General features: G+C 40.6%; 3 protein-coding genes across 6 annotated transcripts in view; 1 reads left to right on the top strand and 2 right to left on the bottom strand.

Annotated features, from left to right (window-relative positions):
- The first annotated feature begins 786 nt into the window (after nt 1-786).
- Nucleotides 787-19,830, top strand: RANGAP1 (Ran GTPase activating protein 1). 3 transcript variants are annotated; one of them, XM_072129013.1, is made up of 16 exons: nt 787-987; nt 4,425-4,539; nt 4,722-4,849; nt 6,230-6,289; nt 8,156-8,335; nt 8,623-8,757; nt 8,837-8,995; nt 9,087-9,200; nt 9,993-10,092; nt 10,705-10,789; nt 14,130-14,307; nt 16,070-16,186; nt 16,294-16,396; nt 17,084-17,172; nt 17,690-17,811; nt 17,918-19,830. In XM_072129013.1, exons 2-16 carry the CDS (start codon nt 4,428-4,430, stop codon nt 17,985-17,987), a joined length of 1,752 nt encoding a protein of 583 aa, XP_071985114.1. In that variant the 5' UTR covers nt 787-987; nt 4,425-4,427; the 3' UTR covers nt 17,988-19,830. The 3 variants fall into 3 exon arrangements, with proteins under 3 accessions (XP_071985114.1, XP_071985116.1, XP_071985115.1); XM_072129015.1 differs by lacking the exon at nt 787-987 and adding an exon at nt 1,138-1,216; XM_072129014.1 differs by lacking the exon at nt 787-987 and adding an exon at nt 1,255-1,274.
- A 15,478-nt stretch (nt 19,831-35,308) lies between these two features.
- LOC140104406 (leucine-rich repeat transmembrane protein FLRT3-like) lies at nt 35,309-43,657 on the bottom strand. Its single transcript, XM_072127939.1, has 4 exons — nt 43,576-43,657; nt 41,308-41,744; nt 39,363-39,964; nt 35,309-37,529 (listed from the first exon to the last, which is right to left on the bottom strand). Exons 2-4 carry the CDS (start codon nt 41,732-41,734, stop codon nt 36,708-36,710), a joined length of 1,851 nt encoding a protein of 616 aa, XP_071984040.1. The 5' UTR covers nt 41,735-41,744; nt 43,576-43,657; the 3' UTR covers nt 35,309-36,707.
- A 10,659-nt stretch (nt 43,658-54,316) lies between these two features.
- The window catches only part of SGSM3 (small G protein signaling modulator 3), a 30,912-nt gene continuing 13,139 nt past the window's right edge, over nt 54,317-72,089 (bottom strand). For both annotated transcript variants that reach the window (XM_072128643.1, XM_072128644.1), the window contains exons 3-22: nt 71,214-71,299; nt 70,454-70,520; nt 69,585-69,793; nt 68,355-68,462; nt 67,055-67,198; nt 66,783-66,978; nt 66,442-66,587; nt 64,555-64,782; nt 63,682-63,736; nt 62,683-62,810; nt 61,997-62,152; nt 61,827-61,881; nt 61,546-61,595; nt 61,218-61,370; nt 60,370-60,440; nt 58,981-59,029; nt 58,158-58,243; nt 57,853-57,975; nt 56,022-56,082; nt 54,317-55,050 (exon numbers count right to left, since the gene is read on the bottom strand). In XM_072128643.1, the coding sequence (XP_071984744.1) occupies nt 54,967-55,050; nt 56,022-56,082; nt 57,853-57,975; nt 58,158-58,243; nt 58,981-59,029; nt 60,370-60,440; nt 61,218-61,370; nt 61,546-61,595; nt 61,827-61,881; nt 61,997-62,152; nt 62,683-62,810; nt 63,682-63,736; nt 64,555-64,782; nt 66,442-66,587; nt 66,783-66,978; nt 67,055-67,198; nt 68,355-68,462; nt 69,585-69,793; nt 70,454-70,520; nt 71,214-71,299 (2,255 nt within the window). In that variant the 3' untranslated portion in view covers nt 54,317-54,966. The remainder of the gene's footprint in view (nt 55,051-56,021; nt 56,083-57,852; nt 57,976-58,157; nt 58,244-58,980; nt 59,030-60,369; nt 60,441-61,217; nt 61,371-61,545; nt 61,596-61,826; nt 61,882-61,996; nt 62,153-62,682; nt 62,811-63,681; nt 63,737-64,554; nt 64,783-66,441; nt 66,588-66,782; nt 66,979-67,054; nt 67,199-68,354; nt 68,463-69,584; nt 69,794-70,453; nt 70,521-71,213; nt 71,300-72,089) is intronic.

Consider the following 72,089-nt stretch of genomic DNA (forward strand, 5'->3'; position numbering starts at 1 on the left):
GCACATTCATGCCAGCTTCATGACCTCCTACCTCTGACCTGGAGGCCACAAGCAGATAAGAGCCAGGGCTCATGTGTCTCGCCTCATAGGTTTTTAATGTTTTTATTGCCATCCTGTTGTAAATAAGATGTCCCTGTATTTATCAATCTGTTGTTTTAGAGTTTTTTTTTAATATCCTTTGATGATCACTGTTTAGTGTGTATAAAATGCTGTGAATTTTTTGTTTCATGCATAACATCATGTCTGACGAAGAGAACTAGTATTCTCGAAAGCTCACCATCAAATATACTCAGTTAGCCTCAAAAAGGTATCGCCTGATTTCTTCACTCTTCTTCTGCTCTCCATGGCTAACACGGTACAAATCTACACTACTAGCATACTTTAGGCACATCAGACAGTATTCATGAATAGTTAAAAACATCATACAGGGCTATATGGGACCATAAGGACCTGTGGGTGGTTTACTGTCCCAAATCCCCCTAACAAGTTCCCAGTCATCCAAGAACTACTAAGAAACTATCGTGTTGAACATAAAAACTTGATTTAATTTTTTTTTTTTTTAATTTCAAGGAGACAATCAGAATTGTCTCAGCATTGTCATGAACACACAATATCTCTAACAAATAAACATCCATTTATTGTTTAACATTGTAAGTTCCGGTCGCTATGAATCATAATTGACTCAGAAAACGCATTTCCAACCGCACTTAACATGGCGTGCGATTGTGCAATGAGAACTTCGTAACTAAACCGCTCCTCCCGCGTCTCGTAGTCGTCACGCAAAGCATCACGGGATTTGTAGTATATCTTTCTTGATAGTTGTACGGCTTGAGCGAGGTTTAGAACTACAAATCCCATAAACCAATCAGGGCGCAGCCGTTGTAAGCCGGTTCAGATTGAGCTAGAAGGGGGAAAAAAAAAACCGGTTCGCCATAAGCAGCGTGTAGAGTGACGACCTGAAGACCGGCACACGGTGACGTAGAGCAGGTAAGTCCGTGCGGCTTCAGACATTGACTAAAATAAAACGAATGGGGCAAGTCCGTGAGCTCAGAGGTACAGGGCAGTTTTTGGCGGGATATTGTCCTCTGCGCTGTCACTGTTCTCATGTGTGGTGAGGGCCGTCATGTGGTGAGGCGTGCGCCGGGCGCCTCAGGTGTTATCATGAGGCAGGAAGTGTCCAGCACCGGTCTCTCCCATTGTACACATTTATCCTGAGGTGAAGTGTCAGTCACTGGCTGCTCTCAGGATGGGGGATACATGACTGGGGGCCCCCGGTGAGCTCTACTCCAGTCCCCTCTATAGGGCTGCTCCCCATTCCTTCATGTACATTTTATTATGGGCAGCAGTCAGACAATTATCACCTATTATATCATTAAAAGGGATGGGTGTCCTTGAGAAAAGGCATAAATTAAATATAATTAATTGTGCATACATTATATTGTCCTAGTAGATAACCTGCCACAGCTCCCAAAATGCTTCTGGTGTTTGTTATGGAAGCATGTTATAGAGCAGAAGGAACCAAGCAGATTATACATAGTGTCTAATCAGCAGACAGCATGGTATAGAGCAAGAGGAGCTGAGCAGATTATACATAGTGGCCTTTCAGCAAGCCGCATGTTATAGAGCAAGAGGAGTTGAACAGATTATACATAGTGACCTATTAGCAGGCAGCATGTTATAGAACAGGAGGAGCTGAGAAGATTATACATAGTGTCCTATTAGCAGGCAGCATGTTATAGAACAGGAGGAGCTGAGAAGATTATACATTGTCCTATCAGCAGTAGTGATGGGTCATTTGTGAACAAACCGACTCTTAAGAGGCTGCACTTTCACGTGAACGACGGGAGTCGGCTCCCCTCAGTGAGTTGATGGCTCATCTATTATACATTTAACCCCTTCCCGACACGCGCCGGGTCCCGATGCATGGAGAGGGCTCGCGGGCCGAGCCCTCTCCATAACCGGTAATTCTTTGCTGCATATTGCTAGCACTGATCGTGGGTGTTTTCATGTCAATCTTCGCCGGCAGCATCAAAAAGATGCCGCCATCTCGCCGCGGTTCGTCGCTCCCTTATGACGTCACGGGGAGCGGCGATCCATTGCCGTGACAGCTTCAGGTCTCGCAAAGGCCCTAAGCCAGCGGGGGCGAACCTATGGCACTGGTGCCAGAGGCGGCACTCGGAGCCCTCTCTTTGGGCACCCAGGCCATCACCCCAGCATGAAGTTCACCAGACAGGACTCAAAGAATCTTCCTGGAGAATCTTCCTACAATGATAGGGGAATTTGCCCTCCTCCTTTCAACTGCATTGGTGTCTTTAGGAGGCTGAAGGATTGAAAGTTGTCAAAGAACAATGAGAAATAAACTACTGCTTAAAGTGCTGCGCTGGCACTATGCAATAAATACGTGGCTTTTGGTTGAAGTTTGGGCACTCAGGCTCTAAAAGGTTCACCATCACTGCCCTAAGCTGTCTCGTTTTAACCCATTCATTACAATGTGCTAATTGCACATTGTAATGAATGCGGAGGAAAATCCCCATATACTGCCATAATGCAGATAGGATCGATCAGACAACCTAGGGTTAAAGTACAAAAATAGTAAATAAAAAAAGTAAAAAAAAAAAATTATAATAAAAAACCCTAAAAATTCAAATCACCCCCCTTTCCCTAGAACTGATATAAATATTAATAAACAGTAAAAATAGTAAACACATTAGGTATCACCGCGTCCGAAAATGCCCGATCTATCAAAATATAATAACGTTTTTTCACTGCGTTTAACCCCGTTACAGAAAATAGCGCCCAAAGTGGAAAATGGCACTTTTTTGCCATTTTGAAAAATATTAAAAAATTAATAAAAAGTGATCAAAAGGCCTAAAAAGTATAGCAATGAAAACACCATCTGAATTCGCAAAAAATGATTTTTTGTAAATGTATGAAAACATTATAAAACCTATACAAATTTTTGTTATCCTCGTAATCGTACCGACCCAAAGAATAAAGTAGACATGTCATTTGCGGCGCACAGTGAAAACTGTAAAATCCAAGGCTACAAGAAAACGTTGCAAATGTTTTTTGCAACAATGGAATTTTTTCCCGCTTCCCAGTACACGGCATGGAATATTAAATACCGTCACTATGAAGTGCAATTTATTACACAGAAAATAAGCCATCACACAGCTCTTTATGTGGAAAAATAAAAAAGTTATAGATTTTTGAAGGTGGGGAGTGAAAAATGGAAGTGAAAAAACTAAAAAAAAGGCCAAGTCGTTAAGGGGTTACTAGTGAACCAGAAGAGCCGGCTTTTCTTAGCAAGCAGAGCCTAATGAGCCAGATCACTAAGAAGAGCCGGAGGAGCTGAACAATTTGTACATGGTCTCCTATCTGCAGGTAGCATGCAATAGAGCAGGAGGAGCTGAGCAGACTGTACAGTGTCTTATCTATAAATAGCATGTTGGGTCAGGTTCACATCTGCATTGTGAAGGTGGAATTCTGCAACCCAGAACAAATTGCACTTCATAGCGATGGTATTTAATTTTCCATGACGTTTACTGGGAAGCGGGGAAAACGCATTTGTGAGCTTGGGTCTTGCAGCTTTCAGTGTGCGCCCCAAATGACATGTCTGCTTTATTCTTTGGGTCAGTGCGATCACTGTGATACCAAATTTGCATAGGTTTTATGTTTTCATACATTTAAAAAAAAAAAAAAAATGAAAACGTCCTGGACAAAATTTTATTTTTTATTTTGCCATCTTCTGTCGCTAATAACTTTTTCATACTTTGGTGTCATTTTTTTTGCGACTTTTGAGGACGTTTTCAATGCTACCATTTTCAGCACTGTACGACCTATCAATCACTTTTCATAGAATTTTTGATTTTGGGGGCTATTTACCTTTACGGGGTTAAACTGTTTATTTATATTTATACAAGTTCTAGGGAAAGGGGGTTGATTATAATTTTTAGGTTTTTTAATTATAATTTTTTTTAACTTTTTTATTTTTACTATTTTAAAAATATTTATTTTACTATTTTGAAGCTGCCGGCAGCTTTGTCGGTGGCGAACGACGAGCATAACACGATCGGTGCTCTCCACACACCGGCACCAGACTTGCAAATTTTTTTTATATATATTATTATTTTTTTATAGCTTCCTATGTTCTGCTCGAATCCACACATAATCTGGAGCGAGTGGGAAAGGGTGCAATTTCTTTTGACTGTTTCATGAAGTGACCGTATTGCAGTGAATGGCAGCCCGAGCATCATAATGATTTCTCTTACGAGAACATCTAAAACGGAAATAACATTGCATAAATTGCAAAATAATTGATACCCACCACCTGAGCAATTCTTTAGATACTATGTCCCTTATTGTACCTAACTTTGTTTATGGCTTTGATTTTTATGACATTTGTATTATATTTCTCAACATAGACAATGGCATCTGAAGATATTTCACAGTTGGCAGATTCCTTGGCAAAAACCAAGGTGGGAGGAGGGGAACTGAGCTTCAAAGGCAGAACTCTGAAACTGAACACTGCACAGGATGGTAAGCATTGTTTTATGAGCAAAGCTAGGAGGCTTGTTCTAGTTCTCAATCGTTCTGATCAAATTGAAGTTAAAATATCTCACTTCTGTATGATGAGATACTTAGCCAATATTTGGTCTACTGTAACCCTCTCTGAGCCATATTATACAAAAATTTCATTTTTTCCCCCTGTCCATCTGCAGCAGAGGAAGTTGTGCAAGAAATCGAGAGCTTTGAAGGACTGCAAGCGTTGCGTCTTGAAGGCAACACTGTCGGTGTTGAGGCCGCTAAAGCCATTGCAAAGTCCTTGGAAAATAAGCCTGACCTCAAGGTGAGATAATGGAATGTATGAAAGGTTATTGTATTTTTCTTATGCAGTTTAATATTTCTGAAATCTTGATGCTACCCTTTATTTAATGTACAATGGGATATACAGATGCGTTTATTACCAGCACAAGATAAACTGTGCCAATCTGTGGCTAGGGGAAAAAAAACTATTTTATATATCTGTTCATGTGTTCAAGGGGTTAAAGGGAACCTGTCACCAGGGACCTCATTTTCGCTGAAGACAGGTTGCAAAAGCTTATTACAGCTGCAGTGCAAATCTTCCCCTCTGCCTTTTCTAAGTATTTACATTACAATATAATTGTGTGTTATAACTTGCCTTGCACCCTGACAAAATCCCGGGGTAGTCACAGGGGCTGGACTTTGGTTTGGATGCATTTCAAAAAACATGTGCCTTGTCTGTGTTACTCACTCCACAGAGCTTGGCCCCCACCTTTGTGCTCCTTCTCAGAGGTCACAGCCTAGTGAGCTGACATCATCGGGGGAGGGACAAGCTGTACAGGAACACAAAGATGGAGGCAGCCTGAAGCTCAGACAAGTCACATGTTGTTTTTGTAAATGCATCCCAACCATAGTCAGCCCCTGTGACTACCCCAAGATTTTGTCAGGATGCAAGAGTAAGTTATAACTCACAATTATATTGTAATGCAAATGCTTAGAAAAGGCAGAAAGGCATTTTTGCACTGCAGATGTCATGGGCTTTTACAATCTGTCTTTGGTGAAAATTAGGTCTCTGGTGACAGGTTCCCTTTAACACGGCATTTTCAGAAGTTGTCCTGATTAGGGCACCAATTTCTCACATCTTACCTTTGTCAAGTTCTGCCCCTGTTTACACAACCTCGGGTTCTCTAATTGTTAATTAAATCTACTGAGAGAGCTCAAAGAAATCACACAAGACAGAACTATGGTATAATATCTCAATCTCTGTGGAGAACTGATGCCATGCAAGGCTAGCCAGATGTGAGATGCTTGATTTGCGTCACAAAGGATTATACAGAAACTTTCAGTGGGGCAGGTAAAGATAAAGAAGTAATGTCCATAGTTCATTGGGTAGTAAATTATTAATGGGCATCGAAGAAACAAAGGCTTTGCTTTCCCTGGAATAGATAGTATGCATAAATCACTAGTGGCATATGTAAACATCAACCCAGGGAGTCTGGCATTCCTTGGTGCAAAGAAGTAAACTGTGATCAGCTTGATCCATAGTCAACCGTCCTCTTAGTATCAGTATTCAGCAAGCATATAAAAAAATAAAAGCATTTTCATTAAACATATAACAATGCTTCACACCTTTGTCTGATTCTGAAGTGTGACAGGGGTTTCGGCATATACTTTTGGTAATTTGGTACCTTGTATTTTCTTCTAGAGATGTCATTGGAGTGATATGTTTACTGGGAGATTGAGATCTGAAATTCCTCCTGCACTGGTAAGCACTGAAATCTATGGTATTTGGTGTTTTTAGCTGGATGTCAGTGGAAAGCACTGATTTTGGCAGGACTTACTGATCTAATATGTAAGGGACCATTCCCAACCTCCTCTGAGGTAGAAAGTATTGTATTCATGCCGCTTGATTTTCCATTCACAAGATATGCAAACGGTAGCCCATAGGATGGTTTGCTCACATATCCAAGCACCATGACTGTGGTAATCTTCTTATTTTTGTTATCTATGGCATCCTTGCTTCTAAAATCAATGCTAATGGGCCTGAGGGTTGTTCCAGAGCCCCTCAGTGATGTCTTTTCACACATTGTTGCAATGAACAGAACATGCTCTCCCTCTGCCTGTGTAATGCAGCAGCAGGAAGTGCAGGGGAGACCTGCTCAGCTCAGTGTAATAAACAGTGAAAAGACATCACTGAGATTCTCTGGAAACAACCCTCCCGATCCACCAATGTTCATTAGCATACTTTTGAAAAGTTGATTTGGGCAGAAAGCCATGAATAACAAATATAAGAAGATAACTACTCTCACAGAGCCTGAATATATGTGCAAGCGCACCTGGTGTATCATGCTTGATTTTGATGGTTGGTTTTCTTGAAAGAAAATCTACCATTAAAGTCCATCATGATAAACCAGGGACACATGCATATTGCTGCACTGTGATTGTTTGTCAGGGTTGTGTAGTCGGAGTCGTGATAAAGTTGTTCGAATCCACATATAATAAATTGTAAAAAATGTAGGAAATTCTTTTAAAGGAAATCTACCACCAGGATCAAGGATTGTAACCCAAGCACACAAATCTGCTGGAGTGTATCTCATATGGCAGAATTTCCTCTTAGCTCCTTATGTTCTTGTTCTTATGAAAAAAACAAGCTTTAACATTTATGCAAATAAGACTGAGGGGCTCCAGGCTCAATTAACTGCTATGGAGCCTGGAGCCCCCCGGGCTCATTTGCATAATAAAAAATCATAAGAGGCTAAAAGAAGAGCAGATTCTGCCAGAGGAAGCACACACCAGTATGTAAAAGAAGGGCCACGCCGTCATACTGCTCAGTTTTAAGAGGCCGCATCTGTAACCAACACCTAAGATGCACCAACAACCACGTTACAGCACAAAATGCCAACCCAGAAATTGTAAATTCCACAGTACGGCAATAGAGGGCAACAGAGCAGATAATAATAAATTCTCTCCTTTTATGTCTCTTCTTCTCCCTGCACCACACTGCGGCTTCTTTTCTCCTCCATGTGCTGCTCAGGAGAGGACCCGGGAGCAGTACAGTATAGCTGACAACTACTTGCCACTCCTGGGTCCTCTCCGGTGGGTGCTTTTCTCTGTGACATGCAACCAGAGTCAGGACACAGAGCAAAATGGCAGGAGAGGACCTGGGAGCACTAGAACTTCTCAGCTGCACTTGCTCCTGCAACAATGAACACTTCCATAAGTTATGGAAGATCTCATTGGACTCTGTGAGCAGTGTGTGGACTGCTACTCATGGCTTGACAGATCGCCTGTGCACCCCTAAATCACCTTTAGTTGAGGTGAATGCTTAGAGAAAAGAGGCACTAGGAAGGAATGCCCACATTTATCTCAAGCACTGCTAGAGGGACCAGGAAAACAGGACTGTGGACTCTTTCGGTGGAGCTGGAGTCGAAGTTCGGGAGTCTGCGTGGGAGTGACAGGTTAGGCTTACGGAGTCCATTGCCTGATTGTGGTAATCTTATATTTCAAGAGCTATGCCCTGGATATATGAGTCAGTGTCCCTAGTTTATCATGCTTGATATTGATGGTAGATTTTCTTCTATGTGTCGTACACTGTTTGTGTGTATATTTACAGCTGCTTCTCTTCATGCAGATTTCTTTAGGTGATGCATTGATAACGGCTGGTGCGCAGCTGACAGAACTTGATTTGAGTGACAATGCTTTCGGGCCAGATGGTGTGCGGGGATTTGAGGCCTTGTTGAAAAGTCCCACATGCTATACACTACAAGAACTGAAACTAAACAATTGCGGCATGGGAATTGGTGGGGGAAAGGTACTTTGATTCTCTTTTCTTTCTTGCATCACTGTTGTGTTATTACAAATTTGCTTATTGCTAGGTTATGCCACCCATATCTAGTCAGTGGGTTCTGATCCATACCATGGCTGCAGTATTCCTATACATGTGTATATCCTTACATATGCTTTTACTTTGGCATTATGTGCCAGATGATGGGTTTACACATCCTTTTTTTTGTAAAATAATGAAAAGATATTTTTTTTCAAAGCAACAAGGTTAATGAAAGACTTTTATTTATACATTACTCTATGTACTTCCATTAGATTCTTGCTGCAGCACTTACTGAGTGTCACAAAAAATCCAGTTCTCTTGGTAAACCCCTTGCTCTCAAAGTATTTGTGGCTGGAAGAAATCGCCTAGAAAATGATGGTGCCACAGCTTTGGCTGAGGCATTTCGGGTATGTACCTTCAGATGCAGAATATTTAATAATCTCATACTACCTCTCCATTAAATTTAAATAAATGTTTTGTCCATAGTTAATCGGCACCTTGGAGGAAGTTCACATGCCCCAGAATGGAATAAACCATGCTGGCATCACTGCATTGGCTGAAGCTTTTAAAGTGAATCCGCTATTGAAAGTCATCAATCTCAACGATAATACTTTTACAGATAAAGGAGGCATTGCTATGGCAGAGGTAATATTTTATTTTGCTTACCATAGATCACCTAGTGATGTTTGAATTTCAGTAATTTTCTGTTGAACTGCAATATAATTTATCCTTTTAGGCACTTAAAACATTAAGACAAGTAGAGCATATTAATTTTGGAGATTGCTTGGTGCGTTCTAAAGGAGCATTGGCCATTGCTGGTGCCCTGAGAGAGGGCTTACATAAAATAAAGGTAAGAAAACCTTTCTGTAATGTTTATACCTCAGGAAGGGGGCTTTCAAGATCCAACAGCAGAAATCCTTAGCAATTACTAGAACAGGTCAGTCTTTCCAATATCTTGTGCCGTACAGTAGGGGCATTTAGAGGAGTAAAGACTGTGGAGCTTGGAGGTGTGTGTGGAAGAATCTGCATCTGTTAACCACTTAAATGCCAAAGTCAGCGCAGCTGCGGCATTTAAGTGGCTTAGAAGCCCCCCCCCCCTCCCCTCCGTAATCGCATCCTTGATTGGCGTACATTAAAAACAAAAATGCTCTCCAAAAAATGCAATGCTGCAATTTCAATGAAAATCCGGAAATTCGCAGTTTGATTTGTAAGCCTTATGACGTTGTGATAAAATATACAGAAAGAAAAGAAAACCCTAAAGAGACTTGCTACTATTTTTCTGAAAAGGAGATAATTTAGAATTTTTAAAATGGCAAATTTTTCAATATTTTCAACAATTTTTTTTTTTTTTTTAATGGCAAACATATCAGCCAATTTTTCCACTAACATTAAGTATGATCTGTCATTAAAAAGTATTTCAAAATCACGTGTTCAAAGGTTATAACCATATAGAGCAACATGTCATATTACAAAAAATGGGGCTGAGCCTTACAGAATGGCTGCATCGTGAAGGGGTTAATTCTGCTGCCTTATATCTTTAGGCAGTTCAAATTACTTCCATGGAATTATTTAGTTTTAGTTGACTTACCGGTAATTATGCTTCTAAGAAAACTGTATAAATTTTTTTTTTCTTCCATTATAGGAACTCAACCTTTCCTTCTGTGAAATTAAACGTGATGCAGCCATAAGTTTGGCTGAAGCTATCGAAGATAAATCTCAGCTTGAGAAACTGGATATAAATGGTAAACCTATATTTAAAGAAAACTGTGTTTGTATTATGATGTAGAAGGGTATTGTGGCTGAAATGACCCACTGTTGGTCATTAGCTGTTCATCTATCGGTTTATATTCGATCCATAATCATCCCCGTGTCCCAGCAAATGCACTTTAACCAAGCTGCTAACTGCTGTAACCCTTGAAAGTGATTTTCTTTCATAACAAGGAGAACTGGTACATTTTTGACATGACTTGGCTCATGCCCTTTTCGCTCAGTGCCTGTGTGGTTTGCAAGTGAAGCTGCGGTAAAACTCCCAGCATTCACTGTCCATGGGCAGTAGGTATGGTACATGGGCAGTGTAGTTGAGGATTATACACTGAATTCATTGAATCATTACACAAGCATTGGCAGCCACAGAAATTAGTCCAATGTCCCTTATCGGGCTCACCTATAGGTTCAAATACAGGGGAATTTGGGATATTAAACCAAAGATTCATAGGGACGTGTAGTTAGATTAGTGTCCAAAATCACATTGATGGTCTCCCTTTAAACCAAATATCTATAACTTGAAAATATAAAAGGCAGAATTGCAATTTTGTTTTATGTAGGTTTTGACCTTTTCTATGCCTCCTTTATAGGAAATGGCCTGGGAGAAGAAGGTTGTGAACATGTTCAAGAAATTTTGGAAAGCTACAACATGAGTTCAGTGCTGGCATCCCTTAGGTATGAATTGGTCAATTGTGCGTTTGCATTTTTGTTTTGTTCCTGTGATCTCAACTCAAAAATGTCCATATTTTAAAATCATGGTTTTGGTTAATTATGAATCTTTATCCTTCTGACATCATATGATCTATTTTGTGTGCGAGAATGATGGTGTGTGCAATCAATGTATGTTGTGAGCATCATCCATAAGGGTGCAATTGATCTAGTCTTTCAAAGCCTTTTGATATAGACACAAGGCTAACACACTTTATACTAAGTGGCAAAACAACAAACTAATGGTATCCTTTCTATATGATACATAATACAAATCAAACTATCAGGTGCCTGCCATTTGTACGATATCTTTGTGCCAAATATTCTGTAAATGGAGGTCAGGTAGTTGTAGGGCACGTTGTGTTTTATCTCAGTGTAGCTTGCCTAGTTAGCCTATTAAGAACATGCCTTGTGGATATTGCATAATGTAAGGCAAGTTTTCCAAAATCTTGTAAATCAAAATTTACCAGCTGTACTTCTCTGTAATAGCAAAGTGCAAATCTTACTGCACCCATATACTTGGTCCATATAAATCTCTATCGCTTCTGTATGTTTAAGTGGTGATGGTTCTGGGCAAAATGGGAATGAAAAAATAAGTTCACCAGCAGCGATGGCCAAACCCCCAGGGCACCGAGAAGCAGATTTGCATACTGAATTTTATCTAAAATGACTGATTTCTGTGGCAGATATATGTCCCTATGGGCTAAAAATAGTTCTGGTTTCACTCCTGTATCTATTTTGGACATCTATGGTTTTTGGTTCAATTTTCGGGGAGTTATTACATGAACTCATAGCTCCCCTTCAATGAGGCCATGGATTACTAAATAGGGATGTTTTGTTTTAGGCCTCATTCATACGGCCATTGGGGGACGTATATACGTTGTATATACTTCCCCCATTTCTTCACTGACCCAACTATATCTTTGTCAAAGTCTAGAGATAAGCTGGTGATTTGCAGGGTAAGGGCACATTCACATGGCCGTCTGCGGGGACGTACATGCGGCCGCAAATTTGCGGCCGCATGTACGTCCCTATAGACGGCAATAGCGGCGCAGATGCGGTGCCACACATGTGTGGCACCGATCCGGCCCACACACCGTAAAAAGATAGAGCATGCTCTATCTTTTGGCGTGTGTGCGGCCGTGCGCCGCTATTCTCTGTGGAGGGAGGAGGGGCCGCCTCCTCCTCCTCTCCAGCACACGGCGGTATGCTCGCACGGTGGGCATACCGCTGTGTGAATGTACCCTAACTGTGTTTATTTTATTTATTTATTTTAGCATTAAGTAAACAGACCTCAACCTAGGGCCTATAACATGCAAAATGGGTCACAGGGCAGATGGGGGATCCCTTCACCAAAATCTGTATTGCTCTGCTTGTAAACATTGATTCGTTTCTCCATGAAGCAGTCAGTACTAATGGCGAGTCTATGATAATAGATTTATTAAACTGAGCAGCTGCAGGGGGATGAGCTGGACTGTGTGTGGGGACATGAGAGCAGAGTGTACTCAAAGCAGATATGACAGAACTGCTGCTTCCTGTAATTGCTGAGCAGAGACCAGAACTAGCTCAGTGCATAGTCCGCCCCTCACCATTCTGTAAATCTGCATCTCCTGTTCCCTCCTCTTTCACGTTACGGATCCTTTTTGGCAACTAAAATACCAAGCTTTAAGGAGAGGGCTGAGAGAGGATGATGGGAGAAGATTAGTAGATACACATTTATCATCTTATTGCTGTGTATTGAAAAATGTTAGTTTTCAGCTATCGCTGCTATAGAAGAAGCCTTTAAAACTTTATAGTTGCATTTTAAGGATCAGAGATTGGGTAGTAGCTAAAAGGAAACCTACCATTTGATTCTATCCATTATGAACCAAACACGCCTTGAGAATACTGTAGCTACACTGATACAGAAACATATCTTGTTTAATCCCTGATCCAAGTGGTTTTGCTGAAAAAACAATTATAAAATTATGATAATGAGGCTTTGTCGCTCCTGTGGCTACCCCGGTGCTCTCCTCAGCCTAATTATGCACTGCTCCAGCCTTGTCCCGCCCAGTGTAAGCTGAGAAACGTCATTACTGTGTTGTCCCGGACAGGCAGAAGTAATCAATTACTGCACCATCCCCCAGCTGCTGTGTGCGACTCATCCAGCTCAGGTTCAGGAAGCTCTATGTAATGTGTTTATCATTCTACACCCAGGTTGCGCAAGGTCCTAAATTTTATAATTGTTTTTTGAGCAGAACCACTCACTTCAGGGATTAGATCAGATATGTTTTTGCATCGGTATCACTACAACATTCTCACGGTATGTTTGGTTCACAATGCATAAAAACAAATGGTAGATTTTCTTTGAGTATTGTATATACTCAAGTATAAGCCGAGTTTTTCAGCAAAATTTGTGCCGGCCGAGCGCGAAGACCCGAGGAGGCAGTGGACCTACAGGGGACGTCGGATAGGTGAGTAGAGTTAATTACAGGGGGGCTGGCAGGCTATATACTGGGAGGCTGTGATCAATGCATTTCCCACCATTGGCTTATACTCGAGTATATTCGGTAAGTGTACTGCCTCCCTTCTTAGGTTTTGATTCACACAAGACTGATGGCATTTTATCAATGATTCTGAACGCAGCATTCAGAATCGCAATCCAGATGACTATTTTGACTGGATTGTTCAAAAGGATAAAAAATGGATCCTTGTTGAGGCGCTGTTACAGTACAAGTAGGTTTATAAATCCATAAAATCAAGATATTTGACTGTTTAACTGTATTGGGTCTTTCCTCAGTTTATAACTTGCTGAGCATTTGATCACTGTTATTGGTGCAGGTCCCAATGACTTCCCTCGGTACTAAAGCTTCTAATGTCAGCAATATAAATCCTGAATGGGGATTACACAAATTAATTGGTTGCAAGCAGAAGAGCCAGCTGCACAGATCTTTATCCTGCGTGGTACAGCTGAGAATCATAATATACATTTTTTTTATAAGAAATGTGACCATTAAAAAATAAATGTCTGAGAGCAGAACTGTTCTAGTTGCTCGTGGAATTTTTAACTGCTGTGAAAAACTGAAAGCTGAGCTCTGATTGGTTGCCATGAGCAACTAGACCAATTTTAACTGGTCTCATCTGTTAAATCTTCCCCATCATTTAAAATGTTATTTACACAATATTTTGCATCATGTCAATCACTGTCTTGTATAAGTAAACGTAACGCCACTTCTGAGGTGCAATGTGGACGGACTCTTAAATTAACTTTTTGGTTATTCTGCATGTCTTTTCGTGATGTTTATATTCTTATATTTCTGCATTTTAGTGATGATGAAGGAGATGATGATGATGAGGATGAAGATGATGATGATGAAGAAGATGAAGAGGATGATGATGATGAGGAGGAGGAAGATGATGATGAGGAGGAGGAGGAGGAGGAAGAAGAAGGAGATGAAGAGGAAGAGGAAGGCAATGAGCAAGAGAAGCCCAAGAAATTTCCTCAAGTAATTATTTTGTTACAGTTTGTTTAAAAATTACATATTATCACACATTGTGCTGAAATGATATGCACTAAATGGGTTTTTCTAGATTAAAATTCTATGGTATACAAATGAAGAAAAGTTTTGTAGATATAAAGGACTGATATTGTACATCCAGTTGGGGGGGGGGGGAATTGTTGTTTGTCTGCAGTAGTGATGAGATAAGTTGAGATTCTTCTTGGGAGCCCCATCCACCATTCCTAATATATTTTTCCAAATGCAATTGAGTTACAAGCAGTGCAGTGACCAAATAAAGTATTTCCCTTTAATTTTCTTTAGTGTGTACACATACTACACGTTATTGTATATGTTGTTCACACAAACCTTTAATTGACAACAAGTCTTAAAAATAAGTTGCAACAGAGCAGCCCTGGAGTTTCGTTCCTTAAAGGGGTTGTCCCAAGTTTGTTATGTGGATAGGGGCTAATAATGTGACTTCAACTAGTAGTGTCAGGCGAACTACTGTGACCCCCACCAATCATAAGAAGAGAGATACCGTTTTTATAAGTATGGTATCGCCTGAGATAAACAAGCTGTATGCTCTGCAATTTCCGGTTCTCATAGAATTGAATAGAGTGACAGGACATATGCTTAAAGCATAACTGTAAAGTTACTGACAAAAATATTCATATGAATCGGGGTTCTCTTTTCTTGCACTACTCCACTACTGCTCCTCTCAACAAGCTTCCTTATACCCGACACGGTGTCCAATGGTTGCCAGAAAGCATGGCAAATGGAGAGCAGCCAGGGGGACAAGGTAAAACCTCTGCTAGCAGGTAAACACCTGCAGATACACTGCTGATTTTTGCTTAGCACAGTTAGGCAAAAGTCTTTAAACTTTACAGTTGCACTTTAATCTTCAATTAGTTGAACTCTCGAACTGTGGGAGTATGTTACGGTGAAAGTTGGGCGCCTGGGCAGTCACACCCCCATCGATCAGATTGTATTGTCATAGCCTTTCCAGTGCATAGGGTATAACAGTTTCACAGTTTATACGGTTGAAAAAAGACACTTGTCCATCAAGTTAAACCAAGGAAGGGAAGGGATTGGCTGAGGAAGCGATTTAGGGGGAAACCATTCTATATAACATAACCATCAATGTAATTTACTTGTAAAAAGGCATCTAGACCCTTCTTGAAGCTCTCCGCTGTCCCTGCTGTGACCAGCGCCTGAGGCAGGCTGTTCCACAGATTGACAGTTCTCATAGTAAAAAAGCCCTGTCGCCTCTGGTGATTAAACCTTGATTTCTCCAAACGGAGACAGTGCCCCCTCGTCTTCTGATTTGATTTAATCTGAAACAACTTACCACCATATTTTTTGTATGGACCATTCATATATTTATATAAATTAATCATGTCCCTCGTAGTCGTCTCTTTTCCAGACTAAATAAATCTAGTTGTTTTAATCTTTCCTCATAACTGAGACCCTCCATACCCCTTATCATTTTTGTGGCTCTACGTTGAACCCTCTCCAGCTCCAGGGCATCCTTTTTATGGACCGGAGCCCAGAACTGTACAGCATATTCCAGGTGAGGCCGAACCAATGCCTTGTACAGTGGTAATATTACATCCCTATCCTTATAACAACCTTGGGAGAAACTCTTCAATACACACAGTCGTTTGGTTTTGCTAGCTCTGATGTGTATGGAAAATGTTAATGAAAATAAGTTTTGCTTCTCTTTTCTATTGGATTTAACATAGAACTATTGATTTTTATCTTTTGAAAGGAGTCAACGCCTTCTGCCCCTCCCCGTCCTCCTGTGGATGCAGCCGCTTTCCTCAGCTTTCCTTCTCCTGAAAAACTCTTAAGGATGGGCCAAAGGCGTTCAGCAATTATAGATCAGGTATTGCAATCTACATTAATTAATATATAGTTAAATTGATGAAACGTGAGTTCTTGTTAGAAAAAAAATTCTATTTCTGAAATTTTTTTTTTTTTTTTTTTTTAAAGACTGACGTTACAGACACTGAAAAGGTAGTGCAGGCTTTCATCCAAATAGCCTCAGTGTATCGTGATGATCAAGAGATAAAGACAGCCGTGGAGGAAACTGTTGGTAAGAAACCACTTCCATAGGGCTAGATGCTTAAAGGACACCTGTCATAAGGTCTCTAACTAATTCTGTCACCGCTACCCATTGGGGCAGCTCACAAGTATTCCAACCCAACCGTTATTTAGTTAATTCATACATTAATCATTCTAAAATGGCATTTTCTTTAATATGTAAATGAGTCTGGCACATGGATATAGAAAGTGATGTTACCTCTCCCATCTCCTCCCCTTGTTCTTTGTTAGTGTTTGTGCTCTATCTGCCTGAGAGACACAGACATGAATCTGACATGTTCTTCTCCCATACACATGGCTTCATCCTGTAGACTTGTATCTCATACACATGCAGGCTTCAGGGAGCTTGCCCGCCAGCACCAGGAGTGTCACATCAGAATACAGGCTCTTAGTCAAGCACTGGGGGTTGTGGCTGTGCCTCACATTGTTGAATAAGCTGGACTGCTAAATATGATAATGGCTCATTAGACCAAACTTGGGTCATTTGCATACAACTTGAGGACCTGATTATTTAACTTTACAGGCATGTAGAGGGACAATGTAGTGATGGGGGCAATGCTTTCTGATGGCAGTTTATGAAAATTGTTTTGGTGGTTCATTTACCTGACAGGTTCTCCTTAACTTGTAATTCAACCTTTTGTTTAAAAATAAATAAATAAAAACTTTTTTTTATTTTCAGATGACTTGATGAAAAAGGCTTTTAGCAGTTCTGTTTTCCAGCCAGACATGTTTATTACCAGTTTGCTTGTCAAGATGGGACTTCTCAAGGTATGATACATTTTACAGTTGTTTCTTACAAGTATGATTATCTTCCCAGGTGTAACTAGGATTGGTGTTTCTGAGCAACTTTTACTTTCAGACTATCACACCCGATTCTTTCATCAACAGGGCCCATACCTGCTTAACGAGAGAGAAGTAGGACATGTAATCGGATAGCAGGCTGGGCTGACATTAATGTATCTGCTACATATAAACATTTCACAATTTTTAAGAAAGATAGTTTAGACTATATTCACACCATGTTTGAACACTACATTGGCCCATACAATGAATGTAGAGCCTAACTCACCCTGTAGTCTTGCTGTTGCATTAATTCAGCAACAGTTTTTTTTTTGTTTTAAAATATATATTTTATTTATTTTCCTTGAGGAAAAAATGCTTTAGAAGATTGTTTTATTTTCCCCTCTATTTTATATTGGGCAGTAAGTACACTAATGTCGTTTTGTTTTCTTCCCTTGTTTGAACTATGTAATGCACATATTCATGATTGGTGTATCTTTTGCAGAGTGAGGAGAAGATTAAAGCCATCCCACACTTATATGGACCATTGCTGTCTTTAAATCATATCGTGCAACAGGATTATTTTCAGAAGTCTCTAATTCCTGTTCTGTTGGCTTTTATTTCTAAGTAAGTATCCAAAGACTACATATTTATCTTTGCATCATGTAGCTGTATCGTTTACACTGTTTTATTTTACAGCAGAGCTTTTATAAAGATATTTTTCTTTTCATAGGCCCAATAACTCTCTAGAATCGCAGCCTCAAGCCCGACACACCCTATTGCAGACTCTTCACAACCTGTAACCCTTCAGCGTGATTGGACTATGTTGGCTTAAATCTTAAATGTCTGACTGTCAGGAGCGAGATCATCATACAAAGAGACTTCAGACCATGCAGAGGGTGAAACGCATTTTGTTTTGTACACGACCCCTTTTCCAGTCTCCTTGTTTACATATGGTTGGGGTTTGTGCCCTTCCTCTTGATACTTAATGGCCCAGTTAACTTGGTCTGAATCTCAGGAAACAAAGTCTAAAACTGGACAATTTATTTAATGTGTCAATGATGCAGAAAATATATAGAAAAAATCTTTCATCTTCATTTGAAATTCGATGCATACCTATTTGTCTTTAGCATATTTTAAGAACGTGGATATGCAACATTGCTTCAACAGTACTAGGGAGAACAGAAAATGTACTAGACTAAAACCCTTGATCTCTAGGGATCCATGTAAGTTAATTTGTAAATACTTAGTGTTTTTATTCATGTCACAATGTTTCCTTACTCTTGTAAAGCAAAACTTTTTTTTTTTTTTTTTTTTTACAGCAAGTATTTGCCTTTGATAATAAGATGCTAAGTAATTATGCTATTGTCTTTTTTCGTAGTGTGTTAATGAGATGTGGAAATATACATTTTATTTAAGCCACATCGTAAAGCTTCTTTAAAATCTTGTAGGCCAAAAGTTTTAAGAAGCTAAAGAGTCAAGGTTTTAGCCCACATCAAGCCATGGTGTTGTGCCTGAGAAGTTCATTTTAGTGAACTTGCTGACCCCAGGCAGCCAGTAAGATGCAATGGTCACTAGAAACTGCCATGGGTGCCCCTGAAATTTTAATATTAAATGTATACAGTAGTTGGCATTCTTAAAAAAGCAATATCGTGCATATGCTGATGCCAATGAAAGAATAACATCTTTATTTCTTGAAATGTTGCAAAAACTAAATTAACATGACACTTGTGTATGTCCTGTGTGGGTTTATTAGTGTTTTTCAGCTTGCATAATTCCCAGATCCTGTATAAATTAGTAGGCAAGTCACATGTAATGTTGAAATTTCAGTGGTCTTGGCTCTTAGAAATTTCAGGGATTCGGTACCCTTCGGATAAGTTTACACCATGTTTTATAGAGTGAAAAAGATTAATTCATCTCGCTGTGGTTTCCATGGAGAAATCCCTGCATGGCACCTTCCAGTCTCCGCGTGCAAACCAGATGCAGGATCCCCTGCTTTCTGCAATGTAGTCCACAGGCCATTTAATGCAGTGAATTTTTATGAGATAAAAAACACCACAAACCTTTATTTTTTCTCCCAGAAAACTCTTACCTTTTGGTGTATCATTGCATAGTACATACAATGATTTTGCTAATGTTGGATCACAAGCATGGTAAGGCAGGACTTGCTAGTCACATAACCAAGACATTATATCTGACTGCTTTATATCTGAAGTTTTTTAGACTCTTAGCAGATGTTACACCGTTGCACAAATGGCCCCATCAGGTCTGTATACCTCAGACAGCGGTTTCTGTAGCGACAGCCCCCTCCAGCCTCTAAAAGTGACTAATCTCGGGCAATAGAAGACGCTTCTCAGCTCATTTGCATATGGTTTGGAGTTTTTTTTAATCTCCTAGATAAACATGCAAGATTACATAAGACAATCCTAGAAAGGATATTTAATTCCCTACCTGGTGGGGCTCATAGTTTAATGGGGGGGGGGGGTTTTAAACCTGGCGACAGTCCCTTTCTACAGACAACTGTATATTATTTATAGGAAGTTCTTATTTCATTGGATGGTTTCTGATATTTAGGTCAATTTGTGCTTAAGAGTAAAATATCAGCCTTGGATGGTAAATAAATTGATCGCCTGACTCTCCTAAGAATTTTGTTTTGATTTGTATGAATAAAAGATATTTCTCATAACATATAAAAGTGTTTGCTCCTTCTCAGCATAATCCTCAATGCCCACGACCGAGTCTGTCTTTCATTTTTCCCAGCCAAGTTGCTACCTTGTGGCATTTTGTTTTTCATGGATCACCACGAACTTTATCAGATATCTATGAAAATGTTTCTGACTAGGACATGCTCTACTCTGCTGTCTGTAACCACGGCATTGATACAAAAAGTATTGCAGTTAGTGCAGCCTTGTGCCGTCTGTTAAATTGGCACATACTACCCTTTTCTCACCGTTGTGGCCATGAGCCCCAATACTTCTCTTGCTGACTCTGTTCTGACCACTAGGAGAGGCAGAGCAAAGTACACCAAGCAACTCTGCAGGTACAGCCATTCCCACAGAAGGGAGAATCTAGTGGTGACCTTCCTTTTAGATCTCCCTTTTCTAAAAAGATCGCTTGCTTCACTCATATTTTTTTTTTTTTTTTTTTAACTTCCAAGAGGGAATGGTGAGTCCATGGTCATGTGATCAACACACGAGTGCACAGCTTTTTTTTTTTTTTTTTTCAAAACTTTTATTTAGAAAAATTTACATTTTTGTTATTATTACTAGGAATATTTACAGAAATAGTACAATAAAGTCATACAGATGAGCAGATTGGATTCCACTCCTTTCTTAACAAAATAAAAGCTGTACAAGAGTCTTTGCGATTTGTACAAGATACAGCACAGAGGTTGCACTAACATTTTTCCCCGAAGGGTAATAATACTCCTCTTGCTATTTTTGGGAAGTATTTTTAGCTGAGGAGGAGTACATGAAAATTTTGGTAATACGTGTGTGTGTGTGTGTATGCATGTATGTACAGTTAGGGCCAGAAATATTTGGACAGTGACACAAGTTTTGTTATTTTAGCTGTTTACAAAACCATGTTCAGAAATACAATTATACAGGCGGTCCCCTACTTAAGGACACCCGACTTACAGACAACCCATAGTTACAGACGGACCCCTCTGCCCACTGTGACCTCTGGTGAAGCTCTCTGGATGCCTTATTATAGTTTCAGACAGCAATGATCAGCTGTAAGATGTCTGTAATGAAGCTTCATTGATAATCCTTGGTCCTATTATAGCAAAAATTTTGAAACTCCAATTGTCACTGGGACAAAAGAAAAAAAATTGTCTAGAACTTCAATTATAAAATATACAGTTTCGACTTACATACAAATTCAACTTAAGAACAAACCTCCAGACCCTATCTTGTATGTAACCTGGGGACTGCCTGTATATATAATATGGGCTGAAAGTGCACACTCCCAGCTGCAATATGAGAGTTTCCACATCCAAATCGGAGAAAGGGTTTAGGAATCATAGCTCTGTAATGCATAGCCTCCTCTTTTTCAAGGGACCAAAAGTAATTGGACAATGGACTCTAAGGGCTGCGATTAACTCTGAAGGCGTCTCCCTCATTAACCTGTAATCGGTGAAGTAGTAAAAGGTCTGGGGTTGATTCCAGGTGTGTGGTTTTGCATTTGGAAGCTGTTGCTGTGACCAGACAACGTGCGGTCAAAGGAACTCTCAACTGAGGTGAAGCAGAACATCCTGAGATAGCAGACATGCTTGGAGTAGCAAAATCAACAGTCGGGTACATTCTGAGAAAAAAGGAATTGACTGGTGAGCTTGGGAACTCAAAAAGGCCTGGGTGTCCACGGATGACAACAGTGGTGGATGATCACCGCATACTTTCTTTGGTGAAGAAGAACCCGTTCACAACATCAACTGAAGTCCAGAACACTCTCGGTGCAGTCCAGAACACTCTCGGTGCAGTCCAGAACACTCTCGGTGCAGTCCAGAACACTCTCGGTGCAGTCCAGAACACTCTCGGTGCAGTCCAGAACACTCTCGGTGCAGTCCAGAACACTCTCAGTGAAGTAGGTGTATCTGTCTCTAAGTCAACAGTAAAGAGAAGACTCCATGAAAGTAAATACAAAGGGCTCACATCTAGATGCAAACCATTCATCAATTCCAAAAATAGACAGGCCAGAGTTAAATTTGCCGAAAAACACCTCAAGAAGCCAGCTCAGTTCTGGAAAAGTATTCTATGGACAGATGAGACAAAGATCAACCTGTACCAGAATGATGGGAAGAAAAAAGTTTGGAGAAGAAAGGGAACGGCACATGATCGAATGCACACCACATCCTCTGTAAAACATGGTGGAGGCAACGTGATGGCATGGGCATGCATGGCCTTCAATGGCACTGGGTCACTTGTGTTTATTGATGACATAACAGCAGACAAGAGTAGCCGGATGAATTCTGAAGTGTACCGGGATATACTTTCAGCCCAGATTCAGCCAAATGCTGCAAAGTTGATTGGACGGCGCTTCATAGTACAGATGGACAATGACCCCAAGCATACAGCCAAAGCTACCCAGGAGTTCATGAGTGCAAAAAAGTGGAACATTCTGCAATGGCCAAGTCAATCACCAGATCGTAACCCAATTAAGCATGCATTTCACTTGCTCAAATCCAGACTTAAGACGGAAAGACCCACAAACAAGCAAGACCTGAAGGCTGCGGCTGTAAAGGCCTGGCAAAGCATTAAGAAGGAGGAAGCCCAGCGTTTGGTGATGTCCATGGGTTCCAGACTTAAGGCAGTGATTGCCTCCAAAGGATTCGCAACAAAATATTGAAAATAGAAATATTTTGTTTGGGTTATGTTTATTTGTTACTTTTGAGCTCCTAAAATGTGGAGTGTTTGTAAAGAAATGTGTACAATTCCTACATTTTCCATCAGAAATTTTTGTTCAACTCTTCAAATTAAACGTTACAATCTGCACTTGAATTCTGTTGTAGAGATTTCATTTCAAATCCAATGTGGTGGCATGCGGAGCCCAACTCGCGAAAATTGTGTCACTGTCCAAATATTTCTGGCCCTAACTGCATATGTATACGTGTGTGTATGCATTATATGTATGTGTATATAAATATATACCTCATAGCCGTATATAATATTAATAAACTGTTTTTATTTAAAAAAAAAATCATCTCTGGTTCCGTCGGGATCACAGGCCTGCAGAACTGGCAGGGAGTCCCGCAGCCCACATATCTCCCCTGGGCCTGTGCTATCGCTCTGGGTCTCTCCAGCGTGCTGAACTCTGCACTGAGTGGTCCACTGTGCGTTGCAATCCTGCTACTGACATTTCCCTCTTTTGCAGCACGCGCCGGACCTCAGCCTGTGCGCTACAGGTAATAATTGCCAAGCGTACCTTTAACGCATGGCAATTATTTTGGGGGGTAATGGCGCCTCATCATGCGTCTATGACGCATGGTGAGGCGTTAATGCGATCTCTGCATAAACACATGTATATAATCATGTTGCACCCGCGTTGAACCTTGGAGAAGGGGTGTCCTTGGTGGTTTTTCTTTTTTTTTTAATCAAAACATTTTTTATTAATGTTAGAAAATGTAAAACTGTTAAGTTGCACACAGACAACACATACATTTACACCATTGGTACACAAGGACAAGAGACACTGAGCCAGCAAAACATCTGGCCCAATATATACAACATGACCCATAATCCCCTCCCAGCTGGTCGCAGCCATCTATCCCCCCCTCCGCCCACCCCCCCAGTCCGGTGTCTTTCCCACCCGCATCTAGCAGCCGTCATAGGTTTAACCAGTATCTAGGCCCTATATGATGATGTCCTTTATATTATTAGATACTTAAGAAACCCTACTATTCGCACTAGCTAATAGATACGGTAGTCCTTCCCTAATAGATAGCAATGCTCCTGACGGAAGGCCCGGGTGGTCTAACCATTGACCCCATATACTTTCAAATTTTTTTTATTGCCTTTCGTTTCAAATAAACCCCATACTCCAAGCGAATAATATTGTTCATCCTATTTTTATATTCCCTAAGGGTGGGTGGTGTGTGCCTGATCCCATGAAACAATCTCTCCTTACGTGCCTGGTATAATGCCCTTTGGACCCCTATCGTTGCAGAAGGGCCATCAGGGTCAATGAGGGGTTTGAAACATTCAAAAGGGATAGATTTGGGGACCAACACACTAACCCCTCTAGCATGAGTGGAATATGTAGAGTGAAAAGATTGGGCTATCCATGCTCTGTTCATTAAATGCGTATTTTCTGCTGTAAGGTGTGTCTCAAGCAGCCCAATAATTGCTGGTCTATGACTCTTGGCTTCAGCCAGCACTGCATATCTTTTGTTTGTATCCCCCAGTCCTCTGATATTCCATGCGATAACATTCACTTGCTCATCCATGATCAGCATAAACAAATGGGCTGAAACATATTTCACCTATTTTCCCCTGCGGCTGCATAATGATCCCCACTAAAAGACACCAGACTGGCCCTACCTCCCAACCATTCAAACTCCTAGTACAGATGATAACAAGCATAAAGACTAATTAACATTCTTCTCAGATGAGAAGTAAGGGCAAAACAAAAACCGCCCCTGACCATCCACAACAATTAGAAAAATAAACACCGAAATCTAAGCGAAGTGTTCCACGCTTCCTGCAACGTATAAGAAAAAAGAAAAAACAATACCGTCCTTCACTCAACCGCCGCTCAGCCGTCTTCAGCCTTGTGTGCACGGATTCTTCCCTCTGCGTTATCAAGCCATTGGACCGCTGCATGTGGAGTTTCAAACATGTGCACCTCTCCCAGAGCTACTACTCTCAATCTGGCTGGGAAGATCATTGCATATGGTACTTGTAGGTTGCGTAGCCTCCTTTTGATATCAAGAAAATGAGCACGTCGCTTTTGCACACCTGCGGAAAAATCTGGGAAAATAGAGATTCTCTTTCCCTCAATGTTGAGCTCTTCGTGATCTCTTGCCTTCCTCAGAATATTGTCACGGTCACGGAAATGTAGAATTTTAATCAGGATTGGACGTGGAGGTGCCCCCGGAGGAGGTGGTCGTGTTGGCACCCTATGTGCTCTTTCTATTGCAAATAAAGGGGATAGTACACCATCAGGAAACTTCTCTTTTATCCAGGCTTCAAAGAAATCCACTGGCCGGTTACCTTCCGCTCTTTCAGGCACCCCCACCAGACGGAGATTGTTTCGCCGCAGCCTATTCTCAATATCCTCGGATTTATCCATAAGCATAGATTCATTATTTCTCATTTTCTGTAGGTCATGCTTCACTGGGGTCAGTTGGTCTTCTATCTCACTAACCCGGTCTTCCACTGCATGTACTCTATCATTCACTCTCCGGATATCATGGCGAATAATTGAGATGTCCTCCGTTAAACTGCCAAAGTTGGAGTTCATGGTGAGTAAAGCAGAACCACAGTGAGATATAGCAGAAAAGAGATCTTTTAACCCCTTAAGGACGCAGCCTGTTTGCAGGTTAAGGCTCGCAACTTTTTTTTGAAATTTGACCAGTGTCTCTTCCTGTGGTAATAACTTTTGAAGACTGTTACTTATCAAAGCGATTCTGAGATTGTGTTTTCCCCACGTGTTGTACTTCATTTTAGTGGTAAATTTTGGCTGATAAGTTTTGCGTTTATTTACAAAAAAAAGAAAAAAATGATGAATTTTTAGAAAAATTTGCCATTTTCGAAATTCAAAATCACCGCGTTTTCAGGCAGATAAATTTACCACCTAAATAACTTGCAGAATAACATTTCCCATTTGTCTACTTTACATTTTCATAATTTTTGAAATGTTTGGATAATTTATTTTGACGTCACGCGGCCTACAAATCGAATAGCGATTTTCCGTATTTTCGGAATTGACTATTTTGGGGATAAATACTGTTTGAAATCAAATTTTACATATTTAGCAACAAAACCCCCTATATAACCAACCCATTTTCAAATCTGCACCCCTCAAGCTATCAGAAACAGCATTTACAAAGATTGTTAACCCCTTGAGATCTTCATAGTAATTGAATCAAAATGGCGGTGAAATTTAGAATGGTCAAATTTTGTCGGTTATACGTTCATTTAGCCCTAAAATTTACACATTTCCAAAAGATAAAAAGAGAAAACTCACCATAAAATTTGTTCTACAATTTCTCCTGAGTGCAGCGACCCCCCACACGTGGACATTACTTGTGTTATGGGGGCACAGCGAGGCACAGAAGGGAAGGAGCACCCTGCAGCTGCCAGGATTTTAGTTTTCTGGTTGCCCCCTTTTGAAGGCTATAAAATTTTCGCTTTTCCGTTATTAGGGTCATGTGATAGCATTTTTTTTGCGGGACGAGATGCTTTTTCCAGTGTTACCATTTTGGGGCTGGTATCACCTATTGTTGAAAATTTTGGAACTTTTTTTGAGGTCATGAGTAGAAAAGCATCAATTCTGTACTGGATTTTTTACTTTTTTTTTTTTTCGTGTTCACCGTATAGACTAATAATCATGTTATCTTTATTCTATGGGTCGATACGATTACGGGGATACCAGACATGAATATTTTTTCTTATGTTTTACTAAATTTGCCAAATAAAACCCTAATGTGGGGAAAAATCTATAATTTTTGCATCGCTGTCTTCCAAGTGGCATAACATTGTTACGTTTTTGGCTACAGAGCTGGTTGATGGCTTGTTTTTTGCGGGACATGTTGTTCTTTACAACAATATCATTCTGGAGTACATATGTTTTGTTGATCACTTTTTATTGCATTTTTAGTGGGGTATAATAGGTAAAAATCATAATTTTTGGCGGGTTTTTGGCGTTTTTTTTTTTACGGCGTTCATCATATGGGTTCAATAGTTATTTAGTTTTATTCTATGGATTGTTACGGACGCGGTGATACTATATATGTGGGGTTTGTGTTATGATTTAGACTTTTTTGAGCGTTATATGTCTCTTTATATGTTTTGGGGCTTATGGGCATTTTTAGTGATTTATAAAGTAATTTTTTATTGAAAAACATTATTTTGTACATTTTTTACATGATCCACCATGGGATATGAACAAGCAATCATCTGATTGCTTGTTCTTGATAATACTCTGCAATACTAATGTATTGCAGGGTATTATCAGTGCCAGCCTATGCAGATGCATAGGCTGACACTTTGCCTTTAAGATGACGTCACAGACGCCATCTTAAAGGTAAACCCTCCAGGCTTTTCTGGGGTCCCGATCGGACCCCAGAGGAGCCAAAACAGCGATCGGCCCCCCGAAAACGGTGCGGGGGGGGGCGATCGTGGGGTAAAGACCCCCAGAAGGCAGGTTAAATGCCGCGGTCGCGTTGACCGCGGCATTTAACGGGTTAAACACCCGCGATCGGAGCCCACTCCAACCGCGGGTGTTAGCCGGGGATGTCAGCGGTAAATTACCGCTGAAATCCCGCGGCTAACGATGCCGGTTCGGCTGCTATACAGCGCTGAACCGGCATCGGCTCTGCGCAGTAGCTGTACTGCGCTGAGCGCTAATCGCGGGACTCAGCGCAGTACAGCTACGGCGCTAAGGGGTTAAGGTAGGCTCTTCAGGGGCATTTTGCAAGCTTTGCAGGGCCATATCCTGACTGCATGTCAGAGGCCCTCTGGGGATATATGGCTGTTTGCCTGCTGGGGGGTCTGTAATCAGGGCAGGATTATCCCCTCCCTTCTGGGGAACACTGGGGCTCAGGTACCTCTTTATTCATTGCCCTCTGTTCTACAGCTGATCGGGCCGCCACGTCCTGCACTCTCACCGGGTTCGCGCCATCATTTTTCTTTTGCGGCGTGACTAGGCCGCTTCTCCCGCCATCCTTCTCCTTTGCCGTTCTGCTCCCCCGAGTGATGGCAGCCTCTCCCCTGCAGCTCCGGCACCTCAGGATGTCACTTGCGGTGTTCGCTGAGTGTCAGCGGCGGTGAAAGCAGGATAATTGCCGGATCCGTTGCAGGAGCTCCGGAGCACACGTCTGCTCACATCTGCTCACGTGGACAGTCAGGCCACGCCCCGTCCTTGGTGTTTAATGTTTTAACAGAATGAGTTCCCTGTAATACCTATATACATGTTCGCTATATTTGAGTTGGGAGACTAGAAAGGGAGTGACTAAATCTGGGAAGAGGGTGGTTCATGTGAGGTAGATTCATGTAATAGCATTGGTCAGGGCAGTTCCTGTGTTTGTAAACCAGGGATTTGTAGGGGAGTATTTATTAATATGAGCTTTCCCCATTCATAAGGTGGGGGTTTTGGGGTCATACTACCTTAAAACTATACATTTCATGGCCATGAATATGGATTCCTGTAGAAATATTTTAAAAAACATTACCACCAGGATGAAAGACTATATAAATGAGCCTGAGGGACTCCAGGCTCCATTTACACATCTGGAGCCCCTTAGGCTCATTTGCATATAACCATTCATACTGGTGGTAGATGCCCTTTTGGGACTCCAGATACTAGTCCCAATAAACAGATCTCTGGTGTGTAAAGCACAGTGAGTGCAGGTGACACCCTGAGATGTGACCAGAGGCTGATTCTTCAATAGTATGAGTTTCTTCCATTTTGAGAAGAAATGAAAGGAGGTGTGTGTATATTACAGATACCAATCCTCTTGTCCCCTGTGTTTTATATACCCCTACAAGGGGGTAGTTAGACACACAAGAGGGTGCATTTGGAAATTGCGCAGATAGAGCATGTCATGTTGCAGCTGTAGGTATCGGTAAAACCAGCAAAGATCTAGCTCATATTTAGTTTGTATATCGGTAAATGATGCCAAGATCCCTTTTCACAGACTTCCGATGAGGCCTGGACACCCGCTGCTGTCCACCCTTCCAGTCCTTCCAAGTGAGATCGCGCTGCATTTTTTCATATGCAGATATGTCCGCAATTATGTCTGTAAATTGTGAGACTAATTGTGTTGGGTGCCATACTTGGAAAGCTACTCTAGGCGAGCCCTCAAGTATGGCCCATAGGGTTTGTACCTGTATATAGTGTTCTGAGTTGGGCAGGGGGTTATCTTGTACTCAATGGCAAATATATTGCAGCTATATAACATAGGAAAAGTCTGCTATGGCCATTCCAGCTTGGGTTTTAGGGCGTTGATGGTTTGCTAGGCTATGTTTATTCCTGGAATTTCCCCACACAAACCACCCTGTATTGGAGTGTAGTTGTTTAAAGAACCACTTGGGGATAGGAACAGCTAAATATTAAATATAAACACTTTGTTAGAATGTTGTCCAAATTTATACAGCCGAAGACTGACAATGGTAACGATTTCAAGGCATTGGGGCACATTTACTTACCCGTCCCGTTGATGGCGCCGATCCGGAATGTCCGACGAGGTTTCGTGCGTCCAATTTCCTGCATGTGTCGCTTCCCCGCTCAGGTCCGCCGGAGTTCACCATCTTCTTCCCGGTGTATGTAAGTGCGAGTCTTGCAACACAATTTTGAAAGTTAAATTCTGCGGTTTGCCCGAATCAGTGGGGTTGTCTGACGGCCACGCATGCAAGTCGGCGCTGATGCGCCACAATCCGATCGCATGCGCCAAAAACCCGGGGCAATTCAGAGCAAAACGGAAAAATTTGCGAAACCTGACGGAAATGCGGCCGCAGGACCCTTAGTAAATGTGTCCCATTATGTTTTGTTCTGATGAACGTCGGTTTGCGTGGGTTTCCTCCCACACTCCAAAACATACTGGTAGGTTGATTCAATTGTGAGCCGAATTGGGGACAGGGACCGATTTGGCAAGCTCTGTGTAGCGCTGGGGAATCTGTGGGCGCTATATAAATTATTATTATGCATGTCCAGCCAACCGGCTGTTTCCCAGTGCACAGCTCTTCATGTGACAGCTCTGATTACTGTGACTAAGCAATCATGACAACAAGCAGTGATCTAGAAGTATGAGGAATTACAGAGGTTGTATTGAGAATGGCACATAAATGCTGAAACTGGAGAATTACTGCATCGCTGGGGTGTAGAATTTTGCCTCAAACCTGCACCTGAAAAGTCACTTGGTAAACAGGTAAATAACAGATTTCAGGTGTACAAGCCCTTAGAAATGGGCTGCATAGGCTTCATTGGCTGCAGCAGTTGTGTTAGTGTCTCCAATCACTAGCCGTGTGCTATTAACAGCCAAAGACTGAACATCTGCCTCTATTCCTTCATAGGTTTCTCATCTTAAAGTGGTTTTCCCATTTCTGTGTAACACAAGCATAGAATTGTTTATAACAGATAAAGACAAATGGGTGCTCTGCCGGTGTACACCGTATGATGTCATTAGGCAGCGACACCTGGGACAGCGCATGGCTGTGGCTCTGCCTGGGATCTGCCACAGGCATCATCAGAGGTGAGTACTGCCGGGCTCTGTGTCTACTGTATTTTATTAACAAGGGGAGGCATTTTCCACCCTAGGCTTACACTCGATTCCTGAACTTCCTCAGTTTTTAATGGTAAAATTTAGGTGCCTCTGAAAAAATGGTGATGCAAAAACAAATTGGATTTTTTCCAATTTTACCCTGCAAAATGTTATGGTACGGTGAAAATCCCCCAAATGATTGTAAAAATGTGTAAAAAAGAATTGAGGATTTTATTTTCTCAACCCAGAAATAGTTACTAAAAAAACATCAATAAGCTATAGAGATTATAAATATGTCTGAAAAATACTTCTCATCCTGCAAAAAAATGTTATAGCCTGTACAGTGTGAATGCAAAACCACCACATAATTTGGTGTAAGACCCCCATGTAGAAGTTTATGGAGTGTCTGTCTATATTGAACCAATATCTTACACCTCTAAGATACCTTCGAGGTGTAGTTATTCAAATAGGCTTATATCCAGAGGGTTACATTTTTTAATTTGATCTGCACAGTACAGTGTAAATGACCCTGCTATGGATGAAATGTGCACGGTGATCTTCCAATACCTTTTTTTTTTCTAACATGAATACTGTATATACTCGAGTATAAGCCGAGACCCCCAATTTTACCACAAAACTGGGAAAAACTATTGACTCGAGTATAAGCCGAGGGTGGGAAATGCATTTGGTCACAGACCCCCCCCAGTATATAGCCAGCCAGCCCCCTGTAGTATACAGCCAGCCTGCCCCCATGTAGTATACAGCCTGCCTGCCCCCATGTAGTATACAGCCTGCCAGCTCCCATGTAGTATACAGCCTGCCGGCCCCCACAGCACTTAAAAAAAATAAACTTATATACTCACCCTCTGATGTCAGCACGGCTCCTCAACGTCAGCGTGGCTCACCAATGTCCCCAATGTCGGCGTGTCCCGTCTTCTTTCTTCTCCGTGGCTCCTCTTATTTTTCTTTCTTCTCTCATGTATAAGCCGAGTTTTTCAGCACAAAAAATGTGCTGAAAATCATCCCCTCGGCTTATACATGAAGAAAACATGGCCGCGTCCATGAGAGAAGCAAGAAAAAGAAGAGGAGCCGCAGAGAAGAAAGAAGACGGGACACACCGACATCGGAGTGTTTTTTTTAAGTAGGTACATTTTTTTGTAATAGACTCGTGTATAAGCCGAGGGGACGTTTTTCAGCAAACTTTTTGTGCTGAAAAACTCGGCTTATACAAGAGTATATACGGTAACCCCAATATTTGCAATTTGTCATTGTATTCTAGTCCCCTCATTCCCATAATAATCTTGGTTGCTCTCCTCTGCACCAGTTCCAGCTCTACTATATCCTTTTTATATACTGCAGCCGAAAACTGTATATAATATTCCATGTGTGGTCTGACCAGTGATTTGTAAAAGGGCAAAACTAAAGAGGAGATTTATTAGCGCTTCTTTGCCAGTGTTTGGTGTAGAAGCGCTGAAATATTTTTGTGACTGCACCTCCTCCACGCCACGTGAGCATGGAGGGGAGCAGCCCTACGGGGATTGGTGTGGCCTTTTATCATATGCCAGCGTAAGATAAATTCCCCCACAATGTCCTTATATGAGAATCTCTCTTGATACATCCCATAATTGTATTTGCTTTAGCAACAGATATCTTGCACTGATCACTAAAATTAAGTTTACTATCCACCAGAATATCTTCAAGTCTGTTTCTCCTACAATTCTATCAAGAAGTTTACCATTTAAAGCATATTGTATACACTCAAGTATAAGCCAACCTGAGTATAAGCCGAGGCACCTAATTCTACCACCAAAAACTGGGAAAACCTATTGACTCGAGTATAAGCCGAGGGTAGGAAATACATTGGTCACAGCCTCCCAATATATAGCCTGCCAGCCCCCATAGTATATAATCAGCACCTGCCCCTCAGTATATAGCCTGCCAGCCCATATCCCCCAGTATATAGCCAACAAGCCCCCTGTAGTATATAGCCAGACCCCTGAAGTATATAGCCAGCCCAGCCCCCTTTAGTATATAGCTAGCCCCCTGTAGTATAAAGCTAGCCAGCCCTCCTTTTTTGTATAGCTAGCCCCCTTTGTAAATAGATAGATGTGTAGTATAATGCCAGCCCCCAGTTTGCCCAGCACAAAATATAAATAAATGGGCAGACCCTTTTCTTGCTTCAGTGCACACTATGATGGACCACTCGCTGCCGCCGGAAAAACAGAAGATCTGCGGGGGGCGCCGTAAAGGTGAGTTTTGTTTTTATTTTATTTTTTTACTCAAGTGAAAGCCGAGTTTGAGTTTTTTAGCACATTTTTTATGCTAAAAAACTCGGCTTATACTCGAGTATTTATGGTAATTATCATAGTTTATACGATTGAAAAATGACACATATCCATCAAGTTCAACCAAGGAAGGGATTGGGTGAGGAAGGCATTTAGGGGAAACAATTCTATATAACATAACCATCAATGTTATTTAGGTGTAAAAGGGCATATAGACCCTTCTTGAAGCTCTCTGCTGTCCCTGCTGTGACCAGCGCCTGAGGCAGGCTATTCCACAGATTGACAATTCTCATAGTAAAAAAGCCCTGTCTCCTCTGGTATTAAACCTTGATTTCTCCAAACGGAGACTGTACCCCTACGTCTTTTAATTTGATTTAATGTGAAACAACTTACCACCATATTCTTTTGCATGGACCATTAATATATTTATATAAATTAATCATGTCCCTCTTAGTCGTCTCTTTTCCAGATGAAATAAATCTAGCTGTTTTAATCTTTCCTCATAACTGAGACCCTCCATACCCCTTATCCTTTTTGTGGCTCTTCAATTATAATGTTCCTCTACCCAAGATCATTACCTTACATTTATCTACATTAAATCCATTTGTCAGCCCAGGCCTGTAGTTTAAGTAGATCCCTCTTTAATAAAAATATTATAGTATCCTACTCTGTATCAATTTCATTACAGAGCTTAGTATCATCTGCTGCACTTTGCACCAGCATTTTCAATTAATTTTCTGAAAGGACATGTGGGATCAAAATGGCATCTGTACCATTTGATAAATTACATGAGGGGTGTAGTTTCCTAAATGGGTTCCCCAGTATTCTGGTATCTCAAGAGCTATGCATTTCCTTCCGTCCAAAGGAGCTCTTTTTCTTTTGCAGGCCCACCATGTGCCCCAGTTTATTGCCATATGTTTTCTTATTCTGCAGCCATTTCTATAATACACAAGATATTCACTATACCCTTTGGTAAATTTCTTGTGGGTAGTTTGGAAAATGGTGCCCATTGTCTTGGGACCTCGCGAATCATAATATACATTTTGTATATTTTACTTTCACTTAGAGTGGGTACGGAAAGTTTTCAGACCCATTTACATTTTTCAATCTTTGTTTCATTGCAGATAATTAGTAAGATTTTTTTTCTTCATTATTGTACACTCTGTACCCCATCAAAAACTGAAATGTAGATTTATTAAACAAGAAAATTAAACAATTAAACAGGAAGTATAACACCCTTTTCTGTGACACTCATATTTAACTCACATGCTGTCCATTTCCTTCTGATACTCCTTGAGATGGTTGTGTTTAACTGATTGGACTTGTATAGACAGTTGTGTGCCTTTCCTAATCAAGACCTTACAGTGCATGTCAGAGCACATGAGAATCATGAATTTTAGGGAACTGCCCAAGGAGCTCAGAGACAAAATTGTGGCAAGACAGATCTAGGCAAGGTTCCCAAAAGGCACGGTGGCCTCCATAATCCTTAAATGGAAGAAGATTGATAGCACAGGCGCACACCATATATTAGGATTCCAATTGGTCAGTTAAGAACATGTATCAATTTATTAAAAAGCTTTTTTTTCTCAAACCATAACTCGTTCCAGGGGTTTAACATTCTCCTTTATTAATTGGACTATATAAAGGATGTTTTATATGGGGGAATAGTGTGTTCAGTCATGTTGTGAGGATACTATATATTTAGGAACACGATCCATTATACTGTAAGTTACCATGGTATTTTTAGGGGTGCCGTGTGGAGTTTTGTGTTGCATAGAGCTGAAGACATTTGATTGTGAATTCAGCAGAGAAAAAACATGGCCAGGAGAAATTGTAAATAAATCATCTTCCTGATGGAGCAGATCATCACCTGTAAGGTACTAGAGGCCACTAATGTCTCTGTTACTGACTACTATAGGGTAATGTAGCATCATTGGGTAGGTGCACGGGCAATGGTGTTTAAATCCCAGCGGCGTAGGAGTTGTTAGAGCCAGAAGATGCAAAATTAAGATTTTTTTTTTTTTTGTACAGGAGGTTTTAATTTTTGTAAATGTATGAAAACATTTTAAAACCTATATAGATTTGTTATTCCCGTAATCGTACTGACCCAAAGAATAAAGTAGACATGTCATTTGGGCGCACAGTGAAATCCGTAAAATCCAAGCCCACAAGAAAACGTTTTTCACCAATTGCACTGCATTTGGATTTTTTTCCTTCTTCCTAGTACACGGCATGGAATACTAAATACTGTAACTATGAAGTGCAATTTGATACACAGAAAACAAGCCCTTTTACAGCTCTTTACATGGAAAAATAAAAAAGTTATGATTTTTAAAGATTGGAAGTGAAAATTGAAAACGCAAAAATGAAAAAGGGCCTGGTCATTAAGGAGTTAATATATATGTACCACTTAAATGGTGTTTTACGCATCTTTTTTTTTTTTCATTTTTATCATGTAACCATTTCCTTTTTATGCCCGAGTACCCATACATAACCCTTTATTTTGCTACAACTATACATTATTGATATAATAGGGAAAGCTCTTTATTTTATCTAATTACTCATGTAGCATGTTACCATTTACATAAACTAAGGCCATTGTTTTTAATATACACTTCACATAATCCATTGGTACATTTATTATATTTAATATTTATTTGTATATGCAAACATTCATTTATATACATCTCATGTATTGTGTATTTTTCCATTATAGTCACTATTGCCAATGCTACTCGGATACTACTAATTATTACTCCAGGCTGTAAACATTTCCCTGTTCTGTCATTTTTGTTGTTGGTAAATACTTGGTTAGGGGGAATGTTAAATCCCTGAAACGCGTTGTGGTTTATATGAGAAAAATCTTTTTAATAAATTGATACATGTTCTTAACTGACCATTTGGAAGCCTACTATATGTTATGCACATCCACTCTAGGTGAGTAGTTTATATACGTATAAACAATTAACCTTTACATTATCACCCTATGAGCGCTTTATTCTGCACCCTTTATTCGCTATCTACTACATAAATGGAAGAAGTTTGAGGTGACCACAACTCTTCCTAGACCTGGCCGTCCAGCAAAACTAAGCAATCGTAGAAGAGCCTTGGTAAGAGAGGTAAAGAAGAACCCCAAGATCACTGTGGCTAAGCTCCAGAGATGGAGTAGAGAGATGGGTGAAAGTTCCATAAAGTCAACTATAACTGCAGCCTCCACCAGTCGGCTCTATGCCACAGTGTGCCGACGGAAGCCTCTCCTCAGTGCAAGACATATGAAAGCCGCAGTTTGCAAAAAACTGGTCTGATGAGACACAGGTGAACTCTTGGGTGCAAATTCTAAGCAGTATATGTAAAGAAAACCAGGCACTGCTCATCACCTGCCAAATACAAACCCAACAGCGAAACATGGTGGCGGCAGCATCAGGCTATGGGGGTGTTTTTCAGCTGCAGGGGCGGGATGACTGGTTGCAATTGAAGGAAAGATGAATGCGGCCAAGTACAGAGATATCCTGGATGAAAACCTCTTCCAGAGTGAGCTGAACCTCACCTTCCAACAAGACAATGATTCTAAGCACACTAACAGGTAAAATAATAAAGCAGTGCCTTCAGAACATCTCTGTGACCATTCCTGACTGGCCCAGAGCTCTGACCTAAATTGAGCATCTCTGGAGAGACTTGAAAATGGCTTCCCCCAACGTTCACCATACAACCTGAGGGAACGGGGGAGGATCTGCTAGGAAGAGGGTCCCCAAATCCAGGTGTGAAAAACTTGTTGTATCAATCCCAAGAAGACTCATGGAAACCAAATAGCTATAGTTTTTTTATGTCTTAAAAACTTAGCAGTTTTCCCACCAAAAAAGTTAGACCATATCCACAAGATAGGGCCTAACTTGCTGATCAGTTGAGGTCTCAGTAATGAAACATGCTCAGCAATCTCTGTCAGCTCCTTAGAGATGGATGAAGCAGAACGGACATGCGCTGCTGTCTGCTCCATTCATCATCTGGAGCGACGAGGGGTCAGGCGGAGGTATCTTTAAACGGAGTTTACCAACTCTTAACTCGCCCTCCAAGTAAAAACTGCATTCTGTAGAGCTCATCATAATCTCTTTTGACATACTTTTTTATGCTTTCCTGTGATCAGTCATTGTAGAGAAAATTAAGTTTTTATCCTATAGGAGCAGATTTCTGCACCAAAAAAAGTCTGTCACAAGGGTTTTAAACAGATTTCAGACATTTAGTTTGTTTTACATTTAGTTAAGGTATAACTGTTTCTAGATCTCTACTAGTATCTAAGGTATCTACAACATAGAGTACAGAAGTCAAAGAGAAATATATTTTGGAACAGAAGGTAAGGATATTGGCTCTTGCAAACTACAGTCAAGTTTGTCAGTATCCATTCCCCATAAACTGGATGAAGTGACATATATATGTCTATCATCGTCTACATTTTCATATGCCCCATCCCATTTATACGGATCTGTTTCCTCTTGCCTGCTGCCACCCATCTCCCCTTCATTGTGATAACGCTGGAACCGAAAGTTACTTGAGCGCATGGTGTAGACAGCGATGATAACTGCTGCTAAAACTATTACTCCGGCAACGGATGATCCAATGATCACGAATGGAGAGGTGGTGGCCTTAGGTGAAGAATGGATATGGTATGCTGTCTCTGGCAGTCCACTGGTTTGGCCACTTGCACACTGCTTAGCTTTTGGGTTTTTACATATGGTAAAGGCCTTATCTTGTGGGATAATGCAAACAGAGTAGGTTGTACCAGGTAATAGGTGGAACAGTTGGACATTTGTTTGCCCCCCTGAGGTGTGAAGTGTGTCCTTGTGGTCGTCACTAGAGTAGTCTATCTGGAAATATCTGTAATCTCTGGAGCTTGACCATGAAACATCAAGAGAATCATCTCCTGCTGGGTTCACTAAGATATTAGATATGTCACCTGCAAAACATGGGTCCTCCTCTATTATGTTTATCCACGTAGTAGATGTTGCTGTGGTTGCTTTGCGTGTGGTAACTTCTTTAGTGGTGGATACCACTGATGGAAATGTGGGTATTAGTTGTCCTTCGGTTTGGTTTTCTGGAATAAAGGTTGTCACTTCGGCAGCAAATGATTTGCATTTTAGGTCTAGTATCTGTGAAAGACAATAAATATGTGAATACAATGTCCTATAATATACATTTTGTATGTCAAGTGCTTTAACATGTTTTACAGAACATCGTCTGGCCATGATAGTAATGGGAAGTTCCTAAATAATAATCCTATAACAGATGTTAAAGGGGTATTCTCATTTGGGCACTCACATCCAGATTCATTGATCTGCCATACATAAACATTCCTTCAATTAGATGTTATTAAAAAAAAATGTCCCTGTGTGAAGATAATATCTCATAAATGTAGTGATATGGTCCCTTAGAAACAAGACTGTGTCCCTGGATACGGCCACCTCTGCTGGAGGGATTGCACAAAGAAACAAAAAGTTTTTGTAAATGAAATGTCCGGGAGTTACTGCAGGTCCCACAGCCGTCCTGTGGTAGGACTCTATAGCGCATATCTGGCCACTGCTGCCAGAGTGCGAGGTGGTCGTAACCGTGGAAGCCATCTCGTTTCTAAGGGACAACATGACTACATTTTTGAGAAAATATCTTCACACAGGAACATTTTTTTTTTTTTATAACATCCAATTGAAAAATGTTTATATATGGCAGATTAATGAAACTGAATGTGAATGCCCAGATGAGAATACCCCTTTAAACAGTGTCAGTATTGTAGTGGTATAACCTTGTTCTGGTCAAAGGTAACGAAGGAAAGGAATGGCTATTATACTCTCTGGTAGCCCAGTAAAAGAGGTTCGAAGGGTTTCCAACTATAACTAACAGTATAGGCCATAAATGTCAACTATTGGTACCCACAAATAACAACAGGGTCCTTCAAGTTCCACTGCTTGTTCTAGATGAATAAAGTGATGGTTTAGAGGTGTGGTTACATCTCCAATGTCTCCATTCTCTATGTGAATGGAGAAAGTGAATGAGGCCACACATGTCCATCATTGCTTCATTCAAATGGCACATACATGGGAACATTGTGGGATCCATTCTCCTGCAAGTGAGAGGTTACAGCAATCTGACACTTATCCCATGCAGTCAGACATTTATAAGTGTCTACATTGGGGAAAACCCTTGAAGCTCATCACCACCCAAGGCCACTAGAGAATAGACTTTACCTTGACAATTGATAGGAGCACCTCATGGAGGATTCACTTGGCACAAGGTCACCATTCCTTGATAGTTTGTAATGGTTGCTACGATGTTTTGTTACTGTTTACTTGTGGCCGACATGGATTTACGATGCAGATAATTGTAAGGCATATGACCCAGGTTAAAAAACTGAATCTAAACAATATTGACTGGAACCAGCCTTTTCCTGTAACGGGACCGTGTTGCACTTTTAATTCCATCTATACATTAACACCATAAATTCTTTTTTGAATGGCTTAGTTCTTTTTCCCCAAATGGGATATTTTGTTGAAGTCCAGGCAAAGCTGGTTGTACAGATTGCTGCTGCATTGGTGTAAAAACAGGATCATGATATAATTAGAATTATTAATTGATTTTACTAAAAGAACAAGACGATGTATGTTTCTTTAATTCTTGCTAATCTCATCTGTTTACCACCTACAAGGATTACTCAGCGATTCTAAATTTGTGTATGTACTAATACTTGTTTCTTGTAGACCAGATGAAGACAACTTTCCAATATCAAAACACGTTGTCTTCCTGTTTTTTGCGAGACAATCCACTGATGCACCTGTGTTGTGATCATACTTTTACATCAAAGCACCGGAACTTCAGCTTTCCCAATTCTACAATTGATTGATCTGGCCCTATTAGTGACTGTAATAAGGTGGTGCAGCACCATGGACCCGTACCTGAACCAAAGACCTTCAATTCTGAACCTATATACTTACATTAATTGTAGTCAGCTTTCTCCCCTCAAAAATCTCGGGGCTCCTGCAATTCACCTCCTGGTCAAGGTCATTTTTTTTACCCATCAGTAATCGGATATAAAGTTCAGCAATGGAGCAGTCACATTTCCAGGGGTTGCCACTGAGAAAGACTGTTGTGGTGATCTTAAGTTGAGATGCAGAGAGGGATGTCAAGCTGTTGTTACGTAAATCGAGCACCTCAAGCCGACGCAGTCTACTAAGGGCCAAGCTTGACACTTTTTTGAGTCCCATATTGTCAACATACAGTTCTCTGATAGATCTAAGATTTCTACTAAAAGAAGCAGAGGACAGCCTCCTGATACTGTTTCCACTGAGGCGCAACATCTGAAGGTTGAGTTTAGATTTAAACGAAGGAACACTGCTGAGGAGGTTCTTTTGCAGGTCTAGTTTCCGAAGATAATTTGGGCCATCAAACGCCTCCTTAGATATAACAGAGATCATATTAAATCCTAAGTCAAGCCATCGTAACTGGCTCAGACCATTCAAGAACCCATCAGATACTTCAGTCAGTAGGTTGTTGCTCAAGTAGAGTGCAATAAGGTTTTTCAGTGGTGAAAATATACCTGGTAGAAAAAAAAATGCATGTAGAATCATCATCAAGAAATTAAATCATGAGAGTTTTGGCCAAAGTATGTGAATACTTGACCATTACACAAAAATGAGATCATTGGTCATCCCATTCCTAACCATAAGCATTAACATGGAGTTAATCATCCTCCAGCACAACATATTCCCCTAGCCCAAGGAAATCCCTTTAATATTCCATTCGCTGCATTATAGACAGCTGGCACCATCAATTACTGAGCAGCAGTCACAACAAAAGGGGTTTTACTAGCATTTATTGTTGTTCCTTATCAATAGGATGGGAGGAACATTCTAATCGGTAGGTTCGACTGCTGGTCCCTCCAATAAACACAAGAATGCCCCTCCTAGCAATCTGAAGAACCGTTTTCACTACTGCGCAGCAGGTCGAGCATGCGTCCTGCTGCTCCATTCAATTGTAAAGGACTGTCGGAAATTGTTATCTCCGACACTTGCATAGAAAGTATGGGGCAAATTTATCAAGTTGACTAAAAGTAAGTATGTTCTTAGTTGCCCTTGGCAACCAAATACAGCTAAGCTTTCATTTTATCAGTGCTCATGAATAGTTTAAAGGGGAGCTGTGATTGGTTGCCATCGGCAAATAAGAACAATCTTACTTTTAGACAGCTTGATAAATCTGCCCCTATGTGCTGCGCAATTTCTGACACTCCTGCAGTACTGAACGTAGTGGCGGGACGCATTCTTGACCTGCTGCTTCATTCAGTCAGTGAGAATCTGCCCCTGCGCTTGTGAGCTGCGTAGCTTCATTCTCGTAATCAGTGAAGGTTCCAGCAAACAGACTGTTATCCCCTATCCTGTGGATAGGGCATAATAAAGTTGGTAAAACCCCTTTAAGTAGTTTTGAAAAGAACAGTGAGGAAAAACAAAGCGACTTATCATTAATACCTCGAAGGCTCAAAAACCGCATCAGAATCACATCAAAAAACTTGTGTAAAATTAATGGGTTTTGAAGCAGTTTTCGAGGGGAGGAAATTCTGTTCTAAAACACTACCTGTGAACATACCCTTACTATACAGGGAAGATTTAGCAAACGATTGCTACTAACAGAGGAGGATTGACCAAAATTCAAACTTCTGCATTTTCTTGAGTCGGCAGAGACCAGGGGACCCAGCACAGTGGTAGGATGCAGCCGATTCTCCTAAATTGGTTGTTAAAAAAGGAATTGTGGAGAAGTGTATGCTGACACACAACCTCATTTACAATTTATAGCTATGAAAGAGTAAGAAGAAATAGGCCTTTCCAGCCCCTGATTACTGCCATATATTATATATCACACGTGTATTATTTTAGACTTCTACTTTACCTGGCTGTAGATAGGTAATTTTATTGTTCTGTAGGTACAGATAAAGTAGATTGCTCAGCCCATCAAATGTGCCATTCTCAAATTCCTGGATCTCATTACTGTCCAAAAAGAGATGCTGAACACCGGTTACTTTTTGGAAAGCATCTGACTTGATAGTTTTGATGTTACAGTTTCTCAGGTAAAGGGACCTGAGCTCTGGCAAATCTTGGTAAAAACTTTGTGCCAGAAATGTTATATTGTTGTAATCCATATGAAGCTCTACAGTACTGTTGGCTATCTCAGGTGGGATAGATGTGAGATTGGCAGATGTGCATATGATGTGGCGCTCCACAGGAGGACAGGTGCAATCTTTTGGACAGGTAACAGAGGGTTCTGCTGATACCAGGACATTTACTAATAACCCCAGCACCAGAACTGACCGCTCCATAGTGTGTGATCTATAGAAAGAAATATAAACATTAGGAAACCCATCAAATTTACCATTTTTGCTATGCTTCTCAGCCTATATACAGAATATTATATAGGGTGGTTCCAAAAGTGTGAAGCTCCAGATAAAAAGTACAGGGGGTGAATTTATCAATCAGTTGCAGAATTCTGTCGTAATTTAGACAATTTTTAAAAACTTGTACAACAAAAGGGGCGTGTCTTCAGAAAAAGGGGTGTGACTTTGCGTTGAAATAGATAGGTAAGGTGTGACAGGAAAGGGACATAAATCTGGAGGCTACAATAAAATGGTCGGGCTACAGAACAGGAGGCATTGTAAGTGTGGTTTGTCATTATAATATGTGGAACCACTAAGAGGACATTGTATAGCCTGAGTTCTAGTAAAAGGGTTATTACCAAGTTAAAGTATCGTCACTCAACAGCTCCTTCTTCTGTATAACATGTTTCCTGCACATAGAACTCTATGTACTACCTGCTCAGCTGTTCCTGCTCTATAACAGCCATCCAACAACCAGTGATAAATGACTGGAGTCACCTTCAGTCATGCTCTCTATTATGTCTATGTTGTAATATATGTTTTTGTATGTTTAGTCATAGTACCAGGAAACACGTTTCCTTATTGACAGTGCCCACAGGATAGATAACATGGGCCCCTGGAACTGTTATGGAGCCATAATTCAAGGTTCTATGCCACAAATTGGGGCTCATTCATATTTGGTCTAGAAATTTCTGTCATTTTTTCTTGTTATTTTTTTTCTGGTGTTTGGACTTGTTTGATTTATAAGAGAGGGTGATACATCAAGAAACAAAAGTTGAAGATTCTTCTGAAAGCCCTTCTAAACTTTTTCTTAGGCCTGGGTGGAAGTATGATTTATTTTCTCCAAAATGTATTTTCTCTCCAAAATTGCAAAATTACAGAATTTGCCCCTTTTATATTTCCATATCTGGGGGGAGATTTATTATTAGGCAGGATTTTGAGCAGTTGTCTATGTGTTAGACTGTCGGGTTTACACCAGTCTGATGTACTGTGCGGTGTATGTGCAGTGATAAATGCCTTCTGATGTGATCAGCTGTGTGTGCTCTATGTGAATACACTGCACCGGTCGCACGTATGTGTAACATCTGCTCAATTTCTGCCTTTTTGCAATGTTTTTGCACAGAAAATTCTCAGATACCTCAAACATAAAATTGATCAAAAACTACAAAATTGAGCAGAAACAGAATTGAGCAAGTTTGAGATAAATCTCTCCCAGTAGTAGCAATGCACCCGCATAACCACCTCCTATGTGGTGTAGTTTTGCGATTAAATTTGCGTTCTTTTGAAAATTCTCAGTTGATAAATGTGGCGTTGCACGGTTTTGCACACTCTGTGGTATATTTTTTCCGCCATTGCATGACTTTAGAGTTGCGTTTTTTTCTCGCTAAAAAACCTGCAAAAACCATGTTTGCACAAAAAATTTGCCACATTTATACGCCAAGAAGCTACATAGGACTAATGATAAATCTCCCCCCTGGATTCTATAGATATATCAGGTGTAATACTGAAAAACCCTGTCATGGTGAACATTTCTAGGCGAGTGGAAAAGTCACAATTGTGGTGCAAATATGCACAAGCACCAAATATAGTAAAGATAAGATAAATGACCCCCACTGTATTCTTCATGCCAGTGACCACATAGTCCCTAGGACTTACAATCTAATACTGACACTACCAGATCTTTGTATTTGTATGAGCAGTTGAATACGTACAGAACCACCCAATACAAAATCTAATGGCAGCTCATCCATTTACATGAATGTGTACATATATTTCAGGCTTCTTACCAGAATGGTGCAGAACTTCTTCCCTGTGAGGAGGATTTGCTTCTCTGCTCCCTCATACAGGAACAGGACTATATAGCAGCACATTTACAGGAGGAAGACAGAGGGATATGGAGGGATCACAGTCTTTCCTGCCATTGTCTGGACTTCTCTTCAACCAGGGAAAGTGCCAGGAAACATTTAGGAAACATATTTTCCTGTTCTTCTGTTGATGGTGGGAATGTGTTTAGTCATTAAAAATGTTTTTCATGCCAGGGGCTTAGTGGGGGATGGCTGTTTGGTTATCTTCCCCACAAGTGTTAGACACCAAAGAAATTAATAACAATTTCCTTTTCCTTGGCAAAATCCCAATACTATTTGGTGCTAAATACTGTACAGATAACTATAGACTATATACCTCATCTGCTAAGCCATAGTGATGACATATTCACAGCCTAATAGATACTATCGTTCAATGCACAAATAACTTCCAGCTGGGGCCAACATGCAACTTTTCTTATCTTAATACGATCATTTGGAAACATCAGTCAAGACACAAATGTCGATAAGACACTTGACAGAGATGGTTGATTATAGTAGAGGACGCTGAGCATTTTAATGCATGTTCACTTCCTGCGCCAATCCTGTGGTGGATACTATGAACAATTTTCTGACATTTCCTGGAATGATGGGATACATTCTACATATCATAAATGTCTTACGGATACAAATCCCACGTCTGAGATTTAGGCTTGTGTTGGAAACTCAATGGGCTCTATCCATCTGCATAGATCTGTTACCTACCGTATAATCCGGCGTATAAGACGACCTGGTGTATAAGACGACCCCCCCTACTTTCCTGTTTAAAATATAGAGTTTAAGATATATTCGCCGTATAAGACTACCCCTTTTCCAACGCATACAAAACACCGGTAAAAATTAAAAAAAAAACAGATTTGAATTTAACATGGTCCTTTTTTTAATTTAAATGCTTATGACATGCAGGTATATAGCAGGAAAACTGTCGCTCATAAACATAATAAGGCATACAACAACAACATTACCATCGTCCATTTTACTGTAAATGTTACCATACTGTACCTTAAATTTTTATTTTATTAAATATTCCATGCCATGTACTCAGAAGCGGGAAAAAAATTCCTAATGCAATGAAAATGGTGAAAAAACGCATTTGCGCCATTTTCTTGTGGGCTTGCATATTACGTCTTTCACTGAGCGCCCCAAATGACATGTCTACTTTATTCTTTGGGTTGGTAAGATTACGTGGTTACCAAATTTATAAAGGTTTTATAATGTTTTCATACATTTACAAAAATGAAAACCTCCTGTACAAAAATTATTTTTTTGATTTTGCCAACTTCTGACACTAATAACTTTTTTATACTTTGGTGTACGGAGCTGTGGGTGGTTTCATTGTTTGCGAAATTTGATAATATTTTCAATGATATCATTTTTAGGACTGTACGACCTTTTGATCACTTTTTATAGATTTTTTTATATTTTTCAAAATGGCAAAAAGTGTAATTTTCGACTTTGGGCGCTAATTTCCGTTACGGGGTTAAACGCATTGAAAAAACGTTATCATATTTTGATAGATCGTGCATTTTCGGACGCGTCGATACCTAATGTGTTTATGATTTTTACTGTTTATTTATATTTATGTAAGTTCTAGGGAAAGGGGGGTGATTTGAAATTTTAGGGTTTTTTATTATTATTTTTTTTTAACTTTTTTAATTTTTATTTATACTATTTTTTAGACTCCCTAGGGTACTTTAACCCTAGGTTGTCTGACCGATCCTACCATATACTGCCATACTACAGTATGGCAGTATATGGGGATTTTCCTCATTCATTACAATGTGCTATCAGCACATTGTAATGAAGGGGTTAAAACAAAATAGCCAAGGCTACCATGGAGACGGATCTACGCCCCCGATGACGTCACGGGGAGTGGCGATCCCAGGTAAGGTGGCGGCGCCCATGCGCTGCTATGTTTTTGAGGCTGCCGGAAGCTTTGCGGGCAGCCCACGCTGTGAAAACACCCGCGATCGGTGCTAGCACTTACCGGCTATGGAGAGGGCTCAGCCCGTGAGCCCTCTCCATGCACCAGGACCGGACCGCCACCGTGAATACACGGCGGGCGGTCGGGATTACCGGCGTATAAGACGACCCCAGAGAAGACAGAAGATTTTTCTGTCTTCAAAAGTCGTCTTATACGCCGGAATATACGGTATATATCCATTAATCTAAAGGCACACAGACTTCCCCAACCAGGATTACATCCCCCATTAAGTGTGGACGGGAAGCTGGTCAGTGCTCATTTAGCTTCCTGTTCCCTCTCTGAAGCGATGGGATAGCAAATAAGTCCCTGTAATCCAAATCCTTACTGGTCATGATCATAATGACAGGAGTAATGGTCTCTCTGTATTTTCACACTGCAACTCTTCATGTATAGTATTGCAGTTCCCCATCATTAGCCTTGCACAAACATGAGGGGAACAAAGGTACTTGATGGTACAATATTGTATTTGTAAAAGTAGGTTTTGGGTTGTGACTGAGCACCAATGACGCTCTATCCCTCTACTGTAATCCTCCATCCAAAGCCCCAGGAGTAAGTAAAACAATCAGAGGCAGATAGTGGGGAAACACCGGTAAATTGTCCACTGTGGTAAGGATAATATAATAATCCTGTGCATTTAGTATTTTAAAAAGTAGATACAGATAAAATACATGTTTCAGATTCTTTCCTCAGTTCTCTATGAATCACATAAATTAAGTTATAAGGGTTGTCTCGTAATTAAGACTTCTGTTTTGTCCAGTCACTTTGCATTTTGTTACTATATACAAATACATATGAATCCTTAATTTATGGACATCTTTGGCTTTTCTTGTGGCACTAGTGATAAGAAGACCCTTAAAAATTTGGGTTTGGCTGAGTTTGTGGGTGTTAACTTTTATTATGTTATATAAACTACTGTGAGCACAAGCCAGCACTAACCTGCTGGTTGCCATTTTGGGGAGTGTTAACGCTCCCAATGACGTGATCACGTCATCACGGAGTGATGATCATCTCCAAAATAACAGTGCCCAGACTTTGCCAGTGGAATTTAAAGAGTAAATGCCCCTGATTGGTGCCTGCACTGATCGCTAGCGTTAGCCACAGCGGGGAGTCTCAAACTTCCAATGAAATTCGGGGGTCAGGTCTGATAAACCTGAACCCAAAACGTTTGGTACGTATTCAAAATAAGTTGTTTGCTCAAAATTAGTTGTTACCAACATCTGTTTTATAAACACCTAGCGTATATATATAGTATCTTCCAGACAGTCTCTTCCATACAGCCATGTACTAGGAGAAAACTGAAACCCTTACAGCAGTATATTTCTATACAGTTCTCCATTACTTGACGTATTAGAAAGTGTGGTGGACATGCCTGGCAGCTTGTTTGTAGTCATAAAGCTGCTACAGTTCATTATATGGGCAGGTTATAGGCATTGACCCCTTTTTGGAGATTGTTGATTCACAAACCACTCAAAAATGTTCAGTTTAACATTGGTCTTCACAGTAGTGTCAAAGAAAATGGAACCTACAACCAGGGCTGCCATCCTAGGGGGAAAGGGTGAATGGGATAGCGATCAGTGCTGTGTGCATCTCACTGATCACTGGATGCAGGCAGCAATGTTGCTTTGTGCTTCGTCAATTCACTGCTGTTGTTGCTCTCCCACTCCTCTCTATGACCCGGGCACTGTCGCCTAACACCTGGGTTATAGAGAAGAGCACGGAAGTGACAAGGAGCCAGTTGCAGGGAGCGCAGGTAGGTGAGTATTAAGTTTTTTTTTCCTTTTGCTGTGACTACCTGTGTACTTGGGGGGTATGTGCTGCGCTGGCTACCTATCTATATGGTGGGGGGATCAATGTCCTGGCTACCTATCTACTTGGGGAACACGTGCTGCACTGGCTCCCTATCTACTAGGGGGCAAGTGTTGTGGTGGCTACCTATCTACTGGGGGCCATGTGCTGCAGTGGCTATCTATCTACTCGGGGAAGGGGGTGTCAGTGTACTGGGCTACCTGTCTACTTAGGGGCATGTACTGTGGTGGCTACCTATAAACTTGGGGGCATGTGCTGCGGCGGCCACCTATCTACTGAGGGGCATGTGCTGCAGTGGCTACATATATACTTGGGGTGGTATGTGTTGCAGTAGCTACCTATCTACTCAGGGGGGGGGATCTGTGTGCTGGGCTACCTATCTACTTTGGGGGCATGTCCTGTAATGGCTACCTATCTACTGGGGGAGCATGTCCTGTGATACATACATTATATAATGTATATGTATTGTTAATGCATTTTGCACTTTATGTTATATGAACACCTTAATCACTGAATTAGGGGGTGCAGTATATATAAAAAAAAAAGTTGGGGGTGCTGTAGTTGAATTCATTCCAGGGAACTATATATAGGAGAATGAATTTAGTAAGCACCTATATGCGATAAGATGGGAACTAACTTTGGGGTGGGTGGGGGTGCAAAAATCTTGTCAGTCGGGGCCCACAAAATTTCTAGTGGTGTGCCTGCCTACAACAGGCAACCTGGATATTGCGCACCATACACCAGCTTCGTGAATCTAGAGTGGTCAGTGGGAAAAGGACTTTCTGTGCCCATATACAGAACCATGTGACATCCACTATCCCTTCATTGAGAAATGCCAGTAATCAGTAACATTATCTGACTTATAGTCCGTTCTCAATATGCTGAGAGGAACATTCAGATTGCTTCGTTTAAGCAAGAGTTTTTACAAGATATTCCGGGCATTTTATGAATGAATCTCCCTCTATAGTAAAGGAATACACAGACAAGGATACTATTCAATAATAAACCATAATGACGCTGCTGCTCATTATTAGTATCAGCCTAGGATGGTTGTCTGCTTTATCAAACTTTAAGGACTGGTAAAAACAACTCAAACTAAAATGAATTGACAAACTACAAAAAAAAACATCTACGTACATAACTCCTTACAGACCGGGATAATATTTCACCTGTCAGACTTCTCTCTCTAAAGAGGTGAAATATCAGTGAAATATTATCTGGATACAGATCGAGTTAACTTCTTTTTTTCATTAATGCAAAGGGTATTTTTATTAAATAACATAAATGCAACAAATTTTAAAGTATATTGCTGATTCCATTAAATAGGGGACTATGTAACCTGCAGTGTATGTGAAAAAAAAGGGCTGCAAAAGACAAACTGAGCAAGAGACCACAAATGTGTCTGCAGCCTTTAACATTTCAATATATAAAAAGTTCTGAAAATTTTAAACAAATACTAACTTTTTGTGGGCTGAAAAGCTGATCACCTATTAGGCTGCATTACCCAGAACAATTTATATATTGTTTATATCTATGTGTTTGGTAGGAAGTGAAGAGACAACAACATTCACCTAAGCATTGCAGTCAGGGCCGGCTCAAGGTTTAAGTGGGCCCCTGGGCGACAGAGCCTTAGTGGGCCCCTTTGTGGGCCGCCCACCAGTAGCAACACTGCCCCCCCCTCCGCCTGTGTACACATCCCTCCCCCCTGTATACACACTGCCCCCCTCCGGGAAAGAAAAAAAATCTCACCTTTCCTCGTTCCCCCGAAGCAGCGCAGGAACAGCTTCCTTCTGTCTTCAGCATGTGTCTGCCATATGTGCCGGCTCTGAAGCTGGCACATGTCATGCGATATCATCATGTGCATCGGCTTCAGAGCAGTCGCATCCCGCGCGGAGCGCAGCTTCGGGGGTACCAGGACAGGTGAGTTTTAAATTCTACCTCTATGCTGCGCTCTCGATGATCGCAGCATATAGGCAGAAAACTACATGAGCCGTATTGTGATCAATTGTACCAGTGTCTTAAAGTGACACTGGTACAATTGATCCGTGGGCCCCTCCAGTACCCCGGTACTTGCCCGGGTTAGCCAGGTGCTGGCGCCGGGCCTGATTGCAGTCACATGATTTTACTAGTGACAGACAAGCCCTTTAATGGGACAAGGGTTGGTAGGATGGCACAAGGGTTTCATATATTGAGTGCCAGGTAACTGTTCATAGATCTCATTCTCATGTTAGCTGTTCCTGGTGTTGGGTTGGGCGGATGTCATTATGGAATCCCTGTGTATGGCTTGTGCGAGTCTACAGAAGGGTTTGAATGACAGAAACATAATTGTATAATGCTATCACTGTCATTGCTATGGATTGCCCGAATTTCTTTAAGCTGACACTTTGTTATCAGGCCAATTGCCTCTTTGCAGCATGGAAGTCTCTCATCATCTCCCTGACAAATTCTATTGTATTTCCTGGAAAGGAAGGAAGATAAGATTTCTGCTTTTACATGGATACTAACTGTATAGGTCACAGGTGAAGTGAGAGAAAAACTCAGAGCTCAATACAGAAATGCTATTCCCATATTTCCAAGGCCCATTGTATGTTTCCAATTCTGTGTGGACCATTTTAGAAAGGTCCTGTACTATTCTGTCAATTTAATTCATAATAATTCCTTTTTTATATAGCACATACAGATTACACAGAGCATGCCAAATCAGTCCCTGTCCCCATGGGGCTCACAATCTAAGCAACCTGTTTTGGAGTGTGGAAGTAAACCGGAGGACCCGTAGTAAACCCACGCAAACACAGAGAGAAAATGCAAACTCTTTGCAGATATTGACCTGGATGGGACTTGAATCCAGAACTCCAACGCTGCAAGGCTGTAGTGCTAACCACTGAGCCACCATGCTGCCCCAATTATGAAAAGATGCCCTTTTGATATCAACCACTGCTGATTGATGTAACTTAGTTGGGGAAATGTATCTTTATTTTGAATAGGAAAAAGAAAACAAAATTTCAGCTCACCTAAATTGTTGGATCATGTGTGAGAGGTGGGTGCAAGGATGACAGATCGCTGGTCTGGAACCAGGGTGGAATGTTCAAAGAAGATAAAATAGTGTGTAGCTCCTGCACTCCAGTCATGTGGCAAGTAGATATCAGAAGAAAAATAATATTTGATCACATTAAGAAAAAACAAAACAAAGAAAAGCAGGCGACACATTTCGGACTAAATAGTAACGTCCTTTTTCATACCTGACACCACGAGGAAGTCAGACGCCATATATACGAGTAAATCCCAAGGTGGGCAGAACAGCGTGCGACGTTGGGGGGGAGGGGTATTAATAATAATCTTTCTTTTTATGGGGCCATCATATTCCTTAGCGCTTGACAAAGTCTAAGCAGTCAACCCCAGATGTTGTATTTTTATACGTCTCGCTTACGGTATGGTATGTAATACGGCCATGTAAATGAATGGCCGTATTGTCCATTGAAATGAATGGGGCTGTGTTCTACCCGTATATACAGCTGCGTTCATACGTTTGTGTTAATGCAGCCTCTGTTGTATTTTTACCTCGATTAATTCAGGATAGCAAGAGTTTTGAATGCCATATGTGACTTTAAATGGAAATCTGTAGCTTACATGTGACATAACTGCACTTTTTACATCTATACCTAACAATTTAGCATGTTCAGCTTTATCTTACCATCTCTGGCAGTGCAGTAACTCTGGGCCTAATTTACAGGAGTTTGTTCAATGTTTTGATTTCCTACTGTCTAATAATTGTTTCATTTTCAATTCTGTCTTTTATTTACAAAAATCTGGTTGTCCTATGGACGTAAGCTTCCCGACAAACCCCCCCCCCCCCCGCCCACGCGAGTCTGTCCAATTTCTATATGGCTTTCTGGGAGGAGTCATGTCTATATACCCATCATAATCCTTTTGCTGCATATGGAAGGAATATCGACGACTGTCTCCTGGTCTGGCGTTCTGGCGTTCAAAAATTTCATTAAAGGAAATCAACCATTTCAAAAATATATATTATATATAATTAGCAGAAGGGATCACGGAGACAATATATCCGGTGCCCCACACCTCTCTCTCCCATCCAGGGAGAGAGAGGTGATGTTACATAAGGGGTGTGAATTGGAGGGGGCGTGCTTAATTAGCAGATCAGAGCACCGGAAATCTTGTCCCTGCGCTCCGTGCTGCTAATTATAAGTTTCTTTTCTAGTTCATCCACATGCATCCACCCCCCGGGTAACATGATTGGAGACCATATGGGCCAGAGTTGGAACTTCATTGAAACCTGGGATCAGATTAAGTATCTAAAGAACACAGATACTGGTAGAAAGGAGTTTAGTCAATTCACCATGATCCGTGCAGGATATACCGGAGTAAAGTAAACTGAACTCTGTGGGTCACATGGATCTCAGTTTTGGCACTGTGATTCTGCCTTTTTACGATGTTTGTTTAAAAAGTCGCAACTTCCACATCTGTAATAGAGTGAACTCTGAAAGGAGGTGGTCTTAGGTGCAAAAAAAGTCACAAAAGTGCATGTGTATCACAAAAAGTTGCATAAACACAAGAAAAGGTCAATCCATTGATTCTTGGTCTGGTCCGGTAAACCCTGCATTTTCAGGGAACAAGGTGGTGAGAAACAAACCTACTTGTGGGGAAAAGGCTTTATTGAGTTACATCACTCATTTACATTTGTCTTCCTGCAGTTAGTAAATGACACAAATCTGGATCCTACTAGTAAATGACTAGGAAGATATGGGCCCCATAGAGGACGTCCACTTCTTTTTAAACAGTCACCTTTAGCTGCAACTGGGGAATAACAGAAGCAAGACCACATATGGAATACTTTGTACACACAAAGCGGGTGAAAAAGTTTATTCAGCCTACTATGATTACTTCTTCTCCTCAGTTCACACACCCCACCTGATGTCAGCAGTGATTGCAAATTTGCTGGAGGTGCCCCTTGTTACAGGGCATATTCAGTACAGTGGTGCCTTACTGCTGAGGCTGGTCCATCCCCTGAATAGATGGAGCAGTCATACAGTAATCACAGAAGCAGATGCTAGACTAGAACTGTTCTTACTGTATACGGCCCCATGGTCCAGTTCTTGTGTGTGTGTCAGCAGCTACATCAGGGCATGTGCATGTGCAGGTATAGCGAGAAACATTTCAGTTTGAAAGCAGATGATTACATACACTACGGTACATAAAAAGACACTGATGCATGTTTTTCTCACTTTCCATCATAAAATCAGAATAAATTTAGCCCGTTTTAGGTCAATTAGGATTACCAAAATTATTTATATTTGCCAAAATGGAAGGATAATGACAGGTCAAATATTTAAGGCATTTTCATTACTTTCTGCAAAGTCAAAAGTTTACATACACAAAGATTACTATGCCTCTAACCACTTCACGCTCTGCCCTGCGCTGTACAGGATAAGCCCTCAACACACAGAGGTAAGGTTTGCTGCATATTGCTATGAATACCCATGATTGGTGCTAGCATTGATCACTAGTATTAACCCCTTGATCGCCGCCGCCATTTTACATACAGTTTAATGGTACCAAATACTAGTCAAATGTATGTATAATGTTGACTTTACATAAAGTAATAAAAAGTCCTTCGAAAACCACCACCATTACTCTGACATTTGGGCAAATATAGATCATTTTGGTAAACCTAATTTAAATAAAATGGGAACGTTTTAGGCTACATTCACACCATTTGGGCGACGTATGACCGTACATGGGAAAAAGATAGGATGTGTCCGTACACTGTTCACTACTATGCAGAGGGCAGGGTAACCCTCCTCTCCATGGCGTCGGACATCTGGCTACGGCCCGGTGTGCATACATTCATGTGAATGTAGCCTTATTCTGATTTCATGTGAGAAAAACATCAAATGAATCTTTTTACATAATGTATGTAAACTTCTGGTTTCCACTGTACCGGACATGTGGAAACATAATCAGTCCCCAATAACAGAACTTCCAGTAACAGTTTACATGGATATTAATGGCCAGTGAACTAGGAGATGATGGGCACCACAGCAGACTTTTGAATGGGGCCCCCATACCCACTTAAAAAAAATACATATTTGTAGGCACACATGTGAATTAGAATTACACACAACATGTATGCATAGATACAGCATATACACAGGCAAACAGCATACACACATACAATACCATATACACCCATGCATCATATACACAGGCATACAGCATATACACCCATGCATCATATACACAGGCATACAGCATATAAACATCACATATGCACACAGACACAGCATATACACACCAAATTCACAAGATGGCGGGGCCCCCTGACACTGTGGGCCCCATAGCAGCTGCTATGGCTGCTACCCCTGTAGTTACGTCCCTGTTAATGGAATACCTGGGCAATGTGCGACACGTTTAATGTAGCTTGGATGAAAGAATGATACATTCTATACACTGTATGGCAGGTTTATTTAGGCACTGTATTTCATTATAAAACAGGTGTGATTTTGGAGTGAGACTTGCCACACATGCTTCATTACCATGTCATTATTGGGAGACCAAGTTATCAGCAACACCTTCCTTTCATCAATCAGACCCAATGTATTAGTTATCCCATATAATAGTAGTGCCACATGTGCTCCATGGACAGGTGCATAAAGCTGATCACCGTGTACTATGCCATGTTTGCAAAAAAAAAGGAGGAGTTTTTTTTTTACAGAATTGACATTCACAAATATACATTCAGATTTCACTAATATCACAGTACTAGGAATACAAGTAATGTGATACTACTGAAATACAACTGAGACATTGTAGAAAATCTGCTTTATTCACTCACAAAATGGAAATGGTAGATTTGGGGATTTGGATCAGATTATATTTTGAACATGTAAAAAAATAGACCTGACAAAATACTGCAACATTCAAAGCTTTGAGCACATATATTACAAGGGAAGTTATGTCACAGCCAGCTGGTCCCTCAATAGGCCACCCAAATCATGGAGAGGACAAAGATGCCTTAGACAACTTGTGATAATACAATTCCTGGAGAGTCGCTGCCTCGGGTCACTATTTCATGAAAAGACCAGAACTAAACATTTCTGAAACATTTTTGTGGTTTGGTAATGGAAGGAAGTAAGAGGAGGTAGGAAATGTGTTGACAAAAGAAAAATCTACATATCCGTTTCAAAATATACACTCATATATATTTCTCTATATTTTATATATACACATCTATAGACTTTTCATAAGCTTGGACCGTGACTTGTCGAGGGATGAGATGATAGGACGGGTCCAGTGCAGAGTATTTCTGAAATGTGGCACAATCTCATCCTGGTCTTCTGATATCCTCCAGCGCCATAATGGTACATTCCAGCTGAAGGTCACATCCAGATAGAGAAGAGAGTTCTTGGCAGTAGAGCAGTAATAGAAAAAGTGCATTGCTGAAATGAAGTTCCTCAGGACTCCATAGGGTCAGGAACTTGTGGAGCAGAAGGAGATGATGGGCACCATCAGCCATCAATATCCCAGCTAAAAAGGTGATGCTTAACTAACATGTCTTGTACTCCTTCCTTCAAAGGTCGCTTCTCCTTATCCTGTAAGAGAGAACATACATATAAATACATATACAAGAAACTGAGTGATACATTTTACTGATATATAATATATTTTGGGATGACCACTGCATATGTGACATATACAGACAAAGAATTGAAATAAAATTGTTGCAGCAAAATCCATAGGGGGAGATTCATTATGGCTTTTTAGACAGTTTTCTGGCAGAGAAGGCTCTTAAATCTCCCCCTCCTCATCAGTTTCCTGGCTTGGTCGGCGAAGACTACAGCAAAAAAAAACAAAAAAAAACCCAGCCAGTTCAGACCTTTAGGTCCAAACTGCACAAGATCCACTGAGAGGCCAGAACCTCTTCGTAGATGCAGGCACAGGCAGGGTGAATCTTAAAACGGTAGTCTTAACGAATTCCCCCCATTGTATCTAGAAGTACAGTATTTTTCAGACTATAAGGCACACCATCAATAAATGCCTGCTAAAACATCTAGGTTCATATATAAGGCGCACCGGATTATAAGGATGAATGACCAGCAGGTGGCAGACCTGTGCACAGTTCAAGGCAGCTGCTGTCTTTAAGTACGGTTCATATATAAGGCGCAACTTTGATTTCTAAAAAAATCAAAGGATTTTTTGGGCACCTTATAGTTTGAAAAATACAGTAGTAGGAGTAGTGGTGAGAGAATTTCAATGCCTCCCCCTTAGCTTCCTTTCCAGTAGAGCTTCACTTTCTAGCTGTCCAGTATTGATCATGCAGAACAGCACAGGAACTGAAAAGCCCTTTGGCTTCCTACATGTAACATCCCACAAGCTGTAGGACATGTGGGATCGGGGAAAAACTCCTTTCCATGCGGTTGCGGTTGCTTTGGTAGCTGCCTCCAGCTGCCTATAGATAAAACATTGTTGGGAAACTTATGAGGGTCTTTAAAAGAGCCCTGGTCAGCAGAGCATTTCACTCCCATTGCTTGGATAGAAGCACCTCCAGCTCATAGTGACTTACCTCTTTTTTCACAGGCAATTCCCAGTCTGGTGACAAACTAAAGGCAAATTTGGAAAGGACTCTGGAAAACATAGTTACATGATTAAATGAAAGGTTGAAAAGGAGACACAACTCCAGTTTATCATTCTACAGTATAGAGGAACACCTCCAGGTTAGACATTATTGAACCCATTTTAGGGGAAAAAACTCTGTCCGGATTCCAAATGTGACAATAAGAATTGTCTCTGCATCAACATTTTCCCCAGAAGCGCAAGAGACCTGCATCTGTCATTGGAAAACCACCTGCAGCTTCTGCCATCACCTCCTCTTGGGGAAGGGTTTTCCATAATGTAACTGATAACTGTAAGGAACCTTTTCCTATATACATCACAAATCTCATTTTCACCACATATATGCAACACAGATGGAGTATGTGAATTTATCTAGCAATAGATAGAGGACTACAGCTTTGGATGTGACTGGAGTATACGAAGAATGATAACAGAAAATTGATACTCCAGTCACAGCCACAACTGTAGTTATCTGAGATGAACTAAAGGTAGATAGATGATTTCAGCTCTAAATGTCACTGGAGTACATAATGGCAAGGATAAGGCGACAGCTCTGGATGTGAATGGAGTATCATAAATGATATAGACATAGGAATTGAGAATACATTACCTCATATCACATCACATATGACCTTGCATATCGCCTCACAAAATCAGCTCAACATTATACTCATTCTTCATGTTTTTCTAGATTTCTGCTTGCTGTCTTCTTGCAGTCATGAAACAGGAAGCTTCATTGATGTCACACAGATGCATGGCTGTGCGTTTATCTACAGGAAGTAAACAATGAAGCTTCTTGTTGCATGACAGCAAGAAGACAGCAAGCAGAGATCTAAAAAAAAGTAAATAATTTATACAGAAAGTTTATTGGAAATTTTTTATAATTTTTTATTGCTTAAACCATATACATTTTTTGTTGAAATTTGTTTACAGTTGAAAACCCCTTTAATGATCTGTGCCAAAATAGAAACTGAGCTGTGATTGGTTGCTAACTGCCACAGCCTCAGACAATGGCTCCTTAAGATGGTGGTTAATAAGTGCATTTTGGAAAATGCGGGATGACAATTTCGACTAAAACCAAGTCTATGAGGTCCGTCAAGTCACAGGGAGGGGCCCGCCTCTGCCTCTCTCGGCTGCCTCTGTATGTCTCTCTCTATCCATATTAACTCAGACATAAGTGGTCTTAAACTCCTTGCCTATAGTAATCAATCAAAGCTCAGAGTTCATATTAATGATCTGTGTGAAATAGAAGCTGAGCTGTGATTGGTTGCTTACTGCCACAGCAGCTAGTCCGTATATGGTGGTTAATATGTATATTTTGGAAAATGCAGGTGAAAATTACAACTCAAAACCTAGTCTAGGAAGCAGCTGTGCAAAATTTGGTCCTTTAGTGAACATACATACACACATACACTTAGCTTTATAAGTCATATATATATTTATAAACAGGCAGTCCCCGGGTTACATACAAGATAGGTTCTGTAGGTTTGTTCTTAAGTTGAATTTGTATGTCGGAACTGTATATTTTATAATTGGAGCTCCAGGCAAAATTTTTTTGGTCTTGGTGACAATTGATTTTTAAAAATGTTGGATTATCATAAGAACCAAGAATAACAATAAAGCTTCATAGTAGACACCTGTGATAGCTGTTACAGCTGATTATTGTAGCCTATTGCTAAAGTACAGAAAATGACCAACATCCGTTTGCAACTAGGGGTCGTCTGTAAGTCGGGTGTTCTTAAGTAGGGGACTGCCAGTACTGTAAAATTCCATGTGCTCACCTTAGTTCACATTTTATTTGGACCCATCCTGGGCTCCTCAGGAAAGACCAAGGCTGGTACCACTTCTCAACCGTCTGTAAGCTGGAGCACAGCACTTCAAGCCACAAATGGATGACCTGCTCGCTGTAATATTTACACAGCGTCAAAGATACACAATTAGAATATTCTGAGTACTGAATAGAAATATTAAGTCCAACACCTACTTATTTATTTATTAGATAAAACATTAATAAATAGTACTATTAATTCAACAAGCTTTGACAATATTTCCTGATACTGTGGATCGATTCATATTGGGCACTTACTTGAGGCCAATACATATAAGAGAACGCAGCTTGACGTCCATCTGGGCGTGAGCGGCATCGTGGCTTACATTCACTGACTGCACTCCCTAAGGTAATGAAAGGAAATGAAAAGATTTAACAAAGGCCAGATAGATCATGCTGGATGATGAGTCTGTGGAGTTGTACCTTACACCAGCGTAGTTGGTTTAGTTAAGAACTAAATTTTCTGATTGCCCAAACTAGGCCACGCCCCTTTGTCCAAAAACCTCAATAAATCTTTAATTTCAGGTGCAATTTACACTAGGGCTGACAGATTAATAAATGCTTCCCATTACGTAGACTTTAAAAAAAGAGAGCGATACCGTATTTTTTGGACTATAAGGCGCACCATCAATAAATACCTGCTAAAACGTCTAGGTTCATATATAAGACGCACCGGATTATAAGGCGCACCTGATTATAAGGCTGAATGACCAGCAGGTGGCAGACCTGTGCACAGTTCAAGGCAGCTGTTGCCTGTAAGTACGGTTCATATATAAGGCGCACTGGACTATAAGGCACACCTTTGATTTCTGAGAAAATCAAAGGATTTTTTGTGCGCCTTATAGTCCGAAAAATACGGTAAGTAAATTTACATTCAAATGACACATTTTCCAATTTACAAAATGCCACTTCTGCCAGTGTGTCAAATGTTACATCATACATACTAGTGTTTATATTGTACCTACATAAGATATCATGTAATATGCAAACTATGCCAACATCTGCACGACCATGACTTATTTAATGTCACTCTTTAATAACTCTTCCTTCTAGTAATGGTGTAAGGACCAAGTACACTTACCCTGTACAATAGTTCCTCTGGAGTTAACACCTTGCCGTCCTCATCTAACCTGTAATACAAACACCATACATTGTATCAGTATATTACCTTAGCCAGGTAGCCGATATGTACAGCATGTTCATGATCAAATGTAGATGTATCCGCAAGAGCTCTGTCTTACACAATGGTTGCAATAGTCTGGTTGCAACTGGGTATTCCTATTTATGTCTCCTGGGCTATAGTGACAGCTCTAGTGGCGTTATAGATGGACACTAGGGAGCAGAGACAATGGGGCAGATTTACTTACCTGGTCCATTCGCGATCCAGCGGCGCATTCTCTGCGGTGGATTCGGGTCCGGCCGGGATCATTAAGGCAGTTCCTCCGACGTCCACCAGGTGTCGCTGCTGTGCTGAAGAGCATCGGGATGCATTTAAGTTCACCGGCCTATTCCTAGTGAAGGAACACTTTTTTTTTTTAAATGCGTCGGTTTTTCCGAATCCGTCGCCCCACGATTTCTGTCGCGTACATGCCAGCGCCGATGCGCCACAATCCGATTGTGTGCGCAAAAATCCCAGGGAAATCGGCGCAAATATTCGGGTAACGCGTTGGGAAAACGCGAATCGGGCCCTTAGTAAATGACCCCCAATGGGTTTTAACACAAAGCACTTCACAGTAAGGGAATGCCGAGAGGACACTCGTGATTGAATCAGTAAAGCTATCTATTGGTCACAGAACTAGTAAGACCAACCTCCGAGGTATGTTTCAACTTATTTTCAGCCTGTCTTGTGCTATATGAAATTTTAAAGGGTCATCAATGCGACAGGATAAATTGATTATAAATATATATATATTGTATATGTAATATATGTATCAGGTTACAAAACTTTTAATATTAACATGAAACATGTTGCTATCAAGGAGTATTCCCATTTAATTTAATTAATCTTCCGTATACATATATTTCTACAACTGGATGTTATTTAAAAAAAAATGTATCTGTGTGAAGATATTTCCCATAAATGTAGCCATATTGTCCCTTAGAAACTTAGAAGATTGTTGTCCTTGGATACGACCAAAAAACGAATTGTTTTTGCATATGTAATAACCGGGAGTAACTATATGAACCATGGCCGTCTTGAATTCTGAATCCTGGTGGTCAGGCAGGACTCAACAGCACATGTGTGTGCACAGAGGTTGTATCTAAGGACAGCTAAGTTGTTTGTAAGTGACAACATGGCGACATTTATGGGAAATTATCTTAAGATATGTACATATTTTTTTTTAATAACATGCAATTGAAGAAATGTTTATATATGGCAGATAAATTAAATGGAAATTCCCAAATGAGAAAACCCTTAAATGTGACATACTACATTAATCCAGCATAGACATATTGCTGAGCTTATTACCTGTACGTCTTGCAGAGAACAAGGCGTGAATATACTGAATCAAAGTCTCTCTCCACTTCCCGACTGGCGGCCTACAAGAAAACAGCAAAAAGGTGTTAATTGTTAACATTTTAGAAGAGAGGCATTATAGTATGTAAAACAATTAAAAAAAAATCCTGAGCAGGAGATGTGATAGAACTCTTACATGTCCTCAGCAGAACAGATGGTAGATGGAATACATACAATTTACAAAACAATTTTTCAGGGAAGGTCAGCAGAGAAGATCTTAATGGTAAATGTCAGTACAACGCAAAACAGACACTCTGCACATGACTACAACACACACACACACATCCTCCCCCCTTCTGCCCCAAATGCCCCAGCTCCAGTGGATTCAAAATACAAGAATGTTAAGCAGTGGTCCTCATTTCAACACACAATAAAATATCTTCCGGGAAAATCAATAGTCAGATTGTTGACTGATCAAAGCCACTGACTGGCTAAGTCATTCCCTTCCTTTTCCTATATGGTGAAATTGTGCTCCAGGGAAGGAACAACATAGACTGGATATATACTCGAGTATAAGCCTAGTTTTTCAGCACAAAAAAATGTGCTGAAACCTCAAACTCGGCTTATACTAGAGTAAAAAAAATATAGGTTTTACCAGGTTTTTGTGGTAAAATTAGGGGCCTCGGCTTATACTTGGGTCGGTTTATACTCGAGTATATACGGTATATATTCTCTTGTTGAGATGCTGTAGCCGTTCCCCACTCCCCATCTTGGAAGGCTTCAAAGGCTTCTTGTCACCAATATCTTCTGTGCTTTTTTAGAACATATTATATTCTATGAACCATGTCAGGACCTCTTACCTCCTCAATAAAAAGCCAAGGATGACAGGGACCTCCTAACAGCGATGGCTTCTTCAATCCATGCTCAAATATTGCCTTTATACTAGGGCATAAAGTTCCACGGACCAAGTCTGTGATCCCCTCTGTGACAGAGTCATCACCAGCAACGGAATACTGTGTACAAAGACAAAGTCTCAGCTGTGTTCCAGGGACAATTTTACATCTATAAACATCTACACAAAGATAAAACCTATCTGCTGCTCAGTCTTTGATTTTGGACAAAAATGGAATCATCTGCATCTCACCACGTATACAGGTCATATTAGGTTAACATATGCCGTGCACTCACCTCTTTACTCCTTTCGTCAAGAATCTCCACAAACTTTGCAGGAAACCAACCTAAAAGATAAACAACAATGAAAACCTACAAGTTTTGCACTTTGTTCCATAACTAAAAATTCTCCTCATAAATTAGGAGTAAAATTAGTGCGACCTCTGAAAGTGTCTTGTTTAAAGCTTTTCTTATTTTACAATTTTCTTTTAGTTTTACTTTTACTTTTAGTAAAACAAAAAAAACTGTAAATAAGTATTATAAATCAGAAATACATTGTATTACAAATGTAGGCTTACCCCGGAGTCCATTCAGTTCTCCAACCCAGCAGTGTTCATCCTTCTGTGAAATAATCTGAAATAAGACAAAAAAGGCGACATTGATCAATGATTTCACTTGAAAGGTCACATAGCCGCTATACATAATCTATAGCTATACATAAAGCTCCCTCCTCTTCGCACTGATATACCGTGATGATGTCATTCTTGCGGAATCCGAGTTCATCATCATCATGACGCTCAAAATCTAGAAGGGCTTTTGCTCTACGACGCCTGCTACGTGAACATGACACGTAGTTCTCGTGGTCTCTTTGGTGGCTCTCCATAGTATAATCAGGAGTCAGATCCTGAAATGATAGTGAATAAGTAAAGGTGACAAACCACAAAGTAATTATATGCTAACCCTCAGCCATAACCTTAAAGACATGTAATATATCAAAATTAATGATAGACTATGACTTATGTGACTAAAAAGCTTACTTTATTGTACCAATGTTTATAATGACCCAACATACCCTTGAACTGAACTGGTTAAGTAGAGTGGCTTGATATTAATGCAGCTCAGATCCCATTCTAGAGAACAGGAGCTGAGCTGGAGAAAGGACCTGTGCTAATCACGCAACTCTGGGCTTGCTATAGAGCCAGAGGTAGCGGGAATCAGCAGATCTGTGGGGGTCTGACACTTGGGACCTCGAACAATCAATATTGATGACCTGTGCTACAGATAGGTCATCAGTATCATAATGCTGGAAACCCCTTTAAGCCAATAAAGCTCTAGAACTAAGGTACCAATTAAGTTACTAATAGTAATGAGAGGCTAATTATTGCAACGGATAACTGGATCAATCTCATTAAGCAGCTTGATCACTAGACTCACAATATTACAGTTTTTCGGGTCAGAGCATTGGAAGTGACGGGCGACTTGCAGGATGGCTTCTCTTAGATCAGCTACCAGAGCTGTCTGCTTGATATTCTTGGCTTTTAGGGCCTCAAAGTCATCGTCCCCTGTCAAAAAAAAGCAAACAACATATTAACACATGGGCTAATCACATTTTAATTTTGTCATTGTAATAAGGGTTTTACAATGAGATATACATGCAGAATACAACCAGAACATGGAAATTAATAATAATAGAAGATTTGAAATTACGGTAAAAAAATAAAATAAATACATACTCAGGCCCCTTTCATCCACATATATGCTACATTCAGGTCGGGCCCGAGTGTTACATCCATTTGGTTAGAAAGCAGAGGGCAAATAGAGCAGCCTCTATCTTTTTCTCTGGCGATGGCAAGGTGTGGTGACACGTGCTCCCTTCACCGTCACAATGTTCTTCTATGGAGACTGTATGCTAGCTACTGTTCGTACGGCCACCATATACGTTTGTATGAAAAGGCCCTTAGAATGTGTCTTAAGTCAGCACCTCTCTAGTCTTCGGGCTGCAGGTGGTATTGCAGCCCTGCCCCATTATGTGCCATGTCCATTGGTCGTGCTGAAGCCCAGTTTCATTCAAATTAATTAGACCGAGCTGCAGTGTCAAACAAAGCCTTCATGTAAGGCACTGGACTTCAAAAAAGTTCCTCTGTAGGGTGCAGGATTTCAGACCCATCTCAGGTCATAGTATCATAGTCCCCCAAAAAAAAGAGTTTAGTTATATTATGTTAAAACATGTGCAATATAATTTCACAGGCGCCATATATTTGTGAAAATAAATATCGAGGAGTTCACTGCGACCACTGCAGATCAGACAGATGGATGACCACTTGTACCCCTGATCATGGTGAAACTCCAGAACCAATAGAAGGATGAGCCTGACTCTCTGTATTGGCCAATACTTGAATCACATTATTTTAGTTGTATGGGGTCATTACCTACCAAATAAAAGTGTGGTAATCCCAGACTTCCTGCGCTGACTCTGTCTTCTCATAATCTGAAGATAAAAAAACCAAGGAGTCAATTTCAGAGAGCGCTAAGAGCCAACAGTAGCTTGTTCCAAATTTGTCCTCATGCGCTTTATGGACCAGGTGGACAATGATACCAGCACAACATTACATTACATTACAGGGAGAGCATTAACAAATCATATTGGGTAACATTTACAGTGCAAGCTTTATACAGTCAAAACAACCTCAAGTATTTATCCCTAAGGTAAGAACAATATCCTCTTTGGAAGGGATTTTGATACAAGGATATAACACAAATTGGTATTGTTAAAAAAAATGTTGTGCTGCCAACTCTTGTCAATGTCATCCATATGAGCCTTTCTGTACATCTCATTCATTGGCCTTAAACAGGACAACCTGTTTCTAAAAGCAAATGTGACCTTATATGACCTATTACCCTATGCACGGGTGTAGTTCCACTCTCTGAGGCTGGGACACCAGGGATATTTGTCCCCAATACACAGTATAATTGATACTACTACTTACCACCCAGATAACTAGGACTTGTGTTGTACGCTCCCTGAAACTAGCAATCTGATTGCTGTACAAAGTCATAGCAGCACCCGATATTTACAGAGATTGTTGTGAGCACTGGGAGCCCAAGTGACCACTTGTTACAGGGGATAAAATGACAAAGTGGCTCAACCTCTATAATAGAGTCTTTTCCATCAATTATAGCTTTGGTTTCCCTTCAAGAGATCCAGTGAAAACGTCATATAAATATCCACAGTTCCCATTAAACATTACAGTTTCCATGCCAACCCAAGCAGACCACAACTTTCGAGAAAAATCTATTGCCCCTCACCTTAGAAAGATTAGTGACGGCAGCGGTGGAATTAAGCAGCTGTCCCTGATCTGCAATGAGGTAGGCCAGATGCTTGCGTCTCTGCGCTTCAATCATAACTTCCGTTAGGGTTCCTGCAATCATCATCGCTTCCCGCAGCAGAACATCTGCATCCTCAATATGGGTAGGAATATCCGACAGAGTGTTGAAGATGGCAGCAGAGTTTTCTGACTGGATGAGCTCTTCCTCCTGTAGACGGGGACATTATCAGAGTAAAACTCTAACAGCATCTGTTCCATGTCTGCTAGCTGATTTTGACAGCGATTTACATGGCTTGCTATCCATCACACAAACTGAATAAGTGTTAAAGGGGTATTCCTATTTCAACAAGTAATTCCTATTTTGAATAATTGAATAATATTGCTCTCCAATATACTTCCTGTATCACTTCCTCACAGTTTTCTAGATCTCTGCTTGTTGTCATTCTTTAGAAAGCTTCCATGTTTATTTCCAGTGGACAGAATGGTCACACAGGTGCACGGCTCGTTATAGCCCGCAGCTCTGATTACTCTCTATGATACTAACAAGCAGTGCACCTGTGTGACCATTTCTGTCCACTGGAAGTAAACATAGAAGATTCCTACAGAACAACAGCAAGCGCAGATCTAGAAAACTCTGAGGAATTCATACGGAAAATATATTGGAAAATTGCTTTATTTTTCATCATATAAACAATAACATTAATTTGCCGAAGTGGGAATACCCCTTTAAGGGTTAAAAGCAAATCTAAAATCAAAATCAACAACTGTTAAACCAGGGGCACTTACTCATATTTTCGTTTAGAAGAAAGGAGGCCATGGATAACAAATATAAAGAAGATTACCACATGGTGCCTGGATCTGTTAGTAAGTGCCCCTGGTTTATCATGCTGCATTGATGATAGATTTCCTTTAAAACGGTTATGCTATTACAGATACACAATCTACTATGGAGCATATATCACATAGAGTTGAAATATAATCCCTACTCCACTTATAAGCCCTAGTTAGAGGAGGCCACACATACGGCTATAGCTTTTGAACTGTGGCACCTATAAATTTGTGGAATTTTTTTCTAAAAAGGAGAATCCCCCTTACAATAAAATTTGCTACATAATACTTGTGCAATATTATAGGGTAGATTCTCCTCATCAAAATGACACTGGATGCTATAGCTTTTTGAAATGTGCCCCCTGCAGCCTGTCAGCTGAAAGAAGCATGGAAAAGCAGGAGGGAGCTGAAGGGAAGAGAGGGCTGACATATACAATGGCTACAAGCGGCTAAATGGATAAGAGGGGTTCATATATGGAAAGTGCCCTTGCTAGACATGACAAATTGGGGTTAAAACTTCTAAAGAAAATTATGGTATTCCAGAAGATGAATAGTTGTGTTTTTTGTTCCCCTGAAAATAAGCCATAAGCCATTTTTCAGAACAAAAAAAAAAATAATAGAAGACCATGACTTTTCAGAGAAACACAGAATAAACCAGTTTTACACATCTTCCCATTACTACAAAACAGAGAGCCATGCAATAACCAAACTGACTTCTCTTCTCCCCTTGAGATTATAGTGATTACCCCCGTCACTGCTGTATACAGAGGCTGCGGCGGTCAACTGTGATCGATGTGACGTCAAAACTTCAGCCAGTGTGCAGAGAGACCAGCAAAGACGGAAGGTTACATGCTGGATCAGAGAGGAGGAGGGAGGTAGGTAGTTATAGACTCCGTTGATGTTTTTGGTCCCTTTGTGTTGAAGTATAATTGCAGAAAGTTAAGATTTCTTTTGTTTTGTTTTTATAAGCTACTGATAATGGATAATAATTTTCAAATTCTGGACAACCCCTTGAACAATTTTTAAAAACCCGTTTTACCTTAAGTTTTAGCATGCCCAGGGTGCTTTGGAATAGGACAAGAGAACCTTGGTAGAAAAACACATCCCAGATCCGTAACAGCAGTTTGATGTGCACTACGCTGGCAAATGCAGTGAGGAACCAGTGCAAAGTGATAAGGGACAGCTCTGTAGATTGCCAACAGAAAACAGAGAATGGAAGAAGTCAGACATGCACAAGAGCAAGTTAATATATAAAACATATGCATCTAGGAAACTAGTTAATTCACATTAGCATTTCCTATACAATGTGCTAATCCTGCTTGGTTTTCTTATCAAAAAGTGCACAAGAAATAGTGTGCATAATAATACAGAGCCACTCACCAATATCATGTTCCTGCAGAAGCTTGTCCAGTCGAGGGAGGTATTGAACAATGAGGTGTCTTAGTACCCGCTGATCTGTTTGAACACCAATCAATGTGGTGCTAAAATAAGAAGCTGGCACCAAGTCTTCTACGATAGCACTCATCATCCAGAATGCATCTTCTTCCTCTAGGAAGAGGAGTAAGCACGCAGCCACCTGAAAAGATGGCGAGTCATAGAAAGCACATGCCGAAAGAATCATGCAGGCTATAAACATGACACATCATACTCACCATGCCTGTGCCTTGGCAATACCCAATATCTGGATATAGCCATGCCAGGCCACGCAGCACTCTTCTGAGACGCGGAACGCCAACACTTTGCATATTGGAGAAACAAGCATTGCTTGGCATAGTGCGGAGCAAGTCCTTTTCGATCTGGAGAGAGGGCAAAGAGCATTCGTTTCGTTAGCCTTTATGCCTCTTCCGGGTATTAAAATAAATCTGCCACCAAAATGAAGTATGATAAACCTGGGACACCTACTCACAGATCCAAGCACTGCGACTGCGGTAATCTACTTATATTTGTTACCCATGGTCTTCTTCCTTCGAATATCAACTATTAAAATTCAGCTAATGAGCCAGAAGAGCTCTAGTTTCCAGAGACCCTCTGTGCTGCAGATTCACAGTCTGTTACACAGTCTCACCATCCCCCTCTGCACGGAGGGGCTCGAATAACAACCCCCAGAGCCCCCTCAATGCTGTGGCTTCAAAAGCTCATACACTGTCTCACCTTCCACCTCTGCTTTCCCCAAGCATTCCTCCCTCACTATTCTTCATGTAATCTCACTGCAGCAGAGGAAGTTTCAGCACACAGCGGGAGGTTGGGAGTTCTACTTATACATTATAACAGCCTGTGAATCTGCAGCATGGAGGGGCTCTGGTAACAACTCCAGAGCCCTTCTGGGTCATTTGCATAATTTTACAAACTGATTTTAAAAGGAAGGAAGCCATGTATAACATTATCAGTAAGTAAGCGCCACAGGCTTTTCATCCCCAATTTCAATGTTAGATTTACTTTTACAGGTTTTACAGCGAGTAATAAATAATAATATTATTATTACTCATATTCATATTATTATTAGTAATAATAATAAAGTAATAAATGGGATATGTCATTATCCAAGGTTATCATGAACGCTAATTTAGCATATGTGCTGTTTAAGATGCAGTAGTTATACAACAAGGTATAGATTTTTTGTTTTGCAATGAGCAAGACATCCCAAATATGGCTACAATATAATCAACTAACTGTACCTCCAATTAGTTTACTTGGCTTAAGCCAGAAAAAATGTTACTATTCTATTGTATACAGATTGATAAATCTGCCCACAGCAGCTTTATACGGTTTCATCTACTGAAGCCATTGAAGCTTTCCGCTACTAAGGTGTTTTTTTAATCCTCTACACAAATTTACAGTTATTGTGGGAAAACAAAAAAAAACTATATTAAGCTAAAATGTGAATAAATCCCAAATGAAAACAGCTCTGTGAATGACATTTCTCTGAATCCATCAATGTAATGTCTCCCATACCTGTTTAGCAGCTAGAGACTCATCATTGGAGCTGTTCCGCACAATGTCCCTGTAGGTCATCTCTGAATTCCTCTTCTTCTGTAAGGCACCGGAGAGTCGCATCCAGAGCTAGACAATAATATAGACCGCGGTTATGTCTCCCAGTTATATAAAGGACTGCATACAGTGAATAATTATTCTAGACAAATCCATTCAGGTCTGTTTACAGGCAAAGGGCTCTAGGATTTTAATGGACAGAAGTGTCCCTGATCTTCACCATCAATTGTATCTGATACAAATCAATAATGTCCATTGGCTGCAGTGATAATGGGTTCCTCAGCTTCTGGCTCTCACAGGAGGGATGCACCCTGACACCTACAAGATCTCCGTTTAAGGGAGTTTGCCCATGGAAGAAAGTTCTCAAATATTAGTCCCCTAATGATGTTTACACAATAAATATCATTTTAACCCCTTACTTTATAATTTTACTGTTTTATTGCGGTTTTAGCTCCTATCACTCAGTGATGGTCAGTGAAAAATTCCAGAGTTTGGGCAGGGACTCTCTAAGCAGACACTTCATGATCCCTCTGTGCATTGAAATACAGTGAGCTGACCATGTGCTTAGATTATCAGGGTTCAGGTTTATCTACACTTTTATTTAGTTTCAGAACATTCCACTAGTATCTGACAGAAAAATAGAGATGACACAGATCATAGATGATGAGATCCATGAGATGGATATAAAACACAATTACACTCAGCTCTGCTAACTCACCTATAACACACCTATAACACTCGGGGATAAAGACCTTATCTGTCTGTAGTTTTTATAGCATGCCTCTGCACACCACTGCTTGCCGGCAGGAAATGCCCATGTCTGAGCTGATCTTGTAATACGGGAGGGAAGTAGAAAGAGAGCACTGCAGTGTGCAGACAAGAGAAGCTATTCATGAGAAGATTTACGTTTGTACCCAAGGACAACCATATTTGGAAATCAGGACTGATAGTGACAGATTGTATCTGTTTATATCTGTGAAATTAATACAGGTTGTATTAATTATATCTGCGAAATGCTGTATTTTTGCTAATAACAGTGAAATTAGAGAATGTGTTACTGATTTGGCAAGCTCTGTGTAGCGCTATACAAATCAATGAATTATTATTATTTTGTTATCCTGAGTCTTTGTGGGAATATCCCTTTAAGGAGTACATTGCAATATTATATGTAAATTACTTTTATTTTTACATTACCTGTGGTCTCATGCTGTGGGGGATTCCAGCTAACACAAGGGAGCGCAGCTTGTCAGAATGGGGGAGAGTTACATCAATCTTGTCCCATGTTAGGTCTCCTACATCATGATTGTGAGTGAATTCTAGATGGGCCTGCCATTTTAACCTCTGCTGGGGATCTTCTGTAAGTGGGATTCCCAACAACTTACTTGAATTTGGTTCTGCACCATCTGCAATAAAAGATAAAACACAAGTTGGTAACTGATTTATTTCTAGTCTCACACAACAAAAAGTCTCAAAAGTGAGACTAAACAGGCAACTCATCGCATGTATCACAAAGGGATAGTTGGTCGACTTCAGGAAACTAGAAAAAGTGGCAGCCGAAATACTAAGATACATGTGCCCCACCGTTTCCTCTTTTTGGCACCGAACACGTTGTGCCATGCAGAAAAAAAATGATCGATCGCTTTTCTGCTGCAGCTTTCCCAATTTTTTTGTGTACATTTTTTCTTTTTTCTTGCATTGAAGGCTATGCTGCATGAAATCCACAAGTAAACTTTGTTTCCAGGAAATCAGATCTCAGGTTATAGAAAAAAAAAAGGTAGAAAACTGCATCAAAAACCCATGATATAACACAAATCTACATGACACACATGCATATAAACCCTGTGTATTTGATGCTGATTTACATGAAGTTTTTCTGGAACATAATTGCCAATCTGTGCAGTAAGCCTTTAGGACCCAAGGAAAGCAAATCCCAGTCTGAGCAGCACAGCACACGGCTTAGTTTTAGTGAGAGTCTCAGCACCCAGACCTCATCCCTTCACAGTCATGATAATGACATGGGTTTTCTAAAATGCCACTTATTCAGCAACCACCAACATCCTCACCTTCTTTATCTACTCTGAATCCAAACTCATCGTAGCGAAATTCTGGTTGATCTACAGTCTGCTCCTTCTGAAAAGAGGCCAGAAGAATTGTCACAGAAAAGTATCAAGAAAGTTTCAAAACAGCAACAGCAATTGTAACTAAAAAGTTATTTCATACGTCATCCTAGATTTTTTTTTTTTAAGAACAGATCTCTTCATGGCAATGGTTATTTTCTTAATGGAAATCTACCATCAAAATCAAGCATGATAAACCAAGTGACACTTACTCATAGATCCAGGCACCATGACTGTGGTAATCTTCTTACATTTGTTATCCATGCCCTCCTTCCTTATGAAATCAACTTTTGTAATTATACTAATGACACAGACGGATGTTACCAGAACCCCTCAGAGCTGCAGTATCACGGGCTGTTATAGTGTGCAAGGAGCAGGAGTGAAGTGCTGAGGGAAGAGGGGGAGATGTCGAACTACCTATAAAGCTACAGCATGGAGGGGCTCTGATAACACAAGCCGGACACCATAGCCATCTATAGGGACATATATAACCGGCCGAATATATGTCCCCAAAATGGCTGTGTGAAAGGGGCCTAATGCAATAGGATAACACAAATCCAATAAAAGTTAGTTGAAGGTAGTTTCGGTCAGCACAAAGAACAATACATCATGTATGTCATAACCTGGGTTTCTTTACAGGTTGCGTAATTGTTTGATGAATCGAAATTAATTTCAAGTGGATTTTTCCTTCATACTTTTCACTTACCTGCGTATACTTGGCGAGTATGTCCTGGGGCCACATGCTTGGGGTGAGGGCTGAAAAAGGTCCGCCTGGAGACGGGGTATAACTCCCTACAAATTAATTTGTATGAAAAAAAAAAACAGTGATTGATGTAACAGTGATTGTAAACCATTGGTTAGAAAGCTTTTACCTAGTTAGACACTATTTTGTGACCCACCCATATGCAAGCTACTCAGAATCTATCTTCCTATACCCATGACCACAGCCTCCTAAATGCCTGATAATAAGAATAACCACATAGGTTTGTCTCAATGCTCAATACATGTCGAGGGCCTTTAAATAAGGGCAGAGTAACTTTTACTGTCACTCTTGTCCAGGCCAACAATCTGCCCATATAAAAATATTAAAACCAGTGTTAGACACCAGAAGCCTGGATTTAACATTACTCAATTTACTCCTTATCTAGAACATTCTATACTGACTAATGTGTAGCAGCTCTTATGATGTGCCCTACATATATTGACCTCTTAGATAAGCAATCAATGGTATCTATCTACAGAACACCTTTCGTAGATCCTGGCTTCAAGTGGTACTATTAAACGCACTATTAAAGAGAATGTGTTACCCATTTTAGTTTCGACCCAACGTGGTCTGCAGATTTGTATGGTCAGAACTGCTGGAAAACTCTTCATAAAGGGAACCTGTAACCAAGTTTTAACCCACTAAACTTCCACTCCAGTGATGTTGCTTATGAAATGTACTTTCTAGATTCCTTTATGTGAAATGCACCCATTTACCTATGAAAATTCTCCCCCCTCAAATGTAGTGTTTGTAGAGGTAGTGTCATAGCTGTCACATAATTCACTATATTTGGTTCTATAGCACCTAGAAACATATATT

This window comes from Engystomops pustulosus, chromosome 10 (genome assembly GCF_040894005.1).
Source record: "Engystomops pustulosus chromosome 10, aEngPut4.maternal, whole genome shotgun sequence".
Classification (NCBI taxonomy): domain Eukaryota; kingdom Metazoa; phylum Chordata; class Amphibia; order Anura; family Leptodactylidae; genus Engystomops; species Engystomops pustulosus.

Bases quoted from the DNA above. Each gene is read 5' to 3' on its own strand.
- RANGAP1 (XM_072129013.1), top strand. From the start codon at position 4,428: ATGGCATCTGAAGATATTTCACAGTTGGCAGATTCCTTGGCAAAAACC. The intron at 4,850-6,229 runs GTGAGATAATGG...ATTTTCTTCTAG, and splicing joins AAAATAAGCCTGACCTCAAG to AGATGTCATTGGAGTGATAT. The intron at 8,996-9,086 runs GTAATATTTTAT...TTATCCTTTTAG, and splicing joins GAGGCATTGCTATGGCAGAG to GCACTTAAAACATTAAGACA.
- LOC140104406 (XM_072127939.1), bottom strand. From the start codon at position 41,734: ATGGAGCGGTCAGTTCTGGTGCTGGGGTTATTAGTAAATGTCCTGGTA. The intron at 39,965-41,307 runs GTAAAGTAGAAG...TTTTTCTACCAG, and splicing joins AATTACCTATCTACAGCCAG to GTATATTTTCACCACTGAAA. The intron at 37,530-39,362 runs GTAAGTATATAG...TGTCTTTCACAG, and splicing joins GAAAGCTGACTACAATTAAT to ATACTAGACCTAAAATGCAA.